The following is a 72,089-nucleotide window of genomic DNA, read 5'->3' on the forward strand; positions in this document are numbered from 1 at the left end:
TGGCCGATTACAGATGTTTTTTGGGGTCCATGACATGAAATATTGAGCACCACTGATAAAGAAACAGGTATTTCAGCATTTAGGACATTTTTTTAATTTTGTCAGGCCTAAATGTGTTAAGAAAACTCTAGATCCACCTGTGGATCGTTGTGTATGCCTAGAGCAGGAGGCATGTTTCAGATAATGCACAGCACTGTGAAGATGACTGACAGTTGACACGTTTATTTTTTATTATGAATGCACAAACTAGAATGTCAACCATAAAAAATATGCCTTTTTTTGTTTTTCAAAGAACATCCTCTTCATTCATCTGTACAAGACATGAACAGCTAAACAGACACTACAATGAAATGTATCCTGGCGTAGATTTTAAAAAGGAGAGCGAGGCCCAGGACACTGAATGTTTTAAACCCCAAAGGAAAGCGAGGCCCAGGACACTGAATGTTTTAAACCCCCAAGGTCCAGGGACGTGCATAGAGTGTTGAGAGAGGCAGGGGCTGAAATTCCGTAAGAGGGCACTTTTGGACGAAAATAGCCGATCTACAAGCTCTCAACGCGTCGCGCTGCGACGCGTTGAGAGCTTGTAGATCGGCTATTTTCTGGGTGCGACGCCCGCACTCGTTGGCTAACTGGAGATGCAGTGGATTTCTAAACGATGACATGGATTTCTAAACAAACTCTTTCAACGCAAAATGCTGCATTCCAAGATCAGGAGAGTTCAGATTTTTTTTTATTCTCGGGTATATGGCATGGAAAGGAGAGGGAGGGGCGTTTGCATCTCTTTCACCATGTAGTAAATGCTGCGTTCACGGTGAGGAGAGGGCAGTTGTTTTACAGAAGGGCTAAAAGGGCAGGGGCTGAAGCCCCCTTTTTGATGACTATGTGTGCACGTCCCCGGAAAGTTGGAATGACCAAAACCTACGACATTTACGGCCAAGCTACACCAGGCTTTTCTTCCGCGCGTGCGTTTTTTAAAATAGGACTGGACCTAAATTAAACGCACGTGCGGGAGAAAACGTGCGAGAAAAGCCTGGCCGTCAGTGGGATATACAGTACAAATGGACTACAGACAAAAGTCCTGTTGTATTTACAAACGCCTTTACAGTGAGGAAAATATTACATTATTATTAATCAACGCAGAACAAAGTTTATCAAAAATGTCACAGTTAACACTCAGACCCACACCTGACTGACCCCTCATGGAAAAGGCCTGATCCCTTAGAGAAGCATCTCTCTCCAACACCATGCGTTGTATTTCACCGCACAATATTCCATACCTTTATACAATATCATACAAGATTATGAACCACCATCTATGGTCGTGGCAAGTATTGTCTTTTTTTTTTTTCTTCTTTTTTTTTTTTTATACAAAAGTCATAATGACATGATGCCTTTGTTGTTAGTAGGAATACACAAGTGGAAATGTTATTCCGACTGTTTTATGTCCTTCAATTCAATTTGATATTTCTTCTATTTAGTCCAACGGTTCTCAAAGGCCCCCTTTCCACAAAAAAAAGAAAAAAAAGAAACAGACTTTTTTTGTTTTTGGTTCCAGTTTCCGAAGCATCTCGTCAGGGTTCTGAACCAGTTCATTTTCAGTGTAAACACTCTGAGCTGGTTCAATATTAGGCAGGGGAAAAAAGACCTGAACTGGTTCAACCCCCGGTGGAAAAGGGGACAAAGTGGGGTTCGGGGGACCCTCAGGGGTTTCTGGGGGACAAAGTGGGGTTCGGGGGGCCCTGAGGGTGGGGTTCAGGGGACCCCTCAGGGTTTCTGGGGGACAAAGTGGGGTTCGGGGGGCCCTGAGGGTGGGGTTCAGGGGACCCCTCAGGGTTTCTGGGGGACAAAGTGGGGTTCGGTGGACCCTCAGGGTGGGGTTCGGGGGACCCCCAGGGTGGGGTTCGGGGGACCCCTCAGGGTGGGGTTCAGGGGACCCCTCAGGGTTTCTGGGGGTTGTTATGATAACAATGTCAAGCGGAGGAGGGGCCAGCGTGGCTCCGCTGGTGCTCCTCCAGCAGGTGAGGGAAGGCGAAGGCCTCGTCGCATTCCGTGCACTCGTACACCACCTGGCCCACGTGGCTCTCCTCGTGCTGCCGCAGCAGAGACAGCTGCTTGAACGACTTGTAGCACATGAAGCAGCGGTGGTCACCGGCGCCTTTCTCCGCGTGCTTCCTCATGTGCACGGTCAGGTCTTTGGCCGCGGCGAAGCGGAGGCCGCACTGCGAGCACTTGAACACCGTCTTCTCCTCGGGCGCCATCTTCAGGCGCTCCCGTCGCTCGTGCTCCCGCAGGGACTTCTTCACGGCGAAGCCCTTCCCGCAGTATTGGCACTTGAAGGGGCGCTCGGTGCCGTGCTGGCTGTTGTGGTGCTCCAGGAGGCTGCTCTTGGACGTGAACTGCCTCGAGCAGAGAGAGCAGTCGTAGGAGTCGTCTCCGGTGACGTCGACGTCCGACTCGTCGCCCGACGCTTGCGCTCTGACGGCGGACTCCTGAGCCGGTGGATTTGAGCGTCCGGTGTCCGCCGTCGCCGTTGGCACTTTCCGGTGGTTAGAGCAGCGGTGCTGGCGGAAAGCGTCGCTTCCCAAGTAACTGTTGCCGCACTCGGTGCATTCGAACTGCGTCGCCGCGGTCATGTGGCCGCGCTCGTGTTCCTCGAGCTCGCTCTTGGAGGCATACGTCAGTTTGCACGTTTTGCATTCGTGGGTGTTCTCGGAATGAGCCGAGAAATGATCCACCAACTTGTTGGGCGTGGAGAACTGTCGAGGGCATAGCGGGCATTTGTAAAAGTGTTCATCTTCGTCTGTCCCACTAGCACGGCCTTTAGCCTCCTCCTCCTCAGCGTGCTTCTTTATATGAGTGATAAAGCTCGCACGGTAGGAGAAATTCATACGGCACCGATTACACTCCAGCGCATAGGGCTGTGACTGCTGGTGGATGGCGTTGTGCTTCCTCAGGTGAGACGCAAACACAAAATGTTTATTGCAGTCTGGACATGAATAGGGTCTATCTCTCGAAGGCTTGCAGCCATGCTCTAGAACTTTGTCAGGGCCGTCGAAAGTCTCGAAACAAATTCCACAGGACAGTTTTTCTTGGCCGGCATTCGGAGGAGGGCCTGCAGAGGGAGATGCTCTGAGAGGCTTTGGGGTGTTTACTGGAGGAGGGAGATTACTGCTCAACTCCTTGTGGCTTTTCCGGTGCTCAGCTCGACTGCCCTTGGAACGAAATGAGCGATTGCATATGTCACACGGAAAGTTCTCTTCTTTGTGCGCGGCTGCCATATGTTCGGCCATCTGCACAGCCCCCGGGAAGAAAAGGCTGCACTTGGAGCAGCGGAAAGGACGACTCTTCCCATGGGAATGCTTATGTTTGCGCAACGCAAAGACAGAGACAAAGCCCCGGCCACAGGTCTGGCACTGGAATTCGGACTTGTGCATTCGCTGATGCTGAAGCAGCTGCGACGCCTGGAAGAAGCACTTTCCGCATTCGGCACACAAATGGGGCTTTTCGCCGAGGTGAAATCGCTGGTGATCCTCAAGGCTCTCAAATGTGGGGAATGTCTTGCTACAGACATGGCAGGGGAAGTAGGGTGCCGTGTCTGAATCGTCGGTATCGCCGTCTCCGTCATCATCGACGTGGTCATTTTCATCCTCCGTGCCACTCTCCCCTGAGACGCTGACCTCGATGCTGTACGGCTTCGCAGCGTTCCTGGTCTCCCTCACGGCGGCGGGGAGAGGCTCGTCCGCCGGCGGATCCACGTGCCTCATCTTGTAGTGTCTGGCGAGTGATTTCTTTAAGGAAAAGCTCTTATCGCAGATGCGGCACTTGTGCACAGTCTCCGGGTGGCTTTCACTGCAGTGGTTACTCAGTGCCCGGGTGTTCCAGAACCTCTGGCCGCACAGCTTGCAGTTGAAAGGCCTGTTGGGATCGTGACACGTCCGGTGGATGTCGAGGTCCGTCTGGCCGTAGAAGAGCTTCTTGCAGTCGGGACAGCTGAATCTCTTGGTGTCTCCGTGCATGTTGGCCATGTGTTTCACCAGGGCACCGTAACTGGTGAATGTCCTCCCACACTTAATACAGCGTCGCTCCCTCTTCTCCTGCTCTTCTCTGCCGTGGTCTTCCAGGTGACTAATGAGCAGTAGGCCATCCGTGAAGCTCTTATCACATTCTGAACACTGGTAACGTGCAGATTTCCTCTTGGTGGACGAAGCACTTTGCTCCGAATCCTCGGACATCGGTTCATCTTTGCATTTAAAGTTGGTCCGCAAAACCCCTGTGCCCGTGGTCTGAGAACCCTGGTTGAACACCAGGAGCCCTGGGGCCAGGGCTAAATCCATGTCTGCGGTGACAGAGGCATTTTTATTCTTAAGTCTTGTGCATTTACTGCTATGTCTGCGATGTAGAGATTTATTCATGAAGCCTTTGCTGCACGTCTTACAGCTAAACGGATAAGACTTTGCATGTGAACACAAATGGCCTTTTAGTGCTCCTACATGGACGAAGCGCATGTCGCACTGAGGGCATGCGACGGGCTTTTCCGCCCCGTCGTCTAAACCAGCGTCTTCATCAAACAAGGGGTTACCGTCACCAATCAGAGCCGTGCCATATTCCAAATCCAAAGGCTCCTCCTTGATTCTCACCATATTGGACAGCTGCTGCTGGAGGGGCGCGGTGGCCGTCGGCGGCTCCTTAGAGGTATCCTGCCTGTGCGTGCTCAGGAAGTGTTGTTGGAGCTGCGAGAACAGCAAGAAACGGGAGCCACAGTAAGCACAAGAGAAGCCCTTCGGCGGGCTCTGAGGGGTGGGCTTCTGGCTGCGCTTCGCCAAGCTCGGCTCAGTCCTGCAACGTTTGTGATGGGCTTCGAGCGCGTCTTCCGTGAAAACCCCTCCACACCGGTCACAGAGCACAGAGTACATGTCCCCTGCGTTCATGGGGCACTTGAGGGAATGCCGCATCAGGTAATCCTTCCGGATGAATCTCTCGCCGCACCGGTCGCAGCCGTACGGTTTCTCGCCGGTGTGCAGGCGGGTGTGCTGCGTCCGTTGGCCGCTAGTGGTAAAGGATCGAGGGCAATGTTTACAAACAAATTTCCTCCTCTTGTCTGGATATTTCCGGATCCGCTGCAACAATCCACTCGTCACTCCTTGACGTGGTTTTGCCACGTTTTCTTTGGGCCTTTGGCATTTCGCCATGCTGCGGTGTCTCTTCAGGGATTTCTCTGTAGTGTACGAAGCGCCACAGCGTTTGCAAATAAAGGATTTCTCTGAATCATGGAGCATGGAAAAATGTCTGGCCAAATTACTCTCACTGGACAAGACTTTGAAGCAGACGCCGCACTCAAATCTCTGGTCCTCTTCCTCGTCCTCGTCCTCCTCGTCGTCCATCTTTGATATCTTGAGTTTCTTTTTCCAGCCTTGTCCGACGTCATCTAAACTGATTTTGGGTACACAGACTTGTAATCGCAGTCTTACCCCTTTGCAGCGACTCTCGTGCAGGGTCATATGGTCGTGCCTTGAGAAGCAACTCCCGCAGGTTTTACATCGATACGGGTTCACTTCAGTGTGTGTCAGAATGTGGTGTCGCAGGTTCCGCGATTTCACGAAGGTCTTTGTGCAAAACTTACATTTGAACTGACCTTCAGCTAGCTCTTTGACACCCGACGCTCTCGACAACTCCGTTCTCGGCCGAGTCTTGGCCACCGATTGCCCTTCGACGCCGTCGCAGAAAGCTTCGTGCTGGAAGCACAAGGCCCGGGCGGTGAATCTCCTTCCACAGTGCATGCATGCATGACGCGACCCACCAGCATGGCTGGTGAGATGCTGCCTGAGGAGTGGGCTTCCACCGCTATGCTCGCTGGACGACAAACCGGCGGTGAGTTCCAGCCCTCCCTTGCAGTTTTTTGCATGATGTGTAAGCTTCGTATATCCAAAGTACGCGCCACATTTGGGGCACGGCTTCAAGGCGTGGCTCTTGTGGGCACGATGGTGGTTTTTCAGATGGCTTAGTCTTGTAAACATCCGTGGGCAGTAGGAGCACTTTACTTGGTCATGACATCCTCCTTTCATGCCTGGGCATGTACTGCTACCCGACCATTTGCCACGGTGAAGGTGAAGCTCACGTTTGGTGTAAAACGTTTTCCTACAGCCGCCACATGGAAAAGATTCGTCTTCGTTGTGATCGATCAGATAGTGGCTCTGGAGAGAATGGGCTTCGGGAAATACTTCGTTGCATATCGAACACTGGACCTGCTTTTGTTCTTTTTGCACGCGTTTCTGTGACACTTTGTGGCGGGAGTCCATATGTCTACGCAGATACACAGGGAATTGGAACTGCATGGGGCAGTCGGGGCACTGGAGCAGTCCCTTTTTGATGTGGGTCCGTCTGTGATCAATCAATTCCCCAATGCTCTGCAGGATCTTTTTGCAAGTGGTGCACTGTATCCTTCGCTGGTGAGTTTTCTTGTGGGAAGAAAGATGGTTGGAAGTCTTAAACCGCTTTCCACATTCCAAACAATGGTACGGTCTCTCGCCCGTGTGTTTCTGCGTGCGTTCATGTTTCGTCAATGAGCTCGGGTCAACAAAACATTTCCCACAAAAGCGACACGCGAAACCTGGGCTTTCTTCGGTCGCGTTCGCGGAGGACGTCTCCTCACTCTCTCTGGTGTTCACACTCTTTTCACTGTTCATTTTTGTTTGACTAGTGGCTGAATTTCTGTACTGTATATTCAGTTTGCCAGTGATTTTGTGTTTTTGCATGTGCTTATATTTTCCAGAAGGATTGACAAAAGTAGCTGGGCAAAGATTGCAGCGGTAGCGGTGGCCACGAAGGGGGTCTGAAGGTGGAGGCGAATCCTCCGTCTGTTCCATCTTCTTGCCGTTTGCCTTCCTTGGCTTGTAGTCGTATGAATATACTGTGTGCCTGAACCTGAACAACTTGCCAGTCATTTTATATAATTCATGTTTCTTCATATGTCTGTATTTCCCAGAAGCATGGGCAAAAACTGCCGGGCAATGGAGGCAGTTGAATTGTGGTTTGCCGTCAAGAGAGGTTGAAGTTTGCTCCGGTTTGTGTTCCGTCTGGCGTCTGGTGTTCACCTTTTTCTTTGCCGTTCGAGACAATGTCTGTGAGTTGTGTACGACCCTGACGGTCTTTGCCAGTTGTAAGACATATTCTTTTAGGCAAGAGTTTTCTATGTGCCTCTTTCTGTTTTGCGATAATGAGAAAGTTGCTTGACACAAGGGACACCTAAATTTATTTCCGACTTTTAGTTTGCTACCAAATGTCAAGTCTCTGACACAGTCACGTAGATGTCGAGCCCTGTTGTAAGACCAGTTGAAAGTACGTGGACAGAAAGGGCATTTAAACTTTCCTGCTTTCTCTCCGTTTTCTTTTTCATCCTCAAGGAGATTCTTGTTCGTCTCTGCAAAGGAACTTGTTCCGCTGTTATTCTGTCTCTTATGCAAAACATAATTCTGAAAATAACTCTTGTTCTTATTCTTACTTCTGTGCACATTGTACTCATGTTTCTGGCGTTGCCTGAGTGTGGGGAACCTTCGCAAACAATAGGAGCATGTTTTTGAATTGCGGATATCTACAAGCTTCACATAGCACTCACGGATGTGTACGCTGTTGGATACGCTGTCCTTCCGCCCTGTTTTTTTCGATTTGGCAGCCATGTTTTTAGATTTCATAAAAGACTCTTTAGGGTTCACTCTATGCTTAGCGTTTGGGCCCAGACACCGACCAGGTATAGTTTTATGTCTTCGCAGGGTAACTGGCTGTGCAAAATACCAACCGCATGCCCCACACTTGAACGGCGTTTTGCCGGTATGACTTCGCATGTGCTTGATATACTGATCCTTTTTGTTGAATGATTTGTGGCAGACTTTGCAGAACCTTGTAATAGTTTTTGGTTTCTTTCGCGCGGGAGGGTCATATGAGAGTTCGGAGGCCTCGTCACTTGCAAAGCACGTGTGTTTTTGTGCTTGGCCGTTAAAATAGGTGTCACAGGTTTGACATAAATGAAATGTTTTATTGAAATGCCTACGATGGTGGTGCTCAATCAAACTATCCATGCTTTCGGTAGTCAGTTCGCAATCTGCACACTGATATGTCTGCTTCACACTGTCTCTGGGTTCCAAGAGCTTCACAACAACAACAGGTTGCAGGCGTTTTCTCATCTGAACAGAGGTCTTCAGGAGAGGAGTTGCCGGCTCCGTTGTGGTTTGACTGGCCTCCAGTTGACCAGATTCAGAATCATCATCATCATCATCATCTCCTGATGACAGCGGTTCACCGTACCACAAGCCAAGTTCGGACTGCTCCGGTTCAGAAGTTCCATCCTCATCTTCAAGTGGTTCTCCAAAAGGAACATTGTCATCAACACTTTGTAGCTCCATGGCTACTTGGCTCTGTTGTTGCGTTGGTTCTTCCTGGTCCATGGGCTCTTTGCTCTGTGGTGTTGGGTCAGCCTTGTCTATGGACTCTTGGTCCTGTGGTGTCGGGTCAACTTGACCCATGGACTCTTTGTTCTGTGGTGTTGGGTCAACCTGACCCATGGACTCTTGGTTCTGTGGTGTTGGGTCAGACTGACCCATGGACTCTTGGTTCTGTGGTGTTGGGTCAACCTTGTCCATGGACTCTTGGGTCTGTGGTGTTGGGTCAGCCTGACCCATGGACTCTTGGGTCTGTGGTGTTGGGTCAACCTTGTCCATGGACTCTTGGTTCTGTGGTGTTGGGTCAACCTTGTCCATGGACTCTTGGGTCTGTGGTGTTGGGTCAACCTTGTCCATGGACTCTTGATTCTGTGGTGTTGGGTCAACCTTGTCCATGGACTCTTGGTTCTGTGGTGTTGGGTCAACCTTGTCCATGGACTCTTGGTTCTGTGGTGTTGGGTCAACCTTGTCCATGGACTCTTGGTTCTGTGGTGTTGGGTCAACCTTGTCCATGGACTCTTGGGTCTGTGGTGTTGGGTCAACCTTGTCCATGGGCTCTTGGGTCTGTGGTGTTGGGTCAGCCTGACCCATGGACTCTTGGTTCTGTGGTTTTGGGTCAGACTGACCCATGGGCTCTTGGTTCTGTGGTGTTGGGTCAGACTGACCCATGGGCTCTTGGCTCTGTGGTGTTGGGTCTACTTGGTTCGTGGCCAATTGGCTGTGTTGCGTTGACCTTTCCGGGTCCATGGTCTTTTGATTTTGTTGCGCTGGCCTTTTCTGGATGGTGGCCGCTTGATTTTTTTGCGCTGGCTTTTCCTGGATGGTGGCCGCTTGATTTTTTTGCGCTGGCTTTTCCTGGTCCGAGGCCACTTGACTCGGTCGCGTTGTATTGTCCTTGTCCACAGAGGACAAGGACATTTCCCCTTCATCTGTGGCACACGTTGTGTCATTTTCCAAGCAGGGCTTCGGTTCTGCGATCGAGTCATTCGGGTCTAAACAGGGCTGTACATGTTTGACATTGCATTCTTTAGGGGTCACACCATCATCGGCAGAATTACAACCGAGAAGATGACTCGGAACGTTGTGCTGTGAACTTCTTTCAGCACCTTGATTACTGCTTTCTAAACGGTGAACGTCAGAGTTAGGAGTAGAATCTTCCTTCAGCTTATCAGGAGTAGAATCTTCCTTCAGCTTATCAGGAGTAGAATCTTCCTTCAGCTTATCAGGAGTAGCATCTTCCTTCAGCTTATCAGGAGTAGAATCTTCCTTCAGCTTATCAGGAGTAGAATCTTCCTTCAGCTTATCAGGAGTAGAATCTTCCTTCAGCTTATCAGGAGTAGAATCTTCCTTCAGCTTATCAGGAGTAGAATCTTCCTTCAGCTTATCAGCAGCATCTGGAGAATCAGAGGCTTCCGAGATGGACTGCACAGCGTCCTTGTGATCTTCCGTCTTTGAAACATAAACATAGTCTTTATCGTTACTGACTGTGGGGGCGAGGCCTGGACTGACTGTGGGGGCGAGGCCTGGACTGACTGTGGGGGCGAGGCCTGGACTGACTGTGGGGGCGAGGCCTGGACTGACTGTGGGGGCGAGGCCTGGACTGACTGTGGGGGCGAGGCCTGGACTGACTGTGGGGGCGAGGCCTGGACTGACTGTGGGGGCGAGGCCTGGACTGACTGTGGGGGCGAGGCCTGGACTGACTGTGGGGGCGAGGCCTGGACTGACTGTGGGGGCGAGGCCTGGACTGACTGTGGGGGCAGGACTTACGTTTTCCCCTTCATCACAAGCTTCGTTTTCTTTGTCATTCCCTTTTCCTGCGTCAACCAGATTACCTTCTCCGTCACCAACATCATCAGGTATACCATTTGATGCAACTACTGTGGTGTCTTGGGATTTATTTTGTTGACGGCCCAACTGTTCTTCCTCTTTGCTCTCGGGCTCCTTCTCCATTAGATCAACAGAGGATTTGTGATGGCCGGATACTTCCTCCTCCGCAGAATCCTCAGGTGACTTTTGGTCGTCATTAGAATCCTCCTCGATTTCAGAATCAGATGACATTGGATAACCATCTAGATCCTCCATTACGTCAGAGTTTTGATGGACGGCTAAATGGTTGGGGAGTAGGTCATTTCCTAAGGACGTTCTCGCAGTTTTTGCCGTTTCCGTCCTGTCCTGTTCACAATCAGAGTGTGTTCGTTTTGTCGCAGTCTTTGACGGAGTCAGACGTTGGACATTTTCTGTTTTTTCCACCCTGTCCTGTTCATGATCAGACAGTGTTTGTTTTGCCTCAGTCTTTGACGGAGACAGACGTTGGACCTTGTCCGCTGTTCTGGGCCTGTTCTGTTCACAGTCCGACAGCCTTTGTTTTGTCTCAGTCTTTGATGGAGACAGACGTTCTGTAGTTACCGTCCTGTCGGGTACAAAACCAGGCAGCTTTTGTTTTGTCTCTGTCTTTGACAGGCACCGGCTTTGTACAGCAAAGGGAGAGCCTGATGTCTTGCTAAAGGGAGATGGAATATGGTCAGTGGACATTGAAGGCCATAGTGGAGTGCCGTGGTGCTTAGCTACGTCAACGTGATGATAGGCTGTTTTTGCTGAATTACCGTGCATGAATTTACAGGATGGCCTCATGTCATTGAGATCTGCGTCTGTGCAGCTACTGACGTCCGAGTACTCCTCGAGAAAAGGTGAATTGAGCAATCCATACTCTTGCTTAAGTTCCGCTGCGAAAGCCGAGTGGTCCGGAGCGGAAAAATGGTGTGGAGGGGGAAATTCCTCGGGGGCAAAGTTGGGAATGTTATAGTCTTTGACCGGTTGTTGCTGATGATTACCTTGCCACGGGACATTCCCGTAGTAGTTTGGGTAAACGGCACCGGGACCGCTAAGACCAGAGTCTGGGTAAAAGTTTGTGCCAAAGTTCATGTTCGTTGCAGGGCCTTCATGAGAAGACACCATGCTGGGAAAGCCATGATGTCCACTCAGGTTGTCTATACGCGGGGGTAGGTTCCCCTCAGCGTCTAAAGGCACTCTCAAGGTGCTCGCGTCTGATGAAGGCGGTGGAAGATTACGATAGTAAGAGTCCCAACCATGCGCCATCGTCTCCAGGGGATGAACTCCGGGCGGCTCAACTCGTTTCTTTGACACCTGAGAAACGAGCACACAAAACAACAACCGCATTTTAGAAAGACAATAATAGTAATATGAAATACAACATTAACACAATGGAATCATGTCCACCCCGATTCTGAACAGATACTCACCACTTCTACATGGTCGTACAACATGTGCCGCGTCCAGAGTTGAAGTGGAGTGTAAGTTGATCCATGCAGACAGGGTTACATCGCCAACAGCAACCTAGAACAACAGGCATTCAGATTTAGTCTGTGATTCTAAACTTGGCACCAGATATAAAGAGATGATAGGTCTTGTCTAGAAAAACGTGAATACCCCAAAAATACTACGTGACTTGAGCCTGGGCCTAGTATGAAAAAACCCTGATACCCATACCCTCCCAGGCCAATTGTAGACTCTGTGGTGTTGGGCGAGAACGTCACCCCTGCACTGCACCAATGGATTTAATTAATATGACCCGTTACATGAGTCTAATGCCGTGTTCACACTTGCAGATACAATAGATGCAAAGCTACACAGCATGTTTGTAGCTGTGATTGAAACCTCTTCAACGTTCTTCTGTAGCATTGTATCTTCTTGTCGCCGGCTTCCTTTGGAAATGAATGGTTGACTGTATCTTTGTAGCTGCCAATGTGAACGCAGCATGTATCTATATGAAATAGTCAATGCAAAGATGCGAATTGGTGCAGCAGTGCATAGACCGGCGCAAACTAAGCGGTCACGACGCTAAACCTCCACTCCCCCCTCTCCCAACAACACGACGCTAAACCTCCACTCCCCCCTCTCCCAACAACACGACGCTAAACCTCCACTCCCCCTCTCCCAACAACACGACGCTAAACCTCCACTCCCCCCTCTCCCAACAACACAACGCTAAACCTCCACTCCCCCCTCTCCCAACAACACGACGCTAAACCTCCACTCCCCCCTCTCCCAACAACACGACGCTAAACCTCCACTCCCCCCTCTCCCAACAACACGACGCTAAACCTCCACTCCCCCCTCTCCCAACAACACGACGCTAAACCTCCACTCCCCCTCTCCCAACAACACGACGCTAAACCTCCACTCCCCCCTCTCCCAACAACACAACCAAAGTAGACCGATACAAGTCACCGAAAGGATCTTTTATTTACTTTATAAATGGTATTCATATAACACTTTTATTCAAAGCGTTTTACATAGATTGTGCATTACATTCACCCACACATGGCACATATACCAATGGCGGAGGAAACCATGCAAGGCACCAACCTGCACATCGGGAGCAATTAGGGGTTCAGACAGAGTCTTGCTCAAGGACACTTCGACACTACCTCTGGGTGAGCCCACAGGGATCGAACGGGGAACCTTTAGTGTTCCCATCCGTCCGCTCTACCGGCCACTCGACCCCTGAGCCACTGCGTATCCTTCAGTGGGAACGCACCTCTACCGGCAACTACATGTCACGACATCGATCCGTGAGGTATGTTGTTTGTTTGGAAACAACACGCCAGGCTGATGCCTGAACAACCGCTAACCTAGCATGGAAACAACACGCCAGGCTTATGCCTGAACAACAACCTAGCATGGAAACAACACGCCAGGCTTATGCCTGAACAACAACCTAGCATGGAAACAACACGCCAGGCTGATGCCTGAACAACAGCTAACCTAGCATGGAAACAACACACCAGGCTGATGCCTGAACAACAGCTAACCTAGCATGGAAACAACACGCCAGGCTGATGCCTGAACAACCGCTAACCTAGCATGGAAACAACACACCAGGCTGATGCCTGAACAACCGCTAACCTAGCATGGAAACAACACACCAGGCTGATGCCTGAACAACAACCTAGCATGGAAACAACACGCCAGGCTGATGCCTGAACAACCGCTAACCTAGCATGGAAACAACACGCCAGGCTGATGCCTGAACAACCGCTAACCTAGCATGGAAACAACACGCCAGGCTGATGCCTGAACAACAGCTAACCTAGCATGGAAACAACACGCCAGGCTGATGCCTGAACAACAGCTAACCTAGCATGGAAACAACACGCCAGGCTGATGCCTGAACAACAACCTAGCATGGAAACAACACACCAGGCTGATGCCTGAACAACCGCTAACCTAGCATGGAAACAACACGCCAGGCTGATGCCTGAACAACAGCTAACCTAGCATGGAAACAACACGCCAGGCTGATGCCTGAACAACAGCTAACCTAGCATGGAAACAACACGCCAGGCTGATGCCTGAACAACAGCTAACCTAGCATGGAAACAACACGCCAGGCTGATGCCTGAACAACAGCTAACCTAGCATGGAAACAACACGCCAGGCTGATGCCTGAACAACCGCTAACCTAGCATGGAAACAACACGCCAGGCTGATGCCTGAACAACAGCTAACCTAGCATGGAAACAACACGCCAGGCTGATGCCTGAACAACCGCTAACCTAGCATGGAAACAACACGCCAGGCTGATGCCTGAACAACAGCTAACCTAGCATGGAAACAACACGCCAGGCTGATGCCTGAACAACAGCTAACCTAGCATGGAAACAACACGCCAGGCTGATGCCTGAACAACAACCTAGCATGGAAACAACACACCAGGCTGATGCCTGAACAACCGCTAACCTAGCATGGAAACAACACGCCAGGCTGATGCCTGAACAACAGCTAACCTAGCATGGAAACAACACGCCAGGCTGATGCCTGAACAACCGCTAACCTAGCATGGAAACAACACGCCAGGCTGATGCCTGAACAACAGCTAACCTAGCATGGAAACAACACGCCAGGCTGATGCCTGAACAACCGCTAACCTAGCATGGAAACAACACGCCAGGCTGATGCCTGAACAACAGCTAACCTAGCATGGAAACAACACACCAGGCTGATGCCTGAACAACAGCTAACCTAGCATGGAAACAACACGCCAGGCTGATGCCTGAACAACAGCTAACCTAGCATGGAAACAACACGCCAGGCTGATGCCTGAACAACAACCTAGCATGGAAACAACACGCCAGGCTGATGCCTGAACAACAACCTAGCATGGAAACAACACGCCAGGCTGATGCCTGAACAACAACCTAGCATTTTCTAGCCTGGACTAGGAAAAAAAGCTCTATTCATGCTCCAGTTTCAGGTGATCACCGCGAGTACGATGGCCTCGACTCATTATCACCGTTTTAGGTGATAAGCCATCACCTAAAAAAGGCGATATTATCAAGTAAGTATGTATGGGCCAGAACCTGGCAGAGAGCCTGGAACAGGTAACCACAGATATTGAGGCTGTAGTGACTAGTAAGGCAACTGGGACGGCCTCGGCTCAACTGTTTTGGCCATATAATTTACACCGGCACGTCACAAACATTGTTGTGCCTCCTACTTCCAAACAGGCCAGGGTTAGTTAGGGGTTAGGGTTCCAAACAGGCCCGGGTTAGTTAGGGGTAAATGTTGTGCCTCCTACTTCCAAACAGGCCCGGGTTAGTTAGGGGTAAATGCCTCCTACTTCCAAACAGGCCCGGGTTAGTTAGGGGTAAACATTGTTGTGCCTCCTACTTCCAAACAGGCCCGGGTTAGTTAGGGGTAAGGGTTAGGGGTAGGGGTTAGGGGTAAGGGTTAGGGTTAGTTAGGGGTAAATGGGGGTTAGTTAGGGGTAAATGCAGCAGTTTAAGGGGTTAGTTAGGGGTAAATGGGGGTTAGTTAGGGGTAAATGCAGCAGTTTAATGTGGGCATTCGAACACAATGGGTGCAGAAAGAGAGAGCCTGCGTCATTATGCAAGGATGGAGCTTCCTGGGGTAGCCATTTTGTTTTGTAGGAAATGCGACCGCTGAAACGCGAGATGGTCTTTCGCTCCAGGATCTGATGTCCTGATTCCAGAGACAGCCTTACAGGCTTAACAGCTGCACACACGCACGCACGCACGCACGCACGCACGCACACACACACACATGCACACGCACACGCACACGCACACACGCACATGCACACACACACACACACAGCTTTTAAACGACTTCCTTTCCATCTGCCTGGTATTTCTGCTTATCAGGTTCTCCCTTTCCTCATGAAGAGCCATTTCTCAAGCTGGCCCACACACTGCCTGTCAGGGGAAAGCTAGTCAACAGAGAGCTCCCCCCCTTCCCTCCCCCACCCTGTTATAGCTGTAAGTCTCTGGGTTTCTCCAGGCAACCAACTGCCGCAGTCTGACTGTGATGCGTGTCACCTTGAGGCCAGTCTCATGCGGCCGGCCCTCAGGGAGGCCAGCCCTGCAGTCGCGCTCCGCTCTGAGCGGAGCAAGGGAGGGGGAGGGATGGAGGGAGCGATTGAGGGATGGAGGGAGGGAGTGAGGGACAGACGGATGGAGGGAGGGAGGGAGAGAGTGAGGGACGGATGGAGGGAGGGAGTGAGGTCTGGGGAACCTCACACTGGAAATGGTGGACAGAAAGAGCAGACAGCGAACGGCTCACTCCGTCAGGCGTGGCTAAACCCAGTGAGCGGTGACGTAGTATTCAAACCAGAAGCTGTTTTTTTTCCTTCTCCTCTTTACAGCTCTGCCAAGGCCCTGCCCATACAGGCTGTCTATTGCCATGATTCCCCGGGCTTTCTTCTTCCTGAGAAAGCCCGGCTGGGATCTGACTGAGGCCTGCACCCACCCGTCCTTTCCCCAGCCCGGCTGGGATCTGACTGAGGCCTTTCCCCCCCTTCGTTTCTATGGAGATCATAGTAACTAGTAATCCATTGTTGCTGCAGAATGTCTCCTATGGACCTATCTACCCATCACCATATTGGGATTAAAGAGACCAGGGCAAGGTACTATAGGAAATATAATCATCTTTATACAGTAGTGATGAAGCCAAGCACCAACTCAAGTTTCCTGGCTGTATCAATATTAAACCACTTCAACCTGAATGTCCCTATTCTGGGAACGCAGTGATTCCCAGGGATGCAAATAGCCTGCATCCTGAATCCTTAGACTCACTGAATTGAGAAAGGAGGAAATCATGACACCTTCCGGACGTCCTGGGATGCAAGATCCAAATCATGACACCTTCCGGACGTCCTGGGATGCAAGATCCAAATCATGACACCTTCCGGACGTCCTGGGATGCAAGATCCAAATCATGACACCTTACGGACGTCCTGGGATGCAAGATCCAAATCATGACACCTTCCGGACGTCCTGGGATGCAAGATCCAAATCATGACACCTTCCGGACGTCCTGGGATGCAAGATCCAAATCATGACACCTTCCGGACGTCCTGGGATGCAAGATCCAAATCATGACACCTTCCGGACGTCCTGGGATGCAAGATCCAAATCATGACACCTTCCGGACGTCCTGGGATGCAAGATCCAAATCATGACACCTTCCGGACGTCCTGGGATGCAAGATCCAAATCATGACACCTTCCGGACATCCTGGGATGCAAGATCCTCGGTACTGTACTCTAACGTCGTTGAACTAGGACTCATAAAATGTCCCTGGGACCCATCTAAAAGACACCCCCTGGGTCCTGGGACCCATCTAAAAGACAACCCCTGGGTCCTGGGACCCATCTAAAAGACAACCCCTGGGTCCTGGGACCCATCTAAAAGACAACCCCTGGGTCCTGGGACCCATCTAAAAGACAACCCCTGGGTCTCGGGACCCATCTAAAAGACAACCCCTGGGTCTCGGGACCCATTACATTGAAAACCTATTTACATCACTGGATTCCGCGAAAACGGCAGATCTACAAGCTCAACGGGAGTCCGGGACGGGATGTTTTGTGAGCTTGTAGATCGGCTATTTCGTCGTGATAGGCGGACAACGCCGCGAAAGCGGCAGATCTACAAGCTCCACAACCCTGCCCGCAACGGGATGTGTTGTGAGCTTGCAGATCGGCCATTTTCGACAAAGACCATTGGTGTTGAGGGATAAAAGGAGGCGGCCAAGTAGAGAGCCCCGGGAGACCCCGTGAATGGTCTATTAGGCGGTTACAATTCACCATTTGTAAGCCTTCTGATTGGTCCCAGACTGACTAACCAGCAGGCTCTTTCTGCCTTGTTCCGCCCTGGTTCCGCAAAACGGCAACCAATGGGTGCGAAGAGGGGCACAACCACAGGGGGCGGGACTTGACAAAGGGTGAATTCCCTTCACGCTGGATTGGGTTTCTTTCCACCGACGTCTACGCCACTCCCCCTAACCTCTGCATTCTCTCCCTGCTCACTGGAATGGGTTCACAGTACAACACTCCCCTAACCTCTGCATTCTCTCCCTGCTCACTGGAATGGGTTCACAGTACAACACTCCTCTAACCTCTGCATTCTCTCCCTGCTCACTGGAATGGGTTCACAGTACAACACTCCTCTACCTCTGCATTCTCTCCCTGCTCACTGGAATGGGTTCACAGTACAACACTCCCCTAACCTCTGCATTCTCTCCCTGCTCACTGGAATGGGTTCACAGTACAACACTCCCCTAACCTCTGCATTCTCTCCCTGCTCACTGGAATGGGTTCACAGTACAACACTCCTCTACCTCTGCATTCTCTCCCTGCTCACTGGAATGGGTTCACAGTACAACACTCCCCTAACCTCTGCATTCTCTCCCTGCTCACTGGAATGGGTTCACAGTACAACACTCCCCTAACCTCTGCATTCTCTCCCTGCTCACTGGAATGGGTTCACAGTACAACACTCCTCTACCTCTGCATTCTCTCCCTGCTCACTGGAATGGGTTCACAGTACAACACTCCCCTAACCTCTGCATTCTCTCCCTGCTCACTGGAATGGGTTCACAGTACAACACTCCCCTAACCTCTGCATTCTCTCCCTGCTCACTGGAATGGGTTCACAGTACAACACTCCTCTACCTCTGCATTCAGGGCAAAGTGCAAAAGCTGAACTCTCTCTACCGCCGCAGTTCCTCGGCAATAATCTCTCTGTGTCGCGTTTCAACCAGCTCATTGGTCAAGAGCTGAGCTAGTATGGCCAAATATGGTTGTACTGAAGCATGACTCAGCTAGTACACGGGAGAACAGAGGGTTGCAGTTCCCGTTGCATTTCTCAGGAAAACGGTAGATGGTGCATTTCTATAGTTGATTGCATTCACCCAGTCACAAACCACCGGCAGCAAGAGGAAACCATGCAAGGCACCAACCAATCTCGCCGCTAGTTCAGTTGTCTTGCTCAAGGACACTTTGACACTAAAGCTCTAACCACACCAAAGGGTCACCATGCGACTCCTTGGGTCCAAACGGTTGCAAGGAGTTAACGCTAAAAAAACAGTCTTGACCCTTTGGTGTGGTTTGGGCCGTTGAATTCCATGCGTTGAATCACTAGGGTCAACGTGGGTCAACGTGCAACAAGATATATCACACCGCAGGGACAACGCTAAAACCATCTCGACCCTTTGGCGTGGTTTAGGGCTTAACACAGAGGGAACCAAGATCAAACTTAGACCCTTCTGAATCTGCTTCCCAAGCAGGCCTCCTGACACTGCTGCCCCAGTAAACCACAGGATGTCAAAATGATTTTTTACAGATGGCCCATTGTGTCTTCTTTCCAATGGCTCCAACACCACCTAGGACGGTCTCATTACAGCTTTAGGATTACATTGGAGTTGCCTGGTTTTGGCAACATTTCAAGGAAACGTCAAGCGGTTCCTTGGTTCCCACAAAGACATGTAACGAGGCTACAAGCCTTCATCTCCTCATTGTAATGGTTCATTTAAAATTAACTTCCTAACTAGCTAGCTAGCTTTGGCTTCTTCCAAATAGTGAAAACAAAACAAAAACAACGGCTCCACATAATCTTTCAAAAACGTTTAGAAGTATATTAAGAGAGTGAATTCCAGCACTATACATTGTGAAGCACTAGGGCAGAATCACATCGTCTTGTCTCAGCAGACCTTGCTTGCCTGCAAACTGCTTAAGTATTCAATCCAAACAGTCAGTCAACAAACCGCAATCATCACATCAACCATAGCCGTGTGCCAGCTCTACTCCCACTCGTATGCCAGTTCTCATGAGTCTCTCGCCCAGACGGTTATTCCTCTTCTGAAACAAAACGCCTGTGGTCTCCGAGGCTACATCGACCATGATGTTTTAAGATACAATTGTTAACCAAAGGGTTTCGCCAGTGCTGGACAAACCCGCGTTGGCGGCAAATATGTAAAAGCTACCAAGCCGAAACAGGAGTTGCACAGGGCTCACTGTGAAACTAGAAACGGGAGCCAAGGTCAGACCCGTAGGAGTGTGCATGACTGTGGGGATGGCATTGTTAGAATTGGACATGGTGGTGAGGTGTTCGGGGAAGCAAGACAATGACCTATGAATTATGCAGAAACCCAATGGTCAGTCGCAGTACCATTACATTTTTTTTAAATGAACCCTTCTCTGACATGCTTATTATTAGGGTCGGAACTGGAGGAATCAGAGGAACCGGATCCAACATTGAGGAACCACAAATCATCACATTTTGGAACAGTTTCTGAGACAGTTTTTTTTTTTTTTTTTTGGGAACTGGAATCTAAAGGATCTCCAACTCTACTTGGTCACATCGGCCACACCAGACCAAACCACCTTTACAATGTGATGCTACTCTGAGCCACTTGATTGGGCCAAAACAAATTGGAGGATAATAATTGGATCGGGGGATAATTAGTCACGTTAAGATATGCTAATGAGGGCAAATGTAATAATGAATGAATAATGAATTGCATTTTATGGCGCTTTTCTATGCACTACGTGCCTACTCAAAGCGCTTACAATGGTTCGTTCATTCATTCATTGGAAGGTGAAGTGGCGAACAGTCGACGCCAGCGTCCTCACTTCCCACATTCACACACCGACGGTGGCGAGCTCAAACCGACCGACTCAGTGGAGGCAATGTAGGGTTCAGTGTCTTGCCCGCAAGGACACTTCGACATGTGGACAGGAGGAGCCAGGATTCGAACCGCCGACCCATGGATCATTGGACGACCTGCTCTACCTCCTGAGCCACAGCCGCCCTGTACGGTCAAGAGGATGGGTCCACGCCAGTCAGTGGTCAATAGTGTGTGCAGCGCCCTCTAGACAGAGGTGGATAGAAGACAGCAACATGGTGACCTAGAAGCAAGCAATGTCGGAAACCACATGAGGCTGAATTTAGCTGCTGTATTATTTAAAACTGCCATTTGCTCATGGCCACGTCAAAAATCTTCGGAGAAGCACAACCAAACGACATTAATTAGCTTCCGGGATTTCAGCGCAATTCTAGCAGGGTTGCGCAGCACTACTTAGATTGGCATCAACAACCAGACCGGCTTGGAAGGAACAAATACACTGCCAGCAGCGTGATCATGGTTGAGCCAAAACAAGCTCTCAAGCGTATACGTTTATACGTTTATTGGTACGTTTAGTCTTTTATCATCAGACACAGCAACACCAGGAAGGACAAGCCCATGCTTATTTTGTATTTTGTAGTGAACAAACTTCTGCTCACCACCTACCTACCACTCGACAACCTGGCAACCCCCTACCTCTCAGATCTTCTCAAACCCTACGTCCCCTCCCTCCCGCCCCCTCAGGTCCAGTGAAGCCAACATCCTGAAGGTCTGCAAGGCCAAGTACCGCACCTGGGGGGGACAGGGCCTTCTACGTTTCTGCCCCAAACCTCTGGAATGAACTCCCCAAACATCTCAGTTGCCCCCTCCCACCTCTCCACCTGGGCCTTCTATGTTTCTGCCCCCTCCCTCTGGAATGCACTCGCCCTCCCACCTCTCCTTCAAAACCCACCTCTTCAAGACAGCTTTCCCCAGCTGAGGTCTGGTTAACCGTATTAATGCCAAGAACACGGGACCTCGTTCTTCTCTCCACGACCCGCCTGTGCCAAAACGAGGGACCTCGTCTTTCTTTATTTTATTTAATTGAGTAATTAAAAAATAAATATATATATATATATGTTTTTGCTTTTACTCACATGTTAGACAGCCTACATACGGATGCGAGGTGTTTATTACTCCTTTTTCTGCTCAAAATTAGCCAAAATCCAGTGTTTGGAAGGTTATTATTCCCTCTTCTTACATCCGGACGAAAACAAATCATCGCCCGGTCTACCGCAGCCTACACTTCCTGGTTGCCCTCAAGGTTAATTAAATAAGGTTAGGAAGCGAAGACCGTACGGTGGACTCCATGTTGCTCCCTGGAAGGAAAGAAACATGCACAATGGGCTATATGCAGCCAACACTTCCCTGTTCAGCTTCCTTGGTCTCAACTGTGCATGTTTCTTTCCTTCCAGGGAGCAACATGGAGTCCACCGTAAGGTATTCGCTTCCTGTCCTCAATTAATAGTCCTTGGTTGCCCTGGGATCTCTTCTTCTACTGTGTTATTTCGCACATTTGACCGACACTGGCCTCACGATCCCCGCCTATGTGTCGGGAGGGATTGTGTTAAGATGTCCCCCATTCCGTGTTTATCCTTTTGTCTTTTTTAACCTAGCACTGATCTGTACTTGTTTTGCTTCGTTTTGATTTCCTGAATAAAGTTTGTTTCTTGGTCTTTTATGTAAAGCGCTTTGGACATTTAGAAAAGCGCTATATAAATTTGAGCCATTATTATTATTATGCTTCACACACAAGCATTGCTCCGTCACTCCTCCACTGCAGTCTTCAGACTGCAGTGTTACACTCTCTGAAGACTCAGAAATCAGCTCATCTCCTGCTGCTGGTGTTTGCGTCTCCCTCCCTCCCCCAGCCGGCTCCACCGGCAGTGACTCCCCCCAGCTCCTCCAATGACCTTCCATTGATTCCGTCCTCCTTCCACTCCCCCGTAGCTCCATCCAGCCATGCTCAGGAGCGTTCAGACCAGCCCTTCTCTCTCTCTCTCTCTCTCTCTCTCAACACCAGTGTTACTGTCTCTCTGCCGCAGCCTGCAGTGCAGACCAGCAAGCTTGGCTCAGGTGAACAGAGAGCCTGTGATGTGAAACTCCTTCCTCCCCCTTTAGTGCCGCGGAGGAAGAAATATATCTTATATGAAATAACCGTCTTCCAGCCCTTCATCGCAGTATATTCTAATGTACAAATTCAATCACGTAGATATGTGAAACAGCATCGGTAAGCGCCACCGTCGTATTCTCTGACACGCCGATGGCGGACAACAAGTCGAGAATCAGCCGATAACGACGTTTTGGCCGGTTAATCGGTGCCTCCCTAGTAGGGCTGGGGCGGTATGGGATTTTTATTACCGCGGTTATTGTCGGCCCCCATACCGCCGGTATGGCGATAATTACCGCACCCCCCCCCCCCCCCCCCCCCGCGCGCGGAAAAAAAATCCTCCGGTTTTATAGTGTTATTTAGTCCGGTGGAACACCGTGTATGGAGATGTTAGAGCAGGTCTGCAAAATCCGGTAAAACACCGTATACGGAGATGTATAGAGCAGCTGTGTGTCTTTAGTGCAGTTCCAGTGTCATTCCTCCATGCGCGGCCTCCCCTCACAGCTCACAAACACACACACACACACACACACACACACACACACAGTGGCACCGTTACAGAGACAACAGACAAGACGACTCATATAGCTTTTCCACGTGTTTCTGTTGTTATCCAGTTTACCAAAATTAAATCCACAACAGCGCTATTGTGAAGAAGACCCTTGCGCAGCGCGAGGCAATTAACCCCAGCTGCAAACGATCCGGACTTTGATTGTGTGATTATAATATATATAAATCCTTTTGGGCCAAATAACCATTCAACCATGCAAGATTGGCATGTCAATGCCGCAACACGTGTTCGGGTGTCAATCAAATCAACTGCGTCAGACATCTCCCGCAGCCCGCTGTTAAAAAAAGAAATAAAAAAGCGAACGGATTTCACATCATTTCAGATCAAGACAAGTTGTGTTGAGCGTCTTTTTCCTGCGATCCCATTGATGTCACAACAGACAACATTTATAGGTGGGTCTGGTTTGGAGTAGCCTAATTTAAAACATTGTCCGACTTTGTTTTGAGAGAATATTAATACCTCGCGCTATTGTAACAGCCAGGTGCATCGTGCATTGCTCAGACCGTCAGAGAGAGAGAGAGAAAGATTAGGCTAAACGTGTAGCCTATGGATAAGGGCGCATCGTAGGTAACAGGTTTCAACTTTGTATTGATGTCTGTCAGCGAGAGATGAGAGAGAGAGAGAGAGAGAGAGAGAGAGAGAGAGAGAGAGAGAGAGAGAGAAAAGGCTGTAGCCTATGGATAAGGGCGCATCGTAACGGTTTCAACTTTGTATTGATGTCTGTCAGCGAGAGAAGAGAAAGGGGGAGAGGGAGGGAGAGAGAGAGAGAGAGAGAGCTGTACAGACAGGACGGACAGAACTGTTTTTATCTTTTGACTGACTATAAGAAAAAGTCCTTCTGCACACCTACAATGGACAGGTGCGTCGGATAACTGGAACTGAGAAGTAGAGAAAAAAAGAATCCCGCACACTGTCTCACTTGGAATCGCAATGGCAACCATTCTCACTCCAATGAAATGCCCGCTCAGCAGCGCATCGCATGAAACAAACACCACCATTCAAAAACGTCCCCTCATCATGGAACCTAAAATCTTAAACATATTAAACAAATTCCAAGTTAACTGATAGATTTAATATAATGAATTGAAAGGTTCAACTTCCAGCCGCTCCACACCACGCAGCAACTGCGCGCCTCCCCAGTCCCCAAGCCATGAGTTAACATTATTGCTTGATTGATTGATTTAAGTTTGTATTAACAGTTTACAGTACATTTGCACAACTCAATACAAAAACTGTTAACTGTTACTCTGTGAGTGGACGACACCATAAAGCATTACACTTGTTTACAAGAGGGTCCACCTTGTTCAATTCATCATAACATTTTGTACACTATACACTTCTATAAAGCCAAAAACAGGAAATCATCATAAAAGGGGGAAAAACATATACAGTGAGGGGGAAAAGGGGTGGGTGGGGGTGGGTGGAGTCAAGGGATTTACATGTCTTAATGACAGTTGGTAGGGCGTTCCACATTTTTGTGGCATAGGAGTGAAATTAATTTAGGTGGACCCTCTTGTAAACAAGTGTAATGCTTTATTGGGTCGTCCACTCGCAGTTAACAGTCTTTGTATTGAGTTGTGCTTGAAATGTAGGCTACTGTAATTCTGCAAACTGTTAATAAATAGTTCAATCAATCAATACTTGTTTGTGCCGAATCTGGGTTGCACATGGTTTGTTGAACTCCCTCTGGTGTTGCTGGCATATGATTAGACTGACTGAGCCTCACTGTTTATTATGATACACTTTATTTCATATCAACCATATGCACTTAGGCCTAGAACCTAGGGTTAGAACTAGGGTTAGGGTTAGAACCTAGGGCACCAGAACAGCACGGACAAAAAAAACTAAAAAAAAAAAAATATATATATATATATTTTTATTTTTTATTTTTTTTATTCTACCGCGGTAACGAACCCGATACCGCGGTATGCGTTGTATACCGGCGGTATGGCGATATTGCGGTTATTGCACCCAGCCCTACTCCCTAGTACCGGTACCGGGAACCAGGTAGCAAAGAAAATAAACGTGCCAACACACACACACAGGTCCTTCTCAGTGATGTAAATAGGTTTTCAATGTAATGAGTCCCGGGATGCAGGGATGGTCTTTTAGATCAGGGGTTCTCAACCCGTGGGTCGCGACCCCTCGGGGGGGTCGCCAAATTATTTTGGGGGGGGTCCCCAAAATATTTTCAAATAAAAAAGAAAAAAAAAAGAGAAAAAAGATAATTTTCACGATTTTTCAAAAATAGCAGACCTACAAGCTCGTAGCGCGCCACTCGGTGGCGCGCTATGAGCTTGTAGATCTGCTATTTTTCAATAGCTAAATTATAACAATGCTTAAAACATCAAAAGGGGTTCCCGCCCAAAATGGTTTAAGGTTATTGTAGCAGTCAATTTATATTGGGGGTCGGGAGGGGGCGGGGCGGGGGTCCCGAGACATTGCCAAAGCATTTCCGGGGGTCCCTGGCCAAAAACGTTGAGAACCCCTGTTTTAGATGAGTCCCAGGGACATTTTATGAGTTTTTACACGATGAGTTTTACCATTTTTATAAATTGCAGCATTTAACTCCCATTTCATTTTATATGGTTCGTTATAATGTGGTTATATTCATGTAGAAAACAGAAGAAGAAATGATGATTATTGTAACTAAAGCTAGCAAAATAAACTATAATAAAAAACCGTACAGTAGTACAGTAGTGCATCCCGTGGATGCAGAGGTCGTGTTATTGCGTCCCTTAACTATAAACTGTGCCTTGGGATGCAAAATGCACCCTATTTTAATCTCTGCCTTCTGAGGGCGTCCTTGGGAGTTGGACCCCCTGAGGGCGTCCTTGGGAGTTGGACCCCCTGAGGGCGTCCTTGGGAGTTGGACCCCCTGAGGGCGTCCTTGGGAGTTGGACCCCATGCAGTTGGTGTGCATCATGACATGATCTAACCTGCTACAGAAAGCTTGGCTCACTCCCACTTAGATGAGAATGGCAGCATTGTAAAAGGTCACTCTCCTCCCCCCCGCCCCCCCCCCCCCCCCCTCAAGAAATCTGCAAATAAGCTGCAGAATGAGAATACAGGTGGACTCCTGCATTGTTTCATGGATTTCAAAGCTTGTGGATCAGCAGCAGCCCGCAGCAGCATGGGGACCGGCGCTCCGACGGTGCGGGGAGGCAAGACTTCTCCGGGGAGGAGGAGAAGTTACCAGGGCAGGCTACATGTTGCTGCGGCTAACAACACTGTCACCAGCCAGTGGTTGTGATGTTAGCTTGGCTTGCTGCTGCTTGTTTGTTCCAACTTCACTTCATCTCCACCTGTAACTTATTTCTTATTTTGTTACCCTGGGTGGCTGCGCTGCAAAAACAGACAGATCTACAGGCTCTCAACGCGTAGCGAACGGCACTGCAAAAACAGGCAGCTTTGAGTCCATCTGCGATTTTTGGACAGACGATGGGCGATTGAAGAAATCGCCCAACCTTATTGCCAAGTACACTTTTCACAGTCAGTTTGCTTCACACACTGGCACATACACAGATCTCCATGTGGGACACCGGCTGACAGTTAAAACGGGTGCTATGACAACGTATATACTGTAAGTTGCATCGTTCCCAAGTATGCCGGTGGCCGACTGCGACGGGCACGTACAGGTCTAGTCTCTAGTAGGCCGGTTGCCGACTGAGACGGGCACGGACAGGTCTAGTCTCTAGTAGGCCGGAGGCCGACTGTGACGGGCACGGACAGGTCTAGTCTCTAGTAGGCCGGAGGCCGACTGTGACGGGCACGGACAGGTCTAGTCTCTAGTAGGCCGGTGGCCGACTGCGACGGGCACGTACAGGTCTAGTCTCTAGTAGGCTGGTGGCCGACTGCGACGGGCACGTACAGATCTAGTCTCTAGTAGGCCGGAGGCCGACTGCGACGGGCACGGACAGGTCTAGTACAGCGGGCCGGTGGCCGACTGCGACGGGCACGTACAGGTCTAGTCTCTAGTAGGCCGGAGGCCGACTGCGACGGGCACGGACAGGTCTAGTACAGCGGGCCGGTGGCCGACTGCGACGGGCACGGACAGGTCTAGTACAGCAGGCCGGTGGCCACTCACGTGATTTTTGAGGGGCGCCAGCCCCTCCTGTACACAGGTTTAATGTTTGTCTTTAGTTCAATGTTTGTTTTGTAAACGCAGTTGACAATGAAGGGAAAATATACGTAATTTACGTCAACTACAAATGTTTCCCGAACGAACGCAGCTCACCGCTCCAAGAGATGGGTCAAATGTGGAGAACTAAATTGCTGTACATTTGTGGTCAAGTCAAGAACAAAAAACAACAAGAAACAAAAAGATACCAATTGACCAAGATATTATCTGCATAGTAAACTAACTAGCACCCATCAGAGAAAGGTGACAAGAAGATAAAGAGGTGACCAGCACTATGGGGTCCCTCAGACACCTTCAATGGATGCAGAGTGATCCAATAAGCACGTCTGGACTTCAGCCACCAAGACTGTTCACACGTCTACCGCTTCTGCCGTTCCGTGCACTGCCTTCCGGTTGCTGCCTGCACCAACAGGACACGATCTGCCCCTTCCCACTTACTTATATCAGTTAAGATGGTACATGTATTTATATAGCGCCTTTATCCGAAGGCGCTTTACATTCACACACCCATTCATACACAGATGACAGAGGAAACCATGCAAGGCATGCTTAATGACAACACCCCCAAAACAAATCACACAACAGAATTACAACTAGGCCTGTCACGATGATTACATAAGTCGTTTAATCGGAATATTTTTTACATAATCGTCACAATCGTGTCCATGTTGAAAAATGTTCATACATTTAAAAAAGAAAACGATTAAATAGCAGATCTACAAGCCTGCAACTCCTGATGCGTTGTAAGCTTGTAGTTCAGCTATTTCCACATGTATATTTTTTTAGAAGTATAGAAATAATGAATGTTATTTCTTTGTATAAGTTTGTTTTGTCATATCTGCCCTTTGCCATGATGTTTTGGATTACCAGGCAGAGAGAAATGTATTCTTCATTCAGAGTGTAACGACCCTGCAACAGACCCTACCAGGCAGAGATAAATGTATTCTTCATTCAGAGTGTAACGACCCTGCAACAGACCCGGCCGCAACTTGCTCCTCCAAAGGGAGCCGGCTCTCTTGGCGTGGCTTATAGAGCGTCGCAGCGCGGCCCCTTTACAGACCCGGAAAATAATTCCCCGTTCATTTTCCTCATAGACTTTTATTTAATTTAAAGAAGTTTACACCGCAGACAAGGCCAACTGGAGTTGTGACAAATCATGACAATAAACACAATGTTTTGGGCCGAACAAATAATTAGAAAGAAGAAGAAAGAGGCAGGTTACAACACTTTGTTTTGTTTTTCTTCTTACAAATTATTTGTTTGGCCCAAAACATTGTGTTTATTGTCATGATTTGTCACAACTCCAGTTGGCTTTGTCCGTGGCGTAAACGTCATTAAATAAATACTTTTTGAAAAGTCTATGAGGAAAATGAACGGGGAATTATTTTCCGGGTCTGGAAAGGGAGCGGGACTGCGATGCACTATTGCCTGCCTGCTCTGCTGAGCTGGAAATCTGGGTTCGATTCCTGCTCAGGGTGCTAAACATTACAATATAGTCCAATGTTCAATGCCCAAAAAACACATTTAATCACATCGTTAATCGCAATTATTTGTGCGACAATAATTAATCGTCAACTTAAATTTGTAATCGTGACAGCCCTAATTAAAACTACAGCAAAACCAAATAAGACAGAGGAGGCCAAACACAACCCACTCATACCTTTATGTTCCTCCACTTCAGTCCAGATGGTTGAATGTCTTCGTCCGTCTCCTCCTCTGCCAGCCTGCAGAGACAATGGCCCAATTTCACATTACAATTAATTCATTCATTCATAAAAACTCCATAATATACCAAATAAGGTCATCACACATTCATACACTGATGGCGGCAGAAACCATGCAAAGCATGGTTTCTGTGCGTCTTGCTCAAGGACACTTCGACACTAACTCTGGGGGAGACCACAAGGTTCTAACTGGCGACCTTGTGGTTACCATCCGGCCGCTCTACCCCTGAGCCACCGCCACCCCAGTGTAAAACAAAGGCATCCGGCCGCTCTACCCCTGAGCCACCGCCACCCCAGTGTAAAACAAAGGCATCCTCCATCCGGCCGCTCTACCCCTGAGCCACCGCCACCCCAGTGTAAAACAAAGGCATCCCCCATCCGGCCGCTCTACCCCTGAGCCACCGCCACCCCAGTGTAAAACAAAGGCATCCCCCATCCGGCCGCTCTACCCCTGAGCCACCGCCACCCCAGTGTAAAACAAAGGCCTCCGCCCTCCGGCCACTCTACCCCTGAGCCACCGCCACCCCAGTGTAAAACCAAGGCCTCCGCCCTCCGGCCACTCTACCCCTGAGCCACCGCCACCCCAGTGTAAAACAAAGGCATCCCCCATCCGGCCGCTCTACCCCTGAGCCACCGCCACCCCAGTGTAAAACAAAGGCCTCCGCCCTCCGGCCACTCTACCCCTGAGCCACCGCCACCCCAGTGTAAAACCAAGGCCTCCGCCCTCCGGCCACTCTACCCCTGAGCCACCGCCACCCCAGTGTAAAACAAAGGCATCCCCCATCCGGCCGCTCTACCCCTGAGCCACCGCCACCCCAGTGTAAAACAAAGGCATCCCCCATCCGGCCGCTCTACCCCTGAGCCACCGACACCCCAGTGTAAAACAAAGGCCTCCGCCATCCGGCCGCTCTACCCCTGAGCCACCGCTCTACCCCTGAGCCACTGCCACCCCAGTGTAAAACAAAGGCATCCGGCCGCTCTACCCCTGAGCCACCGCTCTACCCCTGAGCCACCGCCACCCCAGTGTAAAACAAAGGCATCCGCCACTTGTAGTAAAGGTGACTTGATTGATTGACATAAAAAAGGGCCTGTAAGCTGAAACCCCCAATGCAGCACTTTGTTTTCAAGTATTGTATCACAAACGTCATTACAAAGTTACATACAAGAAAGCCCTAGATTTCCCATGTCATTGTGCGTTTGTCTTATATCCCCCTCAGGTAGGCCTACATTGTTTATTGTTTAACTATTTTTAGCAATTGGATTATTATTATTGTTTTGGTAGGTAGATCTTGTTGAGCTTGTCATTTTGAAAGTAACTCTAAAGTTGGCTCCCAGTCGCTGCCCGCACAGAATACAAAACTCTGATGCTGGCATTCAAAGCAACCAAAGGTATGGCTCCCCCATATCTCACAAGTATGATCGTACCCTACAAACCCTCCCGCACACTCAGATCAGCCAACGCAGGGAAGCTGGAAGTACCCTCACTAAAAACGCCGGGACAACGCTCCACACGTCCCAAACTCTTCTCCCTTCTGGCTCAAAACTATGGAATGCACTTCCCATTACAGTCAGAACTGCAGCCTCACTCCCAATCTTCCGCCGTAGTCTGAAAACCCACCTGTTTCTCCATCATGGCACGTAGCACTTGCCCTAGCCCCTTAGATAGCACTTTATGTAGACTTAGATAGCATTTTATACAGACTTATAGCATGTTACATAGACAGCACTAGAATTGCATTTTATGTAGTCATAGCACTTCATAGTACAGTATAGTATAGTTTATCATTATATAGATATTCCACTGTTACGTTCTTAGCTTACGCATGTTTCATGATAACTACTTTGTATGTATGTGATGTATTGCCATGCTTTTTGTTCTTGCTTATTGTAAGTCGCTCTGGATTAAGAGCGTCTGCTAAATGCCTAAATTGTAAATTGTAAAGTCAAAAGAAGTGTGGCTGGGCTACATTATAATTTAATTCCTCATGGTCACAGGATCAATACAAGTCTTAACTTATCCAAATGTTGGGCAAACGCCTGTTAAGTCAGTCCACATGCATTCATTAATTTAATTTATGACCCAATCATAACTGCCTATTGTGAAAAGTCATGCATAATAAGACAAGTACAACACGAAGCACACACACCACACCCAACACTAATAATGTTTTACCTTATTGTCAACAAGGATTCGCTTTAATCCAAACGTTGAAATGTTGAATGACTGTCAATCCTGTCAGCCTGCAAGAGACAATGAACAAAATGCATTTTTACTAATGAGCACAGCTATGAAGTCAATTACATTTGTGAATACACCAAAATAACCTTGGTTTTAACAACAGTGGTAGCCAAAGGAAACTCCAATGAAGAACACTTCAACCATTATTTTATACTTTAGCTGTTGAAAAATAGCAGATATACAAGCCCATAGAGCGCCACGCTATGATCTTGTAGATCTGTTATTTTTGAAAAATCGTAAAAACGTGGGCAAATCTTTGAATATATATATTCTATCACAGCGAACGCTTTTAACTCAAACTTTGCTTCTGGGGGGGTCCCTGGAAGAAAACACAAGTTTGTCCACCGCAGAAGGACTTCCACTGCTGGCCTGCTCGCTTTGCCTAAAAAAATGGCAACTAAACAATTTGGTGAAGCAGGTTTTTGCTTCTACGGGCCGACAGCGTGGAACAAGACTCCCACTGTACCTTCGACAGGCAGCCTCTGTAGACATTTTTAAAGCACAGCTCAAGACACACTTCTACACTCTTGCTTTTAATTGATCTTTTAATTTTGTTGTTATTCATGTCCTCACTGTATTGCATTACTGCTCTTGTTTTATATGTTTTATGCCTTGCTTTTCTTTCTTTCTCCATTGCTCTGTGAAGCACTTTGAGCTGCATTTCATGTCATGAAAGGTGCTATACAAATAAAGTTTTATTATTATTATTATAACTTAAAATACACTCAGGTTTCACTTTTAGCAGGTCTAAATAGGTTAACCTACACCAGTAGGGGTTAACTTACACCTGCCCCAGCAGCAGTGTCCATTTCGTCGACTAAAACTAAGACGAAAAATGTTTGTCGACTATCTTTTTTCACTCTCAAAAACTAAATGGAAACTAAATGAAAACTAAGCTACGATGACTAAGACTAAATATACTGACAATTTCGTCAATAAATACAAACTAGACTAAAATGTTAGGAAGGGACTAGTGGACAAGAGATCCAGTATAAGTCATTTTACACTTGTTTGCATGCTGAAAATAGCCGATCTACAAGCTCACAACACGTCGCGGCGCGTTGTGAGCTTGTAGATCGGCTATTTTCAGCAAGTGTAAAATCACTCATTACGACGGCATCAAGGCCCGCCAAAACACATTTTAGTCGACTAAATCACCTGTAGATTTAGTAGACTAAAATGTCATGATATTTAGTCGACTAAAACTAAACTAACACTAACACATTCCAGGTGACTAAAATGTGACTAAAACTAAGTGAAAACTATTCAAGAGACTATGACTAAAACTAAAACAGAAATGTGCTGCCAAAAACAACACTTCCCAGCAGCCCCAGCGGCCAATGGTTCATTTACAAATGCTAAAACCTGTGTTCTTATCTTCTTAAGGAACCAAAGCTGTCCAACTAGTGATTCCTCTTCAAAAATGTTAGTCAGCACTTATTTAGCAAAAAACGGAAGTTTTCACTTGAACTTAGCAGTTATCATTTTGTTAGCACTTTCTACACTTTGAATTTGATATTGATCTGGTCTTGGCATCTCGTTGGAATCTCCTGGTCCATGGCATGTATGGAACAGTCTTGTCTAATGCAAAAAGGTTATAAAAATGGAACTTAGATAGCTTGTTATTTATTTTAGACAGATGCCAGGTTCATTTCTTGTTCACCTGGCATCCTATACTTTGAATAGTTCCGATGTACTGAGGATTTATTTTTGGATACGACACTGCTTCCCCCAAACAGTGGGTCGGGACCCATTTGTGGGTCACAGACTAATATGAATGGGTCATAACTCCAGTAAAAATCCCATTATGTGCACGCACGCACGCGCACACGCACACACACACACACACACACACACACACACACACACACACACACACACACACACACACACACACACACACACACACACACACACACACACACACACACACACGTTCCTAACGCTGATGCTAGGTTTACCTGTGATGCTAAGATTACTGAGACTGTCTCTCTGCATTCTATGATCCTATAGTTTACTGAGACACTACACTGTCTCTCTGCATTCTATGATCCTATAGTTTACTGAGACACTACACTGTCTCTCTGCATTCTATGATCCTATAGTTTACTGAGACACTACACTGTCTCTCTGCATTCTATGATCCTATAGTTTACTGAGACACTACATGTCTCTCTGCATTCTATGATCCTATAGTTTACTGAGACACTACACTGTCTCTCTGCATTCTATGATCCTATAGTTTACTGAGACGCTACACTGTCTCTCTCTGCATTCTATGATCCTATAGTTTACTGAGACACTACACTGTCTCTGCATTCTATGATCCTATAGTTTACTGAGACACTACACTGTCTCTCTGCATTCTATGATCCTATAGTTTACTGAGACGCTACATTGTCACTCTGCATTCTATGATCCATAAGCTCAACTGAGACACTACACTGTCTCTCTGCATTCTATGATCCTATAGTTTACTGAGACACTACACTGTCTCTCTGCATTCTATGATCCTGTAGTTTACTGAGACACTACGCTGTCTCTCTGCATTCTATGATCCTGTAGTTTACTGAGACACTACACTGTCTCTCTGCATTCTATGATCCTGTAGTTTACTGAGACACTACGCTGTCTCTCTGCATTCTATGATCCTGTAGTTTACTGAGACACTACACTGTCTCTCTGCATTCTATGATCCTGTAGTTTACTGAGACACTACGCTGTCTCTCTGCATTCTATGATCCTGTAGTTTACTGAGACACTACACTGTCTCTCTGCATTCTATGATCCTATAGTTTACTGAGACGCTACACTGTCTCTCTGCATTCTATGATCCTATAGTTTACTGAGACACTACATGTCTCTCTGAATTCTATGATCCTATAGTTTACTGAGACACTACACTGTCTCTCTGCATTCTATGATCCTATAGTTTACTGAGACGCTACACTGTCTCTGCATTCTATGATCCTATAGTTTACTGAGACACTACATGTCTCTCTGCATTCTATGATCCTATAGTTTACTGAGACACTACACTGTCTCTCTGCATTCTATGATCCTATAGTTTACTGAGACACTACACTGTCTCTCTGCATTCTATGATCCTATAGTTTACTGAGACGCTACACTGTCTCTCTGCATTCTATGATCCTATAGTTTACTGAGACGCTACACTGTCTCTGCATTCTATGATCCTATAGTTTACTGAGACACTACACTGTCTCTCTGCATTCTATGATCCTATAGTTTACTGAGACACTACACTGTCTCTCTGCATTCTATGATCCTATAGTTTACTGAGACACTACACTGTCTCTCTGCATTCTATGATCCTATAGTTTACTGAGACGCTACACTGTCTCTCTGCATTCTATGATCCTGTAGTTTACTGAGACACTACACTGTCTCCGCATTGTGTTGTTCGCCTTGTTTACTGTAAATCGCTCTGGATAAATGCCTAAAATGTAAACAGTAATAAATAAAACATCTGTCTGTAGCTATGTTGTTGACAGCATGCTGTTGTCCAAACCATGTCTCTCCAGGAAAGGTCTCAATAAAAGGTTAAATCAATCCTTGTGAATTAAATAAACTTTGATCTCCTCGTCTCAAAAAGCCATTTTACTTTCATGACATCCAAACCACTACACAAAACTGATGTGATATTACTCATTCATTATATGATTATAAGTCCTAGTTATACCTTGTGTGATTAATTAAACATTTACAACAGAAAGTGTCCACTAGTCTCTCATCTTGCCATGATGCAAAACGATGTGTGCCTTCCCTCTATTGTATTGACAGTTATTTATTTAAATGTCTACTATTCTTTGTTCAGTAAATCCATTTCTAATAAGAGTACTTTAGTATTATCTAATGGTTTTAAATGACAATCACACACGACACGAAGCAAGTGAGAAAACAGTCAGTTAGGAGAAGAAGAAAATACCGATATAATAAATATAGATTACCATCACACCTCGCCTGTTAATACTTAATTAAGACACATTATGTAGCCTATCGCATGTAAAAAAATGAATAAAACACGAGAACCCAATGAAACAACTCCATATAGTTTCACTATCATCTGGATTTAAACAACACATGAATCCCATGCACAACAATGACATCTGTAACTAACGTTTAGCTCGTTAGCCAGACTAGCTACTGTTAGCCAGAAGGTTGTTGGTCTCAGAGAGGCAACATTAATACTACTACTACTACTAATAATAATAATAGTAGTAGTAATGCATAAGGGGGAATCCCGGTGCTATCAAACAACAGTCCAGCCGTTGGATGGGACGCCACCACAGCGCGCTAATCTGACACGATGTGGCGCGTTTTGCTGCCGAATGTGGACACAATTTAACAGTGTCTACTAGCTAGCATGTAGCTACATGTGTAAGTAGGCTAGCATGTAGCTAGGCTAGCCAGCTAGCACAACTACTAATAATGGCTCCGGCTACAAGGTATATAGATACCCTCCTCCTTTCTTACCAGATTGTTCCTTCCGTGGTTGGTTCCTTGCGTGGTTAAATTAATTGTGTTGTATTATATCCGTTACTATGTGGCTCACCAGCCAAACGTGTTGTTCTTATTATGTTATTATGTTCCTCTCTTTCAAAATAAAAGGGGAAACAAAAGGTCCCTTAATTCTTTTGGAGGATCTTTTTTCCTTTCTTGTTTTTTTTTCTTTCTTTACCAACCAACGTGCCCCGTACTAATTCCGTCTGCGCGTTAGTGTTACACAACTGCGCCGATATAACCAATAACAAGGTAGCTAGGACGTCGGCAGAACCCGCCCCTCCTCCTCCTCCTCCTCCTTCCACGACGTTCTATGGCTGTCAGTCACTCAACAAACAAACACGCAACGCGACGCAGCACGGCAGCTTTCTCATGGCCACCGGATCCTGGACTCACTGGACTGGAGCGTCATCCGGGGAGCCAGCCAGCCAAGGAGGCAGTCGTCTCTGGTCTGGTGCCCTGGTGGCGGCCTGTGGCTACTGCAGGACGACTGCTGCTGCCGGCCGGCCGGTCGGTCGGGTGCAATGGCTGCCGGAGAGGAGAGGAGAGCCTCAGTCAGTCAGTCAGTCCCTGCAGTCAGTGTCAGTCAGCCAGGTCGCTCTGTCTCTGTAACATCTCGTTTTAATGGATATTTGAGGGGGTGCTGGGGTTGGTAAGGTATCAGATAAGTCTGTTCACCGCAGCCCCGCTCTTGTTGTGACAGTGCTGCGTACGTACGTGGACACCAAAGTGGTTGTAAAGGGTTAATGTTCTGGCTGCCTGCGTGCTGCTGCTGCTGATCCACCATTTTGGGAGCAACAAGAACATGGAGAGAGCAAGAAGCACGCGGCAGATACAAGATGGTGCCCTTTTTTCCCACTGCTCTGATGTGCTGCCTGAAAGGGACGCTGCGGTTCTGCTGAATGCTGCACCCATTTCAAAGGGAAAATAAATGGTATATTCAAAATGTATATCATTACTTTGTTCGAAGGGCTGGGGGAAAGGACTTAGTTGCTCAACTTTTACTTAATTGTATTCCTTAATGCATTTGATGCATTTTTAAAATCGGCTCAAGGCTATTTTTGCGCTAGGTCCTTTGATGTTGGAACACGAGAGACGTTTTAATCAAGTTCAAAAAAGTTTTAATCAAAATTCATATTTCTTTTGTTTTCTCCAGATTTCACTTTGACTCAAGGTAATCCACAAACAGAAAGAGAGCAACTGTGGGGAAAGCATCAATGTTTCTGTGGTTTGACACTGCCCCCCTCATGGGAGTTGAGGGCTCTACAAGTCAACAATGCAAACAAACTTGATTTGTCGACTCCTTCTGTTCCGAGCATGGGTGGAGGAGCTGGGGGCTGTTCGGTTGGCATTGAGCACTGGTTCTCAAAACGTTTTAATTTCAAGGACCCCCTCAACTCTTGAGTGTACAAGTGGAACCAAATGGACATTGACCCGCAAGGGGACCATTTGGTTCCCACTCATACACTCAAGAGTTGCAAACCTGTAAGGGTCCATTTGGAACCCTAAGGGTCCCCGAACCCCACGTTGAGAACCACTGGCGCAGGCAGTGGTACAGGCCAGATTGGGCAAAATGCGACGTAATGCAGGACGGACCGACCCATTGTGCACGAGTGAACACACATGCAGAAGTGTGCATACTTCCACAGCCAGCACTGCCTTTGTTTTTTCCTACACGCTGTCTCAGTCTCTGCTGTAACTACGGTGCCTTTGAGCCGTTAGAGAAAAAGCACTTTGACCTCCACTGCAGAGTCTCAGGGTCACATCAGTGAACTTTGACAATTTGCAGGTGACAAGGTGTGGCAGAGTAGCTCTGCCTGAAGCCCAAAAGCTACTGTTCTCAAGGGGGAGGGATTTCCTCTTTGAGGGAGGGGGGCAAGTTAGAACCCTAAAGTGTTAAATTGGTGCCGTGACCCGGATTGGTTTTCAAGAGTATTCATTTGTCGGGGGGTTTCTCACGCGAATCTTGAATGTTACAAAGGCAGCAGTGTGCATGTTCTTGCACTGGCGACTCCTGCTGGTTGGTGGAGGGAGGTGCCTGTTCAATGAGGGAAACTCCAAGAAATTGGAGAGGAACTAGGAAAGAATACCCCCAAAAAGAGCAATTTGCACCCTTTGGTTGCCAACGCACAGGAAACGGTAGTTGTTATCGTAAAAAGACAATTTCTTTCAACAGGAGTCTGAAAGAAAGTTCCTGGCCGCCACTGTGGAGACTGGGATTCGAACCCTCAAACGGTGCATCAGGCACTCCAACAAACAATAGGCTGTGTTCGTGGATGAGAAGCCAATCAGGGAGGGTGATCTGAGGTGGGCGTGGCTTGGTGGATAGGAGGGTGATCTGAGGCGGGCGTGGCTTGGTGGGTAGGAGGGTGATCTGGGGCGGGGGCGTAGGAGGGTGACTTGTTTTTTAATGTTTTTTTTTTGTGGCTTTCGCCTTATTTTATATTTTTTATGGAGGGACAGACAGTAGGCTGACAGGAAATTGGGAGAGAGATGGGGGGGATGACATGCAGTAAAGGCCGTCGGGATCGAGAGACGAACCCGCGGCACACTGCCAGACTGGATTACCAGCCAAGGTGCCTGGACCGCTGAGCCACGGCCCAGGCCAGGTAGGAGGGTGACTTGAGGCAGGCGTGCCATGGTGGGTAGGAGGGTGATCTAGGGCGGGGGCGTGGCTTGGTGGGTAGGTGAAGCCGTCTGGTGATCAGGTCACCGGTTCGCCTCCCCGTCTGCCGATTCTTGTCAAGTGTCCCTGAGCAAGATACTTAACCCTTAACAGCTTGCCGCTGAGCACTCATCATGACCATCTGAGCAGCCATCAGCTGGGTGAAGCTGAAACCTTTCCCTCAATGGTCATCCCATCCCAACCCCATCTCTGTTGCTGCTCTAGCGACTCCTACAGGCCGATGGGGGCACCTTCAGCCGAGAGCAGAATTGGGAAGTGCAGCATGTGTTATCCCAGCAAAACTCCTGTCAGGGAAAACAGTGGCTGGAGACGGAGGAGACTTGGTTGTCTACTCTACATCCTACCCAAGACCAACCAGTAGGGGTCAGCAGAGAGTGATAGTGATTACACTGGGTATCAAAAAGAAAAAAGAATGCCAGCATGTACACTGGCAGCCCTCAGCATTGAATTTATTAAAAGATCAAGGTTTAATCTTTCTCAAGATAAACTGGGAATTGGGAAATGTCATAAAAACATGAAGAAAAGAAAAAGGACAATTTAAATTGGTTATTGTGGTCTGACATGATCAGATTTACAGTTGGAATGTCGGGGGGGGGGGGGGGGGGGGGGGCATGGGGGTTGGGATGTACTTGAGCACAGCAAGATTCCATTGTGGGGCGACTGTGGCTCAGGAGGTAGAGCAGGTCGTCCAATGATGCATGGGTCGGCGGTTTGAATCCCGGCTCCTCCTGTCTACATGTCGAAGTGTCCTTGGGCAAGACACTGAACCCCAAATTGCTCCCGATGTGCTGGTTGGTACCTTGCATGGCTTCCGCCGCAATCGGTGTATGAATGTGTGTGTGAATGGGTGAATGTAATGCACAATCTATGTAAAGCGCCTTGGATAAAGGCGCTATATAAATGCACCATTTACCATTTAACTGACATACCTAAAAATGTGTAAAGGCCTTTATTGCACTCAAAGCAGCAGTGACTTTCTGAAGAGACATGCCCAATGCCATGTACACGTTACAGCTCTTAAGGATCTCTCTCTCTCTCTCTCTTTCCTTCCCAACACGGTCGAGACAGACAGCCACCCACCCAAGAGCCTAGACTCTCTTCTTTAGTTTTCCTCTTACCTCTGTCACCTTAATGCTTGCTCATGGGGAAAACATTGGGTCTCTCTGCTCTACAATACACATGTAAATGTCCTGAGACCTAAATTGAAGTTACAGTTGAATTAATTAAACAGCAGCAGAAGCACAGTGACAGGTGCATGATCCCAAAGGTTGCCGGTTCTAATCCACACACTTTTAGGAAAATCCGGGCGATAGGCGCAATTAGACCCTTCTGCCACTGAGATGCTCAATCGAGGAAAATGACCAATTGTTCCAACAGCTCCCAGGTGCCAAGCTTGAAATACTCCAAGACTCCACTTGAAACCGTGGTGATGTGGTTGAATCGCGCAGAACAGGTCGGGAGACCGATTCAAAAGGTGAATTGCCGCTTCGTGGTCGTCACCTGCAGTTGGTGAAATGTCATACGTTGAGTAGGAGAATGGGGCTGCAAGCATTCTTCACCAGAAGAAGTAATGGCTTTGTTGTGCAAAACTGGAGGCGACCCGTCGATGCAGTTGGAATTAAATCACTGCCAATCTTTGTGGGTGTGGTCAGTTGACACGGTCTGTTTTGTCCTTAATGATACCTTATGCAAACATTCATACAACATTCATAACAAAGCTGTTCAGATACATCGCATTTTTTTAAACATTTTCCTCTAGAAAAAGCGACCTTTGGTTGCCAATGCACATGAAACGGTGATCAATTGTTATCTTTCCACTAGATCAGACAGGACCGTGCAGAGGGCAGAGAACATTTGATCCACACCTAGCTTGGGTTTAATTTAACCCTTTGTCTACCCTCCCATGTCGAATCATCAGAATCAATGATTCTTCAATCACAAGATCAGAACTTCTTGACAGTACCCGAATAGTGCCATGTAATTGCATTTTTTTTGGACTTGATAGTACTTTTTGCCCAGTCATTAAAATGTGGTATCACTTGTTAGCCTAGCATTAGTAGGTAGGCTAATCGGTGCCGTGTCGTTAGTCAGAAGGTTCCTTGTTCCGAAATTACTATCCCTATCTCTAATCCTAACCTAAACATAACCGCAAGCACGGGAGCAGTGCATGTTCGGACTAACGGGACTTCGGATCTATGGGTAGTTCCCGGCTAATCAGTCGAGCTAGCATACGTTAGCATAAGCCATAAGGGATTAGTCGCCTGACCATGGGCAGCTACTTTATGCAGTTTAGTTACATAATTGACAGTATATGTTACCTATAGCCTATAACTAGCTACTGCTAATAGCCTAGCAGTGTATGCATGCACAAAAACTATGAAGGTCCCGATCTGGTGGTGAGTTGGGGGTAAAAATCCTCAAGTCTTTAGTGGCTGAGAGTTCAGGTTGTGATTGGACCGGACATTTGAATTACACATACAATCTGTTGTTCACTTATGTTGACAAACGGGGCACACGGTAGTGTAAGGACTTCTCGTTCTTAACCAGAGCTAAGGGTAGCGTAGATGTGGCCGACTTTCTCCAAGGCTGAGGCTCAATCTTGAAAGGTTGTTTGGTATGGTTGATTCAAAGTTTAGTTAAGTTTAGTATAGTTAAGTATGGACCTGGAAAGGGTGTTTGAGAGAATGATGTCAGCATTGACTGAAGTCAGGTTCCATCTAGCCATGACCGGGCAACTATCTCTCAACTAGCATAGCAGCTAGCTGAAGGTGGTTTCATCATTCCTCATGGAAGGTAAATGGGTTGTTACTGACCCATCATTAGTTAAAACGTTCACACAGGATAACAGTGAATTGTTGTGGTTCAACACATTGAACCATTTGAAGGCTGAAGATGGCTTCATCAGCATTTTACATTGGGACTCCAAAAGGACCAAATCAGCTACAAGAGTAGAAAGTTGAACGTAGAAGCTCTGGTCTTTTTGGATTGCAGTTGTAAAGTGGGTGAGATTATTTGAGGTTTAGGTTGGCTTTGATTCAATTAAGAAGACAAGAATATAGCCAATAAACACAATTGCATTAGGATTAGATAATTTGGGAGTTGGGATGTAACAGTTTGTATCACCCAGACAACTTTGCATTGTAAATGACTTCAAGGTAAAATACCAAGATAGCCAATCCTATACTTCACCATTAGTACAACAAATGGTACACAATAGCCTCATAAGTGGGTGTGGTTACTTATCCCTGCCCCATCCCCCACCGCATTCACATTCCAGTGGAATTAAGACCTACTTTTGGAGATGCCCACAGATACAGGAAATCACTCGAATTTGGTACTCTTGTCAGGTTGAACCTGGTTAAAGCCACTTCCAACTTTCGTGAAGCCTTTTGCATCTACCCCTCTTGTGATTGGCAAAAAAAAAAGCAACACTGAAGTTACCAGAGATTCCTCCATCTTGCTGCTGGAAACTCTACAAGATTGGTTTGCACAGTAACACAATCCATGCCTTTCTTGGGAAACATACCCCAAGAGTTGAGTTACAGCAGTTGATAGCATTGCACAACTAACTGCAAACACAATGAATGAGCAAATGAGCTTTACTGGCATGAGAAAACAAACGTTTACATTGCCTCTGATTGGCCTACCAAAGTCGAAGTCCTTCCGTGACGCATGCGGAAGCTTCTCTGTTTCTGTCTGTTTCAGAATGAAGCAGAAATGACCCAAAATAAATCTTCAAAGATGATCTTTTTAGCGGTGGATCACCCATGCATCTTAAGAGTGTGCTGAATTGCACATCATAGCTTTGACTGACGGGGATCATAAGCCACAATAAGTCCAGCTGTGGTCGGCTAGGGAATGGGATGTCTGATAGAACCACAGCATAGGATAAACCAATGGGGAGATCCGAGATAGTTGTCTTATTAGTAGTGGGTCCTGATTGAAGCCAAAGAGATTTTTATAACAAGAGACTAATCCCATTAAGTCCCATAGTAACCTAAAGAGCCTCCACCATTTTGGAGTGCTGATGTAACTTTCGGTTGCTTTAAAAAAAGTCAGGGTGCATGTGTGCATGTAGATGCGCCATCTAGTGGTGATCCAAAAAAGAAAATACTGAGTTATAGAATTTCTTTGTTGAAGCACAGCACATGATAAACCATGCACTACTGCCAACTCAACAACCTTTAGGAAGAAGGTTTTGCCTGTAAAAAGCATGACTGTGATGACTGACTCTACAGGATATTTCTCCTCAGCTTTAGTGTGCCTGCTGCTCACTATCATCAAACTGACACAGGAGGAGTGAACTAGATCCAACACAGACCCAACTCTCTGGGTAGGCAGAGTGTCGAAGCACCCCTACACCGAGGAAAGAAGCAGATACGATTACCCAACCATAAAACCCTGTTTACACGGCATGGCATTAACATGCATCCTGGCCGGGCTAAAGGAGTGTGCGTTAGTCAGATACAATGTCAACTGTTTATGCATCATGAATAAATAAATTAAAAAACGCTTTCTTACAACCCAAACGTTAAACTACACACTACCCCATTCATTATGCTGTTGTCTTTCCTTTTACCGGTCCCATTTGTTTTGCGAAGGAGGCACAGGGACTTCAAAGCTTGTCTACTTCCATTTGTAGTTATTTAAGTGTGATCAGAGCTTCTGTGTGGTGGATGCATTTAAGAGGAGGAAAGGGGGACCAGTCTAAAGGAGAAAGTCAGACATGAAAGGTTACTTAGCTGTGGCCCATAGTAGTTAAAAGGACTTCTCCTCAACACTATGCGGCTTTTGGGCCTCTGCACACGCATCACACACAGGCTGCACAGCCTGTCGACTTCAGTAAAAAAGATAAAAAAGTACACTTTCGCTACTCACCAATACAAAGGCTGTTTTGTGGAGATGAAAGCCTAGTTTTCCCTACTGGGAACACTCTCCCTTTTTTGGCCAACATATAAAATCCTCCACCAGGCGGAGACACTCCTCCTGGTTGAGCCATGTTTTTTACGCCACAACGCCTCCCACGTTGCAGAGCCTACAGTCGACAGGCCCATAGCGCTGAGGAGAAGACCTTCTAACGCTACAGTCGACAGGCCCATAGCGCTGAGGAGAAGACCTTCTAACGCTACAGTCGACAGGCCCATAGCGCTGAGGAGAAGACCTTCTAACGCTACAGTCGACAGGCCCATAGCGCTGAGGAGAAGACCTTCTAACGCTTTATATGGACCAGAACTAAAGGCCACTGAACCAAAACCACCACCGTAACTCCAATTTCTCATTATGCATTCAGCCGTATGCAGCTATACTGGGCGGCTGTGGCTCAGGAGGTAGAGCAGGTCGTCCAATGATCCCTGGGTCGCCGGTTTGAATCCTGGCTCCTCCTCCTGTCCACATGTCGAAGTGTCCTTGGGCAAGACACTGAACCCTACATTGCCTACAATGAGTTGGTCGGTGTGAGCTTGCCACCATTGTTGTGTGAATGTGGGAAGTGAGGACACTGGCGTCGACTGTTCGCCGCTTCACCTCCCAATGTATGAATGAATGAACGAACCATTGTAAAGCGCTTTGAGCACTTGGAAAAGCGCTATAAAAATTCAATGCATTATTATTATTATTTATACTGGTTTTCTATTGGGTCAGACAATGTTCTTGTAGTATGTCTGAGTTCCCCCAACAGAGTCTTGGGTCAAAGCAACAGACCCGGATTTGACTCTCAGCTGCGGTGCCTCTGGCTTGACTGGGCGCTCAAACTAACAAACACAACAGGCAGCGTTTGTGGGTGGCTATGAATGTAGGCGGAAGGGGGTGGAGTTTGTGGGTGGGTATGTAGGTAGGTAGGTAGGCACGCACGCACGCTGGACAAATGTATCGGCGGAAGGTTGGTGTATAGCGGGATTTTGTACGGCTCAAGGAAATGACGTTGACACTTTACAAATCTGTTAACATTGTCCGTGGATGAAACAAGTGTTGCGATTGGTCGAAAAAATATCGTAACCGGTGTTATAATGGACACTTCCGCCGACACACACTCTCTGCCTTAAGGTTGTGACCAGGCTTTTCTCTTCTATTCTATACACTCTCTGCCTTAAGGTTGTGACCAGGCTTTTCTCTTCTATTCTATACACTCTCTGCCTTAAGGTTGTGACCAGGCTTTTCTCTTCTCTCACACACTCTCTGCCTTAAGGTTGTGACTAGGCTTTTCTCTTCTATTCTATACACTCTCTGCCTTAAGGTTGTGACCAGGCTTTTCTCTTCACTCACACACTCTCTGCCTTAAGGTTGTGACCAGGCTTTTCTCTTCTATTCTATACACTCTCTGCCTTAAGGTTGTGACCAGGCTTTTCTCTTCTCTCACACACTCTCTGCCTTAAGGTTGTGACCAGGCTTTTCTCTTCTCTCACACACTCTCTGCCTTAAGGTTGTGACCAGGCTTTTCTCTTCGCAGATGAGTAAGGCTGGGACTGAGGCTAGGAGGGAGGTAGGTAGCTAGCTAGCTATAACCTGACTCCGCCAGATGGGGCAGCAGGATTTCTATTCACTGCACTGTAGTGACTCCTACTGGTTGGTCGTGGGGGAGGAGAGCTGAGGAAGAACATCTGCACAGGTAAGTATCCCAGATCATGCTTTCAGTTTCCTCGCTATTGCATTATATTTTGGAGAAACTTGGGTTGGTATTTTCTATTTGTGAGGTTTCTGAGGTTAGTGGAATTAAAGACCACCCATCATCATAATTATATCAATGTCATCAGTGGTCATTAGACAAGGCTCGTTCCAGTTCCAGTGAACTTCAATTCCAAAACACGTATTTCAAGCTTAACTACTACACAAGAGGAACAGCTGTCACAGACTATTAAGAGGCACATATGAAACACAATGTGAAGTTCTAGAAGGGTAGCTTCTTTCTTTTGCAACTACAATCTGTAGGCCTACAGGACAAGCACTGGAAGCAATGATTATGATTATGTTTAACTGATCTGAACGGGTTGCAACATGTTTATGGAGTGAAATCAGCCTGGTACTCAGGCTATCTCTGCGTTGGTATTGTTTTGTATCTGTCTTTATATTATGGACCATCCGATAACGCCTGAAATATAAGTTTCTCTGACATCTCTTGTGTTTTATTTTCCTCCACACCAACATACCTGAAGAAGGCAAGTTTGGACAGTCTCGTCTAGATGTGCTCCGATTGATCGGCCACAGATTTAAATTGGCCTATTTTCACTTCACCAAATGATTCCATGTGTGATCTGCAATTTACCCGATCTAGAGGAACGGATCTTTTATATTAAGTGGTATGAAAGTCAATCAGATATATAGTACAATATCACTTTTCATTTTTGTGACAGGTCAAGCCTAAACATTATCCCTTTCCTCCCCACACACACACACACACACACAGGAACAGTTTTGAGTTGATGTGAGTTTTGATATAATAATAATAATCTTGGATATATTAGAATTTCCCCTTACACACAAGATCGGTATCGGCCGACCGTGAGAAAAATAATCTCGTCTGTGTCCATCCATATCCACCACTACACAGCCCCTAGTACCTTGTGTGTCAAAACAAACCTAGTGGTACAAACTAAAGGGAAGAGACTTGAGAGTTAATGCTAGTAATGGAGAGCGCGAGAGAAAAGTAGTGTGAAAGTATTACTTGAGGCATTTATGCTTTAAGTTTAAGGGACAGTGTTGGAGACAGTTCTTTTTTTATTTGAACCCAGGATGTTGTGCTACTTTCCCATTGAATGGTACCGGTTCATCTCAACTACCTCTCTAGGGGGCGCTAGGGGTCATTGGGGGCCCCACCTGTGACCGCATACTCATATAACTGAAAAGTATAAAAACAGGATATGGCTTTCTATGTACAGTCAACATTGTGCCAAAAAACGTTAGTAGTGGAAAGTGGAGAGATATTCATTTTGTTTCAGTTTTAATGGAAAATCACTCAATCTACTGAATGGCATGTTCATTTAATGGCTGATAAAAGGATAACCCACTGGGATGAATACAAAAAATTCAAGTCACATGAGTAAATATATGCAAGAAGATGCAACAATAAGATCAATGGTTACAAAATGTTCAAGCAAGACAACTATTTAGAACATTGTGTCACTGAAGTTAAACCAAAACATTACCTGGTGGAGGAACAGCCGGTTTGATTGGTGCTTTCTCAAAACAAACTTGAACGAACATTTAATTCTACAAATCTCAAAAGGTTCTGTGTGTTCTCCCAGGCAGCACTTAAGATTGGTCCCAATCGGATTCGTACGATCAAAGAAAGATCATCTACAGCAATTTGTTCCACCATTGTTTACAAAATGTAAAGAAAGAAATCCACCCACCCACAACCCCTGACATGGAAAGCAACATGATATTTTACCCACAGTTCTCAGCACCACCGTGAGAACTCTGGTGCTCAAGAAACGACTCCGAGCTAGAGAACGTCCGTGTGCATTCGGTACATTTGTAGTGGGCATCCGCAGCGTTTCCTTCAACACTACCAGTATTGGTAGTAACATCGTTACTTTCCGTCCTCTCCAAGTTGTCCTTTTCTAGGCCAGTGTCCTGCTGCCTGGCCCCGGCTGTGTCCTCCTGCCTGGCCCCGGCTGTGTCCTCCTGCCTGGCCCCGGCTGTGTCCTCCTGCCTGGCCCCGGCTGTGTCCTCCTGTCTGGCCCCGGCTGTGTCCTCCTGCCTTGCCCCGGCTGTGTCCTCCTGCCTGGCCCCGGCTGTGTCCTCCTGCCTGGCCCCGGCTGTGTCCTCCTGCCTGGCCCCGGCTGTGTCCTCCTGCCTGGCCCCGGCTGTGTCCTCCTGCCTTGCCCCGGCTGTGTCCTCCTGCCTTGCCCCGGCTGTGTCCTCCTGCCTTGCCCCGGCTGTGTCCTCCTGCCTTGCCCCGGCTGTGTCCTCCTGCCTTGCCCCGGCTGTGTCCTCCTGCCTGGCCCCGGCTGTGTCCTCCTGCCTTGCCCCGGCTGTGTCCTCCTGCCTTGCCCCGGCTGTGTCCTCCTGCCTTGCCCCGGCTGTGTCCTCCTGCCTTGCCCCGGCTGTGTCCTCCTGCCTTGCCCCGGCTGTGTCCTCCTGCCTTGCCCCTGCTGTGTCCTCCTGCCTGGCCCCGGCTGTGTCAGACGCTTGTCCCGTATCCGTGTCATCCGTGTCCGGGTGGTTCTCCAGGTGTTCCAGCAGGCCAGAGGAAGTCTTGAAGTGAGCTGGACATTTGGGGCACTTGTGTGAATTTGCAAGCTCCTTCTTGTGATACCGCAGGTGCCTTTGGTAGACACTCAGCAGCCCAAACTTCTTCTCACACTCTTGGCACTCGTAGGACACCCTGGCCTTCGACGCCGGCTTCCCCCGTCGCTGCCGCTTTCGCTCTCCGTGCTCGAAAACGGGTGGGTTGCCGTCCTGAGTCTGCGAGTCGGCGGGTACGACACTTCCTTGAGGGGGCAATTGTTTCAGCCACGGTTTCTTCTCCAACTCGGACTTGTGATTCATGGCCATGTGCCTTCTGACGGCACAGCGCTCGGAAAAAGCTTTATGGCATACCACGCAGGTGTGCATGGTCCCTTTATGGTATCTCATGTGTCGAGACAAGCTGCTAGAATGGTTAAACACACGAGGGCACTGTTTGCAAGCATACAGTTTCCCGCCAGGAGAACTCCTTCGTTTTTTCTTCCTGCCTATCATCTGCGTTTTGTTGACCTTTCGCTTAACTGGCGTCTGTGACTCTTGATTCAACGTGTCCATTTCTTCCTGGGTCTGATGCGTGAGATGGTGGTCTTTCAGAGCGCTTAACCTTTGAAAGTGATCTCCGCATAATCCGCACCTGTATGCTGTGGCGGACTCTTCATGATCAGCCAGATTCCCGGGACCTTTAACGGCCCCGTTGTCAGAGCCCTTCACATCAACCGACGGGCCGTTGCTGCTCGGGCCGTTGCGGTTCTTGTCGTGCAAGGTCTCTTCTGGCTTCTTCTTCCTAGAGGTCAGATCGTTTCCTGACGCCAGGTGCCTACCCGGTTCGTTTCCTCTGCAATGGTATTGCGTGTGTATCTGGAAATCTGACATCCAGAAGAAACTTAACTCGCACTTCTTACAGGGATACATTTTCTCCAGCACTTTCTCCTGATTGACCTGAGGTCTGCCCTGAGCGGACAGCCCCTTGAGAGACTGGTGATTTTCTCTGTCGTGAGTGTCCAGCGCGTCCGCTCTCAGGAACCGTTTACCGCATTGTCCGCAGCAGAGAAAGCGCTTGCGTGCGTGGTCTTGCAGGTGCTTCTTCAGGTCCTCTCTACTGCCAAAAACAGTACAGCACAGCGTGCACTTGTAGCCGCGCTCCGTGTTTCGATATTGCTGGTGGTGATTTAAACCCCGTCGGCTACCGAACGATTTATTACATATCTCACAGCGGTAGTGGCCCTGGTGGTCTTTATTCAGGGTCAAGTTAGCGTATGTTGGCTTCGGCTTCGAGGCATCTCTCGGAGGCGATGATCGTGATGGGACAGCTGGAGACACTGGCTTGGCAGACGGAGGGACCTGCGTCGGCAAAGCAGGCGGTAACGCGGGCTTGCCAGGGGCGTGCGGCGGCGGTGGCTCAAATCCACCTACGATCGTCAGCATTCCATTTTCGTGTAGCACATATTCTCTGGGTACTTCAAATCCGTTGGACGAACCGTCTAACGGAAAAGACTCCAACGGTCCGTGGCTGGCCATGTGTTTCAGCATGTTGGGGAAATGGCAGAAGCCCTCGCCGCACTCTGTGCAGATGAAGGCCAGATCCCCTTCGGGAGGCAGCGAGGCGGCGGCACTATCTGTCGACTTCGGTTTCTCCATTGCTGCTGACGATGGCATTAATCCTCAAGTCTCCGTAACCCTTAGCATTCGTAGTGGACACCCGTTCAGTTCATATCGGAGTTGGTTCGTCTGAAAAAGGCCGGCAATTTATTGGTCCGCGAGGTTGTGTCTGAACTTCAAATGCATATTTGGGAGGTAGTTACGGAATGGCTCCAAAGGTCATTTCCAATCTTCATGTCCAGGTCACCGCTGCTACTTTCTTGGTTATATCAGCACCTGGGAATGATTGAAAGAATCGTAATTAGAATTTTATCCAAGCAACCAAGCACGAGACAGCTAGACCTATTCATGCTACTGGACCGGAAGAGATGGGATATGAATGGGACGAGAGTCACCTTGGTGCCATTTCTCAACGTCATCCAAACCAGCCACTCGCTCGCTAGTCGTTACACACTTGTATAACTTATTTCCTGGAGAAGTATGACAACAAATCTACGTATAATTAGGGAGAGTTGAATTAGTAATGGGTTGACATGTTTGAGAAGTTAATTTTCCCAGTTAATTCATAATGATTCACATCAATGGAGAGAGTTTGGGGGAGAAGTTCATAACTACAGTAGTCCAGGGTCTCCAGAAGGTGGCATACATACATACCCATCATCTGCTCCCGTTCATTTTCTTAATACAGCTTTATTCCATTGGCTTATTTGATTGGCTCTGACTGACTGCTGCCAAACAAAGCTACTGTCAATAATAGCATCAAAACCACACCCATTGGGCCCATCTGGGAAAGGAGTGCGTCTCGTAGCGTGGCACTCGGTGCCGCGCTACAAGCTTGTAGATCTGATATTTTTCAATAGCTAAAGTATAACATAATGCTTAAAACACCAAAATGGGGTTTCGTCCTAAATGGGTTAATATATTACTAAAGAATAAAGATATGATAGATGGATTTAGCAGCGTCAGTTAAGTAAGCACGATGGTGTCAGCATCGGTTGCTGTCGAAGGCTATTATTAACATTCCATTCCCGTTAACCAGTTCAGACACCAGTTCAGACAGTCAAGAGAAAATCAAAGCGGTTTAAAGCTCGTACACCAGAGCGGACAAACCGGAAACTGACTAAGTTTGGTTCTAGGTTGCATCTTAACATCAGTAAGAGATCCACATCCCTCTCTATTTCTCTGCCATGCACACGAGCACGCACACACCCCCCTACCTCTTCACACACACACACACACACACACACACACACACACACACACACACACACACACACACACACACACACACACACACACACACACACACACACACACACACACACACACACACACACACACACACACACACCTCTTTTCCCCTCCCTCTTGCTCTCCCTCCCTCTTGCTCTCTCTCTCTCTCTCTCTCTCACACACACACGATTTCAGAGCAAACTTTTGTTTATATTAAAAGCCAAGCCATTAAAAACAAAGTTAAGTCTCTTATGTAGATTAGAATACAAAGCCTTTAGCATGACACTTGATTTGACTTAAATATTCTAGGTTTTGTGGTGGTCACAAACATGCATTTCTCTGTCAGATCCTGCCAAAGATTCACTGCACAGTCGTCCCAAAGGTTTAGAGACAAATGATCTCTACTTTTTCTTTTAGTAATTAAGCATAGCGTGCTTGATTGTTATGCTTAACTGACAGCCAGTTGTTGTCCATGGAACCTTATGTCCTTATTCCTTTTTATGTCATAGTTTTTACCATAATATTTTCATAATCTTTACCCGAAACACTGATTGGAGGTTAACATCACAGTTAGGGATAATAGTTAATCGATTAATCGGCATTAAGAAATTATTCAATTAAACGTAACAATTAATCAAATTCTGCGGTTCTATCATTGGGCGGTTTTCTGTGAATGTGTGCTGTCCGTTTGTCCGAGGAACGCACATGTGGGCTGGTTTAAAAAAAAGTTATCAATTAATCAACTATTCATCGATAATCGTCATCCGAAATATTTGATATTATGGAAAAAGTGTCACACATCTTTAAATATATCTATGACCATATTCACCACTAGTCTGTCATTGTGAAAGTTGTGGTGGACTCTGCCAGACTGACACCCACTGATTGATTGATTGATTGATTGATTGATTGATTGAATACTGTATTAAACAGTCTGCAGAAAAAGAGCACAGGAAAGTACAGTTCAATACAAGGTCTGCAAGAGGATTTAAAACCTAAGCACTATGACTTGTTTCTATCACTTTGATTGTTTAAACGATTGTTTTAAGACAATGTTTGCTTGTTGTTGTGGACTTATTCCAGGTGCATTATTTAATTGTAATTTCACGTGTTAGCATTGTTCAGGGTGCTAACAGCTTCTGCTTAACGGAAGTATGTCCATTTCAACACAGCATTCATAGCATAGCATACAGTTGCTACATGGCTAGCTTTCCCTCCATAAGCTAACAAACACAAACAACAAACCACAGAGTTATACATAGTAGGAACACGGCGTCGCTTGTCAAAAGGAACAGATCTACAAGCCCAGCTAGCTTTTGTAGATCTGTTCTTTTCTTTGCACCGGCGACACAGACAGACGTAAAGCTAAAGGGCTAGCTTAGCTTAGCTTAGCTTGGTGCTTCGTTCATAATGCTAGGCCCGTGGGGCCGATTCACTGTGCGGTCTGCATATCCGGTCCAGAGGCGGATACGGAAACGTTCACCCGCAACGTTAAAAATGACCGGATGCGGTGGGCGGGGCGCTCGACCGAATATGAGCAAAGAGAAAAGCAGGCTTCTCTTTCCATCTCGGCTATATTAATGACGTCATGTTACTGAACAACACCACAAAGCTACACGTTGGTTTACCAAACCGTTATGTTTACTTATTTACACACGCACAGCTTACCGTGCACGGTGATCTAGGACAGGCCACGGTTAAGAAGAAGAGCGCGATGTGACGATAAATTAAATAATCGATCATTATCCAACTCACTAGTGATCACCAGCGGAGGAACAGCGCGGCCATCTTTACTTTACATGGCCCCCTATTACCAACAGTACAACTGCGCCATCTGCTGTCCTCATCTCGTAATGCAAGCAAGGGGCCACTGAGTGAAAAGTGAAAAGGCTGCTTTACTTTAAAATTAGTTCCCCAGAGGTTATATTTTTTTCGACACTACTTTACTCCCAACTTAAGTAAATCAGTAGCCTATTGCTCAAATTATTTAAAAAAAAAAAAATGTTTTAACCCTAAATATTTTTTTGTTACACCATCACTAAACACAGACATTTTACCCATTGTAAAATATTCCATAAAAAAATATTTCTCATCAAAATATATTGAAGTAGGCCTACAGCAATAGCTACATGGCAAATTGAGGTAGGCCTACTCTTCTTTAATATTTCATCATGACTTTTCACAAAAAAACAAAAACAAAACAAAAATAGATATCATGGGGGGCCAAATCGGTGAAAAACGTGCATAATATTTTTTAAATGTTCCTAGAAAAGAAAAAAGAGAGAAAGAAATGGAGCTGGGAACTTCTCCTTTGGTCCAACCATTCCTGGGACAGAGAATGGTCCAAAGAAAAAAAACAAAATAATCCATTGTTGGTGTATGGGATTCTTCTCTCTCACACTATCACTAAAGTTTGAATGTAGTTAACAGTTAATTTAGTATTTCCCTCCCTCTCTGAAATCTGAAATGATCTTGTATACAGATGTATTTGATTGTATAGTAGTATAGTAGATCTCTATACTCTGTGAAATTAAGAAAGAACAACATGACACAGAGACGGTGACTGCTTAATTAAGTTAATTCAGGACCTTCTAGCAGTTAATTTTGTTTTATTAAACACATTTCTTCCATGTAGCCCATGTTTTGTAATGGCATCATCATGCTATTATGCCCGTGGATATACAGAGTGAACTTAACAATGATAAATTAATATGATAAAACCTTTTATATAATCACCAACATGAGTTATGTTTGTTAGTTACAGCTAGGTAGAGTAGTGGGGCGAGATGGAAAAGGGGCGACCGTACCTGTTATTTACAGCTAGGTAGAGTAGTGGGGCGAGATGGAAAAGGGGCGACCGTACCTGTTATTTACAGCTAGGTAGAGTAGTGGGGCGAGATGGAAAAGGGGCGAGCGTACCTGTTATTTACAGCTAGGTAGAGTAGTGGGGCGAGGTGGAAAAGGGGCGACCGTACCTGTTATTTACAGCTAGGTAGAGTAGTCGGGCGAGGTGGAAAAGGGGCGAGCGTACCTGTTATTTACAGCTAGGTAGAGTAGTGGGGCGAGATGGAAAAGGGGCGAGCGTACCTGTTATTTACAGCTAGGTAGAGTAGTGGGGCGAGGTGGAAAAGGGGCGACCGTACCTGTTATTTACAGCTAGGTAGAGTAGTGGGGCGAGATGGAAAAGGGGCGACCGTACCTGTTACCTCACTAGAATAAACACCCGAACACCTGCTTGTATAAAGAACTAGGGATGTGGGCGGGGAAACAAACCTACCTTCTATGATGTCACTGAGCATCATGAAGGTACTGAAAGACCCGCCCACCTCAGACATCATTATGATGTCACTGAGCATCATGAAGGTACTGAAAGACCCGCCCACCTCAGACATCATTATGATGTCACTGAGCATCATGAAGGTACTGAAAGACCCGCCCACCTCAGACATCATTATGATGTCACTGAGCATCATGAAGGTACTGAAAGACCCGCCCACCTCAGACATCATTATGATGTCACTGAGCATCATGAAGGTACTGAAAGACCCGCCCACCTCAGACAACATTATGATGTCACTGAGCATCATGAAGGTACTGAAAGACCCGCCCACCTCAGACAACATTATGATGTCACTGAGCATCATGAAGGTACTGAAAGACCCGCCCACCTCAGACATCATTATGATGTCACTGAGCATCATGAAGGTACTGAATAGGATTTAATATCCAATTATTTGTAAACGGCTACTAATAGAGTTTATTATATGAATGTCTATGAAATGTTCTTTACAATTGAGACACACTGAAATGGAATGAACCAGTACCTGAACCACATACATATGTTTAATGTACTTTTATTATGGAGACCATTAGTACAATTCAGCAGGTTGAATGAGACTATCCCCTCATTCAGCAGGTTGAATGAGACTATCCCCTCATTCAGCAGGTTGAATGAGACTATCCCCTCATTAGGGTTAATTCAGCAGGTTGAATGAGACTATCCCCTCATTAGGGTTAATTCAGCAGGTTGAATGAGACTATCCCCTCATTAGGGTTAATTCAGCAGGTTGAATGAGACTATCCCCTCATTCAGCAGGTTGAATGAGACTATCCCCTCATTCAGCAGGTTGAATGAGACTATCCCCTCATTCAGCAGGTTGAATGAGACTATACCCTCATTAGGGTTAATTCAGCAGGTTGAATGAGACTATCCCCTCATTAGGGTTAATTCAGCAGGTTGAATGAGACTATCCCCTCATTAGGGTTAATTCAGCAGGTTGAATGAGACTATCCCCTCATTCAGCAGGTTGAATGAGACTATCCCCTCATTCAGCAGGTTGAATGAGACTATCCCCTCATTCAGCAGGTTGAATGAGACTATCCCCTCATTAGGGTTAATTCAGCAGGTTGAATGAGACTATCCCCTCATTCAGCAGGTTGAATGAGACTATCCCCTCATTCAGCAGGTTGAATGAGACTATCCCCTCATTAGGGTTAATTCAGCAGGTTGAATGAGACTATCCCCTCATTCAGCAGGTTGAATGAGACTATCCCCTCATTCAGCAGGTTGAATGAGACTATCCCCTCATTCAGCAGGTTGAATGAGACTATCCCCTCATTCAGCAGGTTGAATGAGACTATCCCCTCATTAGGGTTAATTCAGCAGGTTGAATGAGACTATCCCCTCATTCAGCAGGTTGAATGAGACTATCCCCTCATTAGGGTTAAGTCAGCAGGTTGAATGAGACTATCCCCTCATTAGGGTTAATTCAGCAGGTTGAATGAGACTATCCCCTCATTCAGCAGGTTGAATGAGACTATCCCCTCATTCAGCAGGTTGAATGAGACTATCCCCTCATTCAGCAGGTTGAATGAGACTATCCCCTCATTCAGCAGGTTGAATGAGACTAGATCCCCTCATTCAGCAGGTTGAATGAGACTAACCCCTCATTAGGGTTAATTCAGCAGGTTGAATGAGACTATCCCCTCATTAGGGTTAATTCAGCAGGTTGAATGAGACTATCCCCTCATTCAGCAGGTTGAATGAGACTAACCCCTCATTAGGGTTAATTCAGCAGGTTGAATGAGACTATCCCCTCATTAGGGTTAATTCAGCAGGTTGAATGAGACTATCCCCTCATTAGGGTTAATTCAGCAGGTTGAATGAGACTATCCCCTCATTAGGGTTAATTCAGCAGGTTGAATGAGACTATCCCCTCATTAGGGTTAATTCAGCAGGTTGAATGAGACTATCCCCTCATTAGGGTTAATTCAGCAGGTTGAATGAGACTAGATCCCCTCATTTTGCAGACAGAAGGATGACTGATAGAAGAACAAGTCACATCAGCCCATTTATTTCCAGTGTTTATAACAATGTCGTTTGCAACATTACAGTTTGTACACACAGTTATATTTGACGCCACTCTTTCCCCCTTTCTGAAACCAGCTCCTCGCCACTCGCTCTACACACTTGCCCTCGATATGCGCGTTCACGCGAGGCTGCACCATATTAAGGCCCTTTCTGAAACCAGTCCCTTGACTTGAAGTGCTCTCGGGAGGTTCCCTGGTCAGGAAGTTCCCCTCCAGCTGAATCCAGTTCCCTTGATTAGGGTGCTGGGTATAAAAAACTGTTTGGAAATACACTCGCCCTCCTTGTGCAGAAACAGGAAACAGACACCATTCGTTGCCATGGTTACCATCACGCAATTGTGTTACCTGTTATATTGCATTACATCGTGTATGTTTGTGTGACATGTGGATTTCATTAATATGGAAAAAGGAAATACAGCGTGACTGTCAAAAATGACATGTCATATACATCCATGGTGTTTATAAATCATTGTGTTAAAAGTTGTTTTGTTTGTGTGGTTTCATTTATAGTTTTTTCACGGTGGGGTAAATAAAGAGCCCTTGTGAACATCAGTTGGAGCGTTGTCTATTCTGCATCAGATGAAGATTGTTTAGGAGGAGTTTATTTATCATTTATTTGTGGTGGTACTTTTTCTGCACAAGGAGGGTGAGTGTATTTCCAAACCGTTTTTTATACCCAGCACCCTAATCAAGGGATCTTGATTCAGCTGGAAGGGGCACTTCCTGACGAGGGAACCTCCCGAGAGCACTTCAAGTCAAGGGACTGGTTTCAGAAAAGGGCCTTTGGGTGCCTGTCAGCCCACGATCTGAAGTTCACTTTGGAGCCATCGGACCACATCCACCATTCCTCCTTGTGACTCTCATTCAGTCCAATCCATGTGGCTCTCTCCTCCTGCATGGCTCATTGGCTCTTGATGAGGGTTGTGATGAAGTCTTGCTCCTCAGCTGTGGATGGACACCAGATTAGCGTCTTGAAACACAGTTCCGCTCTGCTCTGATCCAGTTCGTAGGTGTTGAGATGTAGGCCTACTTGTAGCAGCGACCACTGAAGCCGATGCAGAACCTTGGACAGGGTTCATCCCGCACTAGCTTCATCTCAGACGAGGGCGTTCCATTCAAAAAAGTTTAGTCTGCTAAATGAAGTCCCCTCACATCTATATATAAATTACACCCTGCACATCATTCTACATTCACTCAAACTCTGTGTGAAAGACAATAGGCCACATAAAAAGGTTATGTACAGCCTATGGACAATCAGAATCAGATGGAAATATTACATTTTTATGTGGTGACATAATTAAACTGAGCTGCCCGTAAGTTTTGAAGGAGGCTAGGGATTCACATTTCTTAATGGCTGTTGGTAGGGCGTCCATATCCAAGATTGAAACGCTAGACACGTCAGTCCGCTGCCTTTCCCCAGGTTGGCAGAGGAAGTGTAGCACCCAGGATTATATTAGATAAAAGAAAAGTGAAAAAAAATCGGTTGCAAAAATCGTGGCATAAAAATATTAGATAAAAGAAAAGCAAGACACACGATCTCTGAGAGAACAGCTCACACTGTGAGCTGTTCTCTGAGAGAACAGCTCACAGTGTGATCTCTGAGAGAACAGCTCACAGTGTGAGCTGTTCTCTGAGAGAACAGCTCACAGTGTGAGCGAACGATCTCTGAGAGAACAGCTCACAGTGTGAGCTGATCTCTGAGAGAACAGCTCACAGTGTGAGCGAACGATCTCTGAGAGAACAGCTCACAGTGTGAGCGAACGATCTCCGAGAGAACAGCTCACAGTGTGAGCTGATCTCTGAGAGAACAGCTCACAGTGTGAGTGAACGATCTCTGAGAGAACAGCTCACAGTGTGAGCGAACTCTGAGAGAACAGCTCACAGTGTGAGCGAACTCTGAGAGAACAGCTCACAGTGTGAGCTGATCTCTGAGAGAACAGCTCACAGTGTGAGCGAACTCCACACAGAAAGGCCCTTTCGCCAACCCCGCCTCGGGTATGGGCTGATGGCGCGGAGGAGGAAGCACGCCGCCAGCGCCCACAGCTTCCCGAGCGGGAATCGAACCCAGGACCTTCTAGCTGTGAGGCGACAGCACTACCAACTGTGCCACCGTGCCCCCCAGAGTGTCAAAAAAGCCAGATCTACAAGCTCTCACCGCGTTGCGTCCGCAATGCGGTGAGAGCTTGTACATCTGGCTTTTCTTTTGCAGTTCCGGTGTCAGTGTAAGTAGGTGATTTTCTTCTGACAAAGGTCAAAGGTCAGACCAGTATGTTCCAAAAATGTTTCTACTCGGTCTGTGGCCCAATCCCAATCCGCTCCCTTGCTGACTCAATGAGCCCTCACTGACTTAGCTGCGTGTTCATGTGAAGTCTGCGAGGGCTTGAGGGATGTCCCATTTGAAATCGGTAAGTCAGTGAGGGCTCAGCCCCGCCCCTTTATGTGCCCTTTGCCAAAGTCAGCATCGATGCTGACTTTAGCTGACGTTGGCAAAGAAATTACCCACAGTTCATAGCGTTACCAGGGGAATGAGGGGGATCCTCCGAACGTCAATCATTTAAGTATGCAAATTAGATATGTATCGCGGTTAGAATGTCAACAAACACAATAGTGCTTTCTCACTGTTCTCAAAGGGAGACGGAATGGAAGGATAGGCTATATATTTAATAACAATAATAATAATAAGGGAAACATGATGAGAAATGACTAATGAGCAAATAAGTAAAAGTATATGGAAATGCAATTTATGATGAATATTATTATATATGAATTATGAATATTACAACCCCTATCACACAGGAAAGTGTATTTATGAAACTAATAATAAAACGACATAAATAGACATGATAGACATGTCATGCATGTAGGCACTGGCTGTGAATAAGGACAGGTTTTATAAAGTGATGCAAAGTGTCATGAATGGCGGACTCATCTTCAAAGTGCTGTCCCATTCCTTTCACAACAATTTGGAGCCCTTGCAGCCTCTCACCCTCAAGCACTTACAGCTGACGTCACTAAAGTCAATGAGGGTTCAGGGCTCAGGGCAGAAACCCGTCCCCCAATGACATCCTCATTAGGCAGATTTTTTTTAAACAAGATTTAATATATATATATATATATATATACTGCATATATATATATAGCAAGGCCAATCCCGGCTTGATTCATTGGAGCTTTACACCTGCAGTATGAGCTTCGGCCATGAGGTGGCACTGTCCTACCAGTCTCAATGGAGCAGGGTTGATTTTGACAGCAAATTTTGATTCAGTTTTAGTCATAGTTTAATAAAAGTTAATTTAGTTTATTTTAGTCACCTGAAATGTTTTAGTGTTAGTCTAGTTAAACGATTTTAGTCGAATAAAGCTACAGTTGATTTAGTCGAGCAAAATATATTTTGGCGGTGGCTTGATGGTGTCGTATAATCAGTGTTGGGTAACTAACACTACGTAACTTAATATATTACGTAATATATTACCGGAATACGGTAACTTGTAATATAATACATTACTTAACAAAAAAATTGTAATATATTCTAAAAATCTTTCTGTATTACTGCATTACTTTCTGTATTACTTTATGTCTGTCTGTCTCGTTGCCCGTGGCTGTCTTGTGACATTATGTGACAACTGCAGAAGTTAAAGTATTTCCGCTCCCCACTAATAGTTCTCAGGTCTGGTGTTTGTCCTCTTTTTTTCTCAGTCGTGTTTTCAAATGGATTTGGCTAGGCGGCCGTTTGGCCTCGCCTTATTGTAGATACGCCACTGGTCTACGTAATGTATAATTTATAATTATACTAAATATTTAATTGTTCGATTTGAGCATTTTAAAAAAAGTAATATGTAATAGTAATATTAATATATTACTTTTGCTCAGACAGTAATATGTAATATGTATATTACTTGACAAATTAAGGTAATAAGTAATAAGAAATATATTCCAAATATAAAGTAATATACCCAACACTGCGTATAATTGCTGATTTTACACCTGGTTGCATGCCGAAAATAGCCGATCTACAAGCTCACAAGCTTGTATTTTCACGACAAAATAAAAAGGAAAATCGGTATCGAACCGTTCTCAAAATAATGTATTATTGACAAAATAATGTGTCAATAATCAATAATAACGTGAACGCCAGTCGATGGCTTTGTACTCGCTCGCAGATCTTGTCTCTGTCTCATATTTGAAAAAAAGAATGTTTTCCTGTTATAACATCATCATTGTTTATAGTCTGCCAATACCATCTACTTCCACCAGCAAAACAGAAGATGAAAAATGTCAAAAGTCAACAATGAGTTCAATATAAATATAATTTAATAATGTAATATATCGGTATCGGCCCTGTAGATAATCTGAGATCGGTCATAATTTCAACATGGTGCGTCTCTACTCGGTAACCCATGCTCTGTAGTATCCCATCAACCCTGTAGATAATCTGAGATCGGTCATCATTTCAACATGGTGCGTCTCTACTCGGTAACCCATGCTCTGTAGTATCCCATCAACCCTGTAGATAATCTGAGATCGGTCATCATTTCAACATGGTGCGTCTCTACTCGGTAACACATGCTCTGTAGCATCCCAGGTGTGATAATGCATTATGCTAACAACACATATCATAATTATAGTTAACCCATTTTGAGCGGGAACCCCTTTTGGTGGTTACATACATTATGTTATAATTTAGCTATTGAAAAATAGCAGATCTACAAGCTCATAGCACTTGTAGGTCCGCTATTTTTGAAAAATCGTTAAAATGTGCCTCAAATCTTTCAGAAAATTGATGATTGATGAATGATTTAGATTTTTTTATTTTTTATTTCGACGTCAGGCCTGAATGGATTAAAATAACCGACTCATCATGTTTCATAACAAATAACCATAACCCATCATAGATCATTTCATAATGACTCATCAGGTCAAATATTATACAGTGGTGCAAAGTAACTAAGTACATTTATTACATGGCTTGGTTGAATGCTTGATTCTGATTGGTCAATCGCAGAATTCAGCGGTGTGTTATTTCTTGATAACAGACCGCTCTGCTCTATAACAGACCGATGTCTAATCGAACCCTCAGAGCACCTGCTGTGCCCCGCTTGATTTACTGCTGTTTCCAACATGACAGCCATGTAACAACACTTACTTTGCGTACTTGTACACCAGACTATATTAATGGCAAATAAACAACGGCCAGCACAAGGTAACACATTTGTGACTGACATGTATAATACGTGGAAAACCTCCAAACAATTCAGTGTTTTTAAAACTCTGGCATCGACAGCATACACTATAGTACAGTGGTTCCCAAACCTTTTCATGTCAAGGACCCCCAAATTGACACTAAATAGCCTGCGGACCCCCTTTTGAAAAGATATGCCAGGGACCCCCCATGAGAGAAGGTTTTTACGGCTCTAGCAGTGATTTTCAACCCGTTTAATTTCAATGACCCCCAGTTTGACATGCATTAGTCTACGGACCCCCCATTGAATAGCATTTCCATCTCTGGGACCCCCAATTTATATTGTAAAATCAATGCTAATTTAACTCTGAGAGCGTACAAATGGAACCAAATGGACCCGCTAGTCTGAGTCTGAGTTACAGACCCATAAGGGTCCATTTGGTTCCATTTGTACACTCTCTGAGTTACAGACCCATAAGGGGCCATTTGGTTCCATTTGTACACTCTCTGAGTTACAGACCCATAAGGGTCCATTTGGTTCCATTTGTACACTCTCTGAGTTACAAACCCATAAGGGTCCATTTGGTTCCATTTGTACACTCTCTGAGTTACAGACCCATAAGGGTCCATTTGGTTCCATTTGTACACTCTCTGAGTTACAAACCCATAAGGGTCCATTTGGTTCCAAATAATAATTTAGCTGGGTCCCCCCTGGAACTCCCTCAAGTACCCCTGGGGGTCCCCGGACCCCACTTTGGGAACCATTGCTATAGTATTCTTTTGAATCATCGTTTCAATCTCAACAGAATGTAGACAGTACTGTAGGTACAACAACGGACGCTTATTATACATGTACTGGAAAAAAATATAATAAAAAATAAAGATATATTTACAATTGTACACAATAATAAAATAAAGTGGAAACCAGACGGATCTGACAAAAATAGCTCTGGGCAGATATTGGTCTGGCTCCCCTCAGTTTGAATTAAATTCCGCTCACCCCAGGGTTGTGGGTGACCAATCAGAGCACACTATTCAAAGTGAAATAAATCTTCCACATTGAACTTCCAGACTAATATCTTATTTTTTGTTTTATAATTTTTTATCCCATGATTTTGTAACCCATTTTTCACCCCTGTGTCAATTATCTAATGTGATCCTGGGCTCTACACACCCTCCGCTAACCTGGGGAGAGCAACGGACTTGAACTCATGCTTCCTTCATGAGTGTCCAAGTTGCTCCTTTACACCTGACAGGGGGGAGTTTCCCTGGTTGGACGTAGCGCGTGGAAGGAACACGTTATTCCAACCAGTTCCTTTCCCCTCCATCAGGCGCCCCGGCTGGCCAGGGGGAGGCAGTTTAGAGACCAGGATTACTGCATGTTTTTTGTGAGGGTACCTACCCTATAGGGGACACGGGGAGAACATGCAAACTCCACACAGAAAGGCCCTTTCGCCAACCCCGCCTCGGGCATGGGCACTGATGACGCGGAGGAGGAAACACGCCGCCAGCACCCACAGCGTATAGCAACAACACGTATAGCATTAGAGTGATTAGACTGTTTTTTTTTGTTTTGTTTTTAGAATCCGGTTTCTCGCTGCAGTGCTGTTCTGTGTGTGTGTGTGTGTGTGTGTGTGTGTGTGTGTGTGTGTGTGTGTGTGTGTGTGTGTGTGAGTGTGAGTGTGAGTGTGAGTGTGAGTGTGAGAGTGTGAGTGTGAGTGTGAGTGTGTGTGTGTGCGTCCGACAGGAAAAGGCTTTAGCAAAATAAAACGCCGCCACGCCTTCCAAAGAAAAAAAAAAAAGGATCAGTCATTGTTTTGTTGCCACAAAAAAACCACAAACCTGTGCTCTGCAAAAGTTCTGATTTCCGGGAATAACGCGTTCCTTCGCTGTTCCTAGCGCTACTGCGCTACGACCGGGTCCAACCGGGTTAAACTCCCCCCTGTCAGGTGAAAAGAAGCAGCTTGGACTCCTCATGCATAGAAGGAAGCATGAGGTCAGTCAGTCCGTTGCGCCCTCCCCAGGTTGGCAGAGGAAGGGTAGCGCCCAGGAGGATTACATTAAATAATTGACACTGGGTGGAAAAAAATGGGTTGCAAAAATCGTGGGATAAAAAAATAAACAACAAAAAAACGACAAAGTTCTGATCTCCGTGCCGTGGCTCAGCGGTCCAGGCACCTCGGCTGGTAATCCAGTCTGGCAGTGTGCCGCGGGTTCGACTCCCGATCCCGACGACCTTTACTGCATGTCTTCCCCCCATCTCTCTCCCCATTTCCTGTCAGCCTACTGTCTGTCCCTCCATAAAACATATAAAATAAAGGCGAACACAAAAAAACATTACAAAAAAAAGGTTCTGATCTCCGTGCCGTGGCTACACCTCCGCGTCGGAATAGGACTTCTCCTTGCTGCGTCCGCCGCCGATCCCCGAGTTGGTGTAGGTGACGTTGGAGCGCTGCGACGGCTCCTCCGTGAAGGCGTGCTCCAGCACCTTGAGGACGGAGCGGCGCACCTTGTCCTTGAAGTCCTGGCCCATGAACACGTAGAGCAGCGGGTTGAGGCAGCTGTTGAGGAAGGCCAGCGAGGTGGCGATGGGCACGCCGATGGTGGTCACGTGGTCCAGCGTCTCGCTGAACTCCACGGCCGCGTGGTTGACCATCTCGATGAGCGCCATCACGTGGTACGGCGCCCAGCACAGGAAGAAGGCCGTGATGACGGCGGCGATGATCTTGAAGGGCCGGCCAGAGCGGCTGGCCAGCGAGCGGTTCCGCCGCAGCCGGTGGATGATGACGGCGTAGCAGGAGACGATGGCGCTGAACGGCACCACGAAGCCCAGCAGGAAGCGCGTCACCGTCATGGCCTGGTGGGCGGGGCCAGTTGGACAGAAAGGTTTTTTCATTTAGTTTTAGAATCATATTTATTGGCACATCACAGTTTTAACCCATTTAGACCTGACGCTATGTTTCTATGTCAGTCGTTCTCAAACATTTTCATGTCAAGGACCCCTAGAATTATATGTATTTGGCTGCCGACCCCCATCTGAAAATATGTTGTTCCAGGGACCACCACCCAGAAGCAAAGATTTGAGTTAAAAACGTTCACTCTGAAAGAATATATTCAAAGATTTGCGCCACATTTTCAAGATTTAAAAAAAATAGCAGACCTACAAGCTCGAGTGCCGCGCTATGAGCTTGTAGATCTGCTATTTTTCAATAGCTAAAGTATAATAACACAATGCTTAAAACACCAAAAGAGGTTCCCATTCAGAATGGGTTAACAAGTAAAAAAAAGTGTCTAAAATTGTTTTTTGTGCAGAGTTCCTATCGTGTTGTATTTTCCAAGAACGCGAAGAAAGGAAAGAAGAGAGAGGTCGGGGGACCGGGGGATTTGGGGGGACCGGGGGATTTGGGGGGATGGGGGGATTTGGGGGAGGAAATCAAGGCAGGAAAGTGGACAGTTTGAGTGCTTTTCCCACAATTTACAATGTAGGCATTAATTTGGCAGATGCTCTTAATCCAGAGCGATTTACAGTAAGCAAGAACAACACATGGTAACACATCAAATACATGAAACTAGTCATCAAGAACACAACACTGACCTGGTGTCAAATACATGAAACTAGTCATCAAGAACACAACACTGACCTGGTGTCTGAACAAATACATGAAACTAGTCATCAAGAACACAACACTGACCTGGTGTCATCAAGAACACAACACTGACCTGATGTCATCAAGAACACAACACTGACCTGATGTCATCAAGAACACAACACTGACCAGGTGTCATCAAGAACAACACTGACCTGGTGTCATCAAGAACACAACACTGACCTGGTGTCATCAAGAACACAACACTGACCTGATGTCATCAAGAACACAACACTGACCTGATGTCATCAAGAACACAACACTGACCTGATGTCATCAAGAACACAACACTGACCAGGTGTCATCAAGAACAACACTGACCTGGTGTCATCAAGAACACAACACTGACCTGGTGTCATCAAGAACACAACACTGACCTGGTGTCATCAAGAACACAACACTGACCTGGTGTCATCAAGAACACAACACTGACCTGGTGTCTGAACACAACACTGACCTGGTGTCATCAAGAACACAACACTGACCTGGTGTCGGAACACAACACTGACCTGGTGTCGGAACACAACACTGACCTGGTGTCATCAAGAACACAACACTGACCTGGTGTCATCAAGAACACAACACTGACCTGGTGTCATCAAGAACACAACACTGACCTGGTGCCATCAAGAACACAACACTGACCAGGTGTCATCAAGAACACAACACTGACCTGATGTCATCAAGAACACAACACTGACCTGGTGCCATCAAGAACACAACACTGACCTGGTGTCATCAAGAACACAACACTGACCTGGTGTCTGAACACAACACTGACCTGGTGTCATCAAGAACACAACACTGACCTGGTGTCGGAACACAACACTGACCTGGTGTCATCAAGAACACAACACTGACCAGGTGTCATCAAGAACACAACACTGACCTGATGTCATCAAGAACACAACACTGACCTGGTGTCATCAAGAACACAACACTGACCTGGTGTCATCAAGAACACAACACTGACCTGGTGTCTGAACACAACACTGACCTGGTGTCATCAAGAACACAACACTGACCTGGTGTCGGAACACAACACTGACCTGGTGTCGGAACACAACACTGACCTGGTGTCATCAAGAACACAACACTGACCTGGTGTCATCAAGAACACAACACTGACCTGGTGTCATCAAGAACACAACACTGACCTGGTGCCATCAAGAACACAACACTGACCAGGTGTCATCAAGAACACAACACTGACCTGATGTCATCAAGAACACAACACTGACCTGGTGCCATCAAGAACACAACACTGACCAGGTGTCATCAAGAACACAACACTGACCTGATGTCATCAAGAACACAACACTGACCTGGTGCCATCAAGAACAACACTGACCTGGTGTCATCAAGAACACAACACTGACCTGGTGTCATCAAGAACACAACACTGACCTGGTGTCATCAAGAACACAACACTGACCAGGTGTCATCAAGAACACAACACTGACCTGGTGTCATCAAGAACACAACACTGACCTGGTGTCGGAACACAACACTGACCTGGTGTCTGAACACAACACTGACCTGGTGTCATCAAGAACACAACACTGACCTGGTGTCTGAACTGCCTGAGCTGCACCACGGACGGCGACTCGTAGTCGTCGGAGAAGGCGAAGTTGTTGAAGCAGTTGATGATGTCCTCGTCGTGGAAGGACGGCCCCGTGTCGCGGAACACGAAGTAGGGCGCGCTGAGCACCAGCGCCAGCATCCACACGGCCAGGCTGACGCAGGACGCCTTGCGCACGCTGCGGTGGTTCTGCGCCCACACGGGCCACGCCACCGACACGCAGCGGTCGGCGCTGATCACCACCAGCACGTAGACGCTGGCGAACATGTTGAGGAAGCTCACGGCGCTGTTCAGCTTGCACATGAAGCGCCCGAACGGCCAGTGGAAGTCCAGCGCCGTGTAGGTGACGCTCAGCGGCAGGAAGGCCGTGAAGAGGAAGTCGGCCACGGCCAGGTTCAGGAACCTGTGGGTGGATCAAATTCATATAATAATAATAATCATTATTATAGTACTGACTGTATTTACTAGGGCTGTCAAATTAACTGAGTTAATTAATCTGAGATTAAAATTGTTAACGCAATTAATCCATGATTGGATGACCCATACATCCCATCGACTCTGCACTATCTAGCCCTATCTGGATGGAAATAACCAACATGGTTATTGCTGCACAATCTACATATAGGCAGAGGCTCAAATCACATCGAGATACACCATCACACTGGATTTGTTATAAAGAATAGAATATACATGCATACGTTACATACATATGGTAATTGTATATATCTGCCTTCTGACAATTATCTTGCCATTCCCACAACAATATACAGAAAAACATGGCATATTTTGGACATAGTTCGAATGGTGATTAATCATTATTCATTCATTTTTAAGATGTGATTAATCCTCTTAAGATTTGTAATCGTTTGACAGCCCTATATTATTTACTATACTTGTCACTTCTAAACTGTTTAATCTAACCACTCTCCAGTTGGTTGGGAACAGCACCATGTTATTTAGATTGATAATTTTGGTATTTTTTCCCCCAGTTTTTCATGTGTTTATGAGGTAACAGTACTTCATTAGACCCCTTGGTGCAGGTCGTCATGTGTAATGATGTCTTCCCTTTGTATTTAGGGTTTCTTCCTGGAGGCTGAACCCTTTGACAGTCAAAATGTGCCAGTGAAATAAGCAGTGATATAGTGACATCACAATATCATGCATCTTCCTGATCTGTTTAACCCATTTAGGAATGAGACCAGATTCTACAATAATGTCTTCTAAATCCTGACAGTTTTCTGAAAAACAAACGTATGTTTCTATGTCAGTGCTGCTCAAACTATTTCATGTCAAGGACCCTAAACATTATATATGTAATTGGCCGCGGACCCCCATCTCAAAATATGTTGTTTCAGGGAGCCCCCAGAAGCAAAGATTTGAAACGTTCGCTGTGAAAGAATATTATGTTAAAAAAAATGTGCACACGATTTTCACGATTTTCACGATTTGTGCACAAAAAAAATTTGCACACGATTTTCACGATTTTCGTGAAAATCGTGTGCACATTTTTTTTACATAATATTCTTTCACAGCGAACGTTTCAAATCTTTGCTTCTGGGGGCTCCCTGAAACAACATATTTTGAGATGGGGGTCCGCGGCCAATTACATATATAATGTTTAGGGTCCTTGACATGAAATAGTTTGAGCAGCACTGACATAGAAACATACGTTTGTTTTTCAGAAAACTGTCAGGATTTAGAAGACATTATTGTAGAATCTGGTCTCATTCCTAAATGGGTTAAACAGCTGGCGCAGCGTAAACGTACCACACGGTGTTGACGGTCTTCTTCATCTTGAAGCCCGTCACCCAGATGACCACGCCGTTGCCCAGCACGCCCAGAACGAACGCCAGGCAGTAGACGATGAGCGACATGACGTTGAGCGACTGGCGCAGCTCGGCGTGCTCGTCGCGGTAGTCGTCGTACTCGTCCTCGCCGAAGGAACCGTTGTTGCCGCCCGCGGAGGAGGAGGAGGAGGAGAGGTCGGTGGCGTTGTGGTGGTTGTGGTAGACGGGCTCCGTGGTGCTCAGGAACTCCATCATCGTTTCTGAAACCTACAAGGTGGCACCGGCGGGGGGGAAACAAACAACAACATAACATCATTGTTGTGAAACTATTTATCAGACACGAGCGAGTAAGGAAGTAACAACACATGGTAATACATCTTGTAAACATTTCGCGCTGCTGTCTGTTATATCAGTGCGGCTGTGTCTCATGCACGTTGTGAGTATAATTGTATCACCATAGATTTCCCTGTGTAGGCTAGTTTATGAATGGAACACATGGATAAAGGTCCCCCCTGCTGCGTTTCCAATTGCTGCGGTTGACAGTGTGAAGGCAAAAACCGCAGCAAATTAAATATGCAAGAATCCCAAATTCTCCTCCCATTCGCATCAAGTCTTAGGTGGGAATGTGACCTAATAAATATGCTGTATGTATCCCAGTATCGGCGCCTAATTGGGTTTGTTCCAGGGGTCGACATGTTCGTACGTGTCCATGGCAAGACATGTCCATGTCTGACATTCGTTTATGTTGGTTATAATGTGTACAATATATCAAAATATTGAAATAATTACTTTGAATGATCTTGATGACTGGTAAAGTGTTGGGATGACATGCTCATTAATGTCAGGTGAGGATGCAAGACAAGACAGACAGCTAGAAGTAATGTTTTATAATAGACAAGACAGACAGCTAGAAGTCATGTTTTATAATAGCTGCCTTTCATTGTTGCTCTTTCATTGTTCCACTGGCATAACTTACATCACACCACCTACCGGTCTCCGTCACCGTCAGGGAATGTTCCCTTTTTAATCAATGAAGGGTGGCTCCACTGCCCGCATTGCGTTGCGTTGACGGAGACGCAACGCGTGCATTAAAATTGAACCGGTGCGTTTTTTGACGCACGCGACGGAGACGCAACGCGTCCGGTGGAGCCCTGGCGTAAGACTTTCTCATCAACATTGAATACTTGTTCACCTTAACGGAAACCACTACTCTTGAAACTAACAAATGAGTGGGATGGAGTGAATTAACACAGGATTGACCTGTTTATTAAAGGACCACTTCACCACTTTTCAACATCTCTTCATATAATTGGTCCTCACTAATGTTCATGATAAAACACCACCATTTATTCCTACTCAGTCTGTGTCTCATAGGAGGGCTTTGGGCAGTTCGGACACCCGTCCACCAGTGACATCATCATTAGGCAGATTTTTTTTAAACAAGATTTGTTTTAAAATATATTTAGATTTTTATTATCGTGAGAACGATGGCTTCAACTTTTGCATTGCAACTTTTCAGGAAAATAAAGCCTGCTGTTTCTATTAGCTTGGATTCACCATCGATGATGTCACTGGTGGACGGGTTTCTGAACTGCCCACAGCCTTCCTATGAGACACAGACTGAGTAGGAAAAAATGGTGGTATTTTATCATGAACATTAGTTAGGACCAATTATAGGAAGAGAAGTTGAAAAGTGGTGAAGTGGTCCTTTAAGCTATACTACTAATGAGACAAGACATCAGTTAAATGAGTTTGGGAACAGACGGCATGACACAAAATACATACTGTATAGCACAACTATGCAGTGAAAGTGAATAAAGGGAACTTGGAAAGACCCTTCCTGGCAATCATTTGACTAGAACTTTCCAGCAAACAGAACTGAGAACGAGAAATAAAGAACTGAAATCTCAGGCTATGTATTTGTGTACCATACATGGAACTGGATAGAGCTCTCTCACCATTACTCTACTGTAATTATTTGTCTCATCAGTGAGAAGAACTGAACAGTGATGGTGAAGAAAGAGAACTTGGAAAGACGTTTGCGGACAAACGACAGACATTCCCAGCAGACTATAACTGAGAAAAGGAAATAAACTAAGGAAGTGACATTTCAACCATTTTGCCTTATTAAGTCAGGTGCAATCATCAGTAATAGACAGTATGTTAATCATAATTAATGTTTTTATTATTGTTTGATGTGCATTACACTTTTTTTCTCCATAATTATAGCCTACACATCTGAATTAGTGGTCTATAATAAGATGAAAAGACAAGGGCTAAATAGATGCCATGCCCAATACATAGATATATATATAGATAGATAGATAGATAGATAGATAGATAGATAGATAGATAGATAGATAGATAGATAGATAGATAGATAGATAGATAGATAGATTGTTGGGCCCTTCTGTTCTTCTTGAATTAGCCCCCCTTTAAAATGTGTAGCACACAGGCATAGTCACTATGGCACATTATGAGTCCATGTAGGACTAGCTATTTGGGTTTCTGGTAAAATTATTGACCATTTATTGTGTTTGTCTGTGACAAAAATAAAATATTGATCAAAATGTCCATGCCAAGCTGGCATGATGATGACCCCTGGTTTGTTCAGATAACTTGCGTGTGGAGAGAGGGAAAGTAAAAGCCACTTTTCCGCGTGAAAATGCACGAAAATGTGCGCACACAAGGTGTGTGCACGCACATTTTGTGGCGCGCTTACGTGTGTGCACCCCCTCCTAAACGTTCAGCACGTCCTACTGTAAATACCTTCCTCACTTTAAAAGCGTAGTTTTGTTTCCCCGGACGGACAGCGCTGGTTGTTTCCCCGGACAGCGCTGGTTGGCAGGTATAGGACAGCGCTGGTTGGCAGGTATAGGACAGCGCTGGTTGGCAGGTATAGGACAGCGCTGGTTGGCAGGTATAGGACAGCGCTGGTTGGCAGGTATAGGACAGCGCTGGTTGGCAGGTATAGGCCGACGGTATCAATACAACTTTAAAAGCGTAGTTTTGTTTCCCCGGACAGCGCTGGTTGGCAGGTCTAGGCCGACTGTATCAATACAACTTTAAAAGCGTAGTTTTGTTTCCCCGGACAGCGCTGGTTGGCAGGTCTAGGCCGACTGTATCAATACAACTTTGAGGTACTCTTCTTTAATATTTCATCATGAAAATGAAAAATGGGGGGGCAAAACCGGTGGGTATATTATTTGAAAAATATTCCTTAAGAAAATAGAGCTGGGAACTTCTCCTTTGGTCCACCCATTCCTGGGACATGTGAGAATGATCCAGTGGAGAGAAAAAAGTCCATTGTGGGTGAATGGGATTTTTTTCACTAGTCACACTATCACTAAACACGGTTGAAATGTAATTCACCTGAACACCTGCCTGTAGAAAAAATCACACCCGTGTGAACTGAGTGGTGTAAGGTCTTATATACTGATCAACTGTGGTCTGACGTAATGTCTGACGTAATGAAATCACACCCGGGTGAACTGGGTGACCATAGCAACCATTCTCATTTTTTGGTACGAACAGACATGTTGTATGAGTGGTTTACACCACTCAAAAAACAGGGACGTGGGCAGGGAAACAAACCTACCTTCTATGATGTCACTGAGCATCATGAAGGTACTGAAAGACCCGCCCACCTCAGACATCAGCAACATTATGATGTCACTGAGCATCATGAAGGTACTGAAAGACCCGCCCACCTCTGACATCAGCAACATTATGATGTCACTGAGCATCATGAAGGTACTGAAAGACCCACCCACCTCAGACATCAGCAACATTATGATGTCACTGAGCATCATGAAGGTACTGAAAGACACGCCCACCTCAGACATCAGCAACATTATGATGTCACTGAGCATCATGAAGGTACTGAAAGACACGCCCACCTCTGACATCAGCAACATTAAGATGTCACTGAGCATCATGAAGGTACTGAAAGACACGCCCACCTCTGACATCAGCAACATTATGATGTCACTGAGCATCATGAAGGTATACTGAAAGACCCGCCCACCTCTGACATCAGCAACATTATGATGTCACTGAGCATCATGAAGGTACTGAAAGACACGCCCACCTCTGACATC

At 46.5% G+C, this 72,089-nt stretch overlaps 3 protein-coding genes across 5 annotated transcripts; all 3 read right to left on the minus strand.

Annotated features, from left to right (window-relative positions):
- Window positions 1–1,328: 1,328 nt before the first annotated feature.
- On the minus strand, window positions 1,329–35,980 carry znf1035 (zinc finger protein 1035). Of its 2 annotated transcripts, none has more exons than XM_079502577.1 (5): window positions 35,697–35,980; window positions 31,134–31,201; window positions 28,897–28,960; window positions 11,693–11,786; window positions 1,329–11,576 (listed from the first exon to the last, which is right to left on the minus strand). In XM_079502577.1, the coding sequence occupies exons 4-5, from the start codon at window positions 11,714–11,716 to the stop codon at window positions 1,971–1,973; spliced, it is 9,630 nt and encodes a 3,209-aa protein (XP_079358703.1). In that variant the 5' UTR covers window positions 11,717–11,786; window positions 28,897–28,960; window positions 31,134–31,201; window positions 35,697–35,980; the 3' UTR covers window positions 1,329–1,970. The 2 variants fall into 2 exon arrangements, with proteins under 2 accessions (XP_079358703.1, XP_079358704.1); XM_079502578.1 differs by having other exon boundaries at window positions 28,891–28,960.
- Window positions 35,981–46,366: 10,386 nt separating this feature from the next.
- LOC306924183 (uncharacterized protein) lies at window positions 46,367–52,288 on the minus strand. 2 transcript variants are annotated; one of them, XM_079502584.1, is made up of 2 exons: window positions 52,180–52,288; window positions 46,367–49,467 (listed from the first exon to the last, which is right to left on the minus strand). In XM_079502584.1, the coding sequence occupies exon 2, from the start codon at window positions 49,246–49,248 to the stop codon at window positions 46,789–46,791; it is 2,460 nt and encodes an 819-aa protein (XP_079358710.1). In that variant the 5' UTR covers window positions 49,249–49,467; window positions 52,180–52,288; the 3' UTR covers window positions 46,367–46,788. The 2 variants fall into 2 exon arrangements, with proteins under 2 accessions (XP_079358710.1, XP_079358709.1); XM_079502583.1 differs by having other exon boundaries at window positions 52,093–52,267.
- Window positions 52,289–63,344: 11,056 nt separating this feature from the next.
- On the minus strand, window positions 63,345–68,244 carry fpr1 (formyl peptide receptor 1; the record flags this gene model as incomplete). Its single annotated transcript, XM_079503879.1, has 3 exons — window positions 63,345–63,830; window positions 66,188–66,605; window positions 67,970–68,244. 3 exons carry the CDS (start codon window positions 68,242–68,244, stop codon window positions 63,345–63,347), a joined length of 1,179 nt encoding a protein of 392 aa, XP_079360005.1.
- Between the last annotated feature and the right edge of the window lie 3,845 nt (window positions 68,245–72,089).

The sequence above is a fragment of the Electrona antarctica genome (assembly GCF_951216825.1).
Source record: "Electrona antarctica genome assembly, chromosome: 6".
Taxonomy (NCBI): Eukaryota; Metazoa; Chordata; class Actinopteri; order Myctophiformes; family Myctophidae; genus Electrona; species Electrona antarctica.

Coding starts and splice junctions, on each gene's coding strand:
- znf1035 (XM_079502577.1), bottom strand. CDS start 11,716: ATGTTGTACGACCATGTAGAAGTG. Junction 11,577..11,692: donor TGTACGACCATGTAGAAGTG/GTGAGTATCTGT, acceptor CTCGTTTCTCAG/GTGTCAAAGAAACGAGTTGA.
- LOC306924183 (XM_079502584.1), bottom strand. CDS start 49,248: ATGCCATCGTCAGCAGCAATGGAGAAACCGAAGTCGACAGATAGTGCC.